The sequence below is a fragment of the Gobio gobio genome (genome assembly GCF_949357685.1).
Source record: "Gobio gobio genome assembly, chromosome: 19".
Classification (NCBI taxonomy): domain Eukaryota; kingdom Metazoa; phylum Chordata; class Actinopteri; order Cypriniformes; family Gobionidae; genus Gobio; species Gobio gobio.
In genome coordinates this window covers 13,678,363-13,750,451 of record NC_137112.1, presented here as the reverse complement: position 1 = coordinate 13,750,451, position 72,089 = coordinate 13,678,363, and the positions used below count along the sequence as shown (strand labels likewise).

Here is a 72,089-nt window from a genome sequence, read left to right as displayed (position 1 = left end):
TTTAGCTGGCTAAAATGCTTTGATGGACACAGGATAATTTAATATTTATTGCTAGGCATATGGCCAATTAGTCTCTTTAGCATTTATGCAAAATACTGGAGGCAAACCTGTGAAAGAAGTTTCCACAGCGTTCCTGCACACGTCATTTGCAGTTGTAACTCATGGGCGGGGATTATGCAAATTATGAATGAGCGTGCACGCGCGTACGAATGTTTGGAATTCATTAATATACACACATTTTACTACCCAATGGTATACGAAGCGTTTGTGAATCTGGAGGAGAGTTTTCATTTTACTCAGAATTTGCTCATTTACGAAAGTTTCATGAATGAGGCCCCTTGTACAATTTTTTTAATTAAAAGTACATTTAAAAAGCAATTAACTAGGTGTATTATCGATACACGTGAATATCGCGATATTATGTTTGGCGATACTGTATCGATTCCCAAAAATACTGTATTGATATTTTTATATTTATTTATTTACATCCAAGATTCGTGTCTTTGTGTTCGGTTTTTAAACCACAGACTGCATAAAACCCAACCGCAAGATGGCAGTGTTATCTCCGTCAGATCGTAAACTGACGCGCAGCCGGAGAAGCGCAATGAAGGTGCGTGCATCGTGTGCATTAAACCCAGCTCACAAGACGATAGAATTATTCCGCTCCCGCGGTAGGCTACACATGCAGAGCTGAAGTGTGGACTCAATTTGGCTTCAGCTATAAAGAAGCCACTAAGGAAATCGACAAGTCTTTTTTTTTCTTAGTCTTTTTTTTTGTTGCAAAATAGTGCATTGATAATGCACTGACCTGGAAGGACCACTTAAATAGGCTACTGTTTTTTTTTAGATTGACTTAGATTGTATGGAGTGGAAAAAAAATGTATGTTGTTGTTCTATCATGCAATATTAGAGAGTATTTTAAAATATGGTGTTACAGCCTTGTATGGTAACCTGACAGTACAGTTAAAATCACAGATCGCCAGGTAAAGACAGCTATGAAGCTTATGGGGGTAAAAAACTATCTGCACCCCCAGAACATTTATGAGCAGTCGGTTATCACACAGGCACAAAAAATTGTTTCCGATCCAACCACATACTTCACCCAGAATTCCAGCTTTTACCCTGGCAGAAGATTCAGAGTTCCTAAATGCAGATATAAACCCTCATTTGTGCCTATGTCCATTAAGCTTATTAACACTAATATGTAGGCTATGTCATCATGCAATAAGAAGGTTATTGGGGTAATGTATGTTAGGGGTGATTGTATGGGCTGTTGGATTGTTCATTATGTCATGTAATGATTAGGTTATGTGGAATGTGTCATCTGTGCAATTTGTAGGCTATTGGGGTTGTGCAATATGTCAGTTGTGCATCTTGTAGGTTAGGGAGCTGTGCATTATTTCATTGTACAATAATATGCTATGTATACCATTGGGGATGTGCAATATGGAGCTGTAATTAATAACGGTTTTTAATTTTATAAAAAAAACTGCCAATGAAAGGTGTTAATGTGCCTACACTATAGCCTACGTACCTGTCTAATGGGCCTATATGAGAATGTTTCGTGAGAGGATGAGTTGAGAGACATTTATTCTTTGTATTTTGTGTTGTCTTTGCAAAAACTGCGGAATGGAGTCCAAAACAAATTTCCCTTCGGGGACAATAAAGTATATCAATCTTAATGAATTAGAGAGCTCACTTAACATCCCAACGTCATCCGCGCTGCTGTGAAGCGTTTCGATAGAATATGTTCAGCACGTTTTCCTCTCTGTAACAAAATAAACACACAACAAAATTGACAGCGGTGGCAGCAGAAGCATCTGATCATAGCGATGTGGATATGGAGGCATCAGCTCTGCAGTTCAGTATTTTAAATTGCACTTTATAGCCTACAATTGACTGCTTTAACGCAAACGGCTTTACAGTAGGCTATTAAATATAAGACAAACAGTCATTCAGTCATGGAATGGAGTGGACTATGCACTTTCTGTTGTTAACAGAAACAGTCCCTGGACAGTCTGAGTCTGAGTTTGCGACTGGAGACTCTGAGAGACTGTGAGAGAGTCTCTGGGAAAGTGCTGCTTATGTAGTGCAGTTGCACATACAGGTCAGGTTATGTTTTATTGATATAGATTGCTTTGACCTTATATTTTGTGCAGTTTATATTCTGTTGCATCTAAGTTGTTTTTTGTTTTGTTTTTTTGTTTCCTTCCCACCAATACTAAGTGACTGTCACCGTGCACTGTAATAAAAGTTCGTAACAATCGCAATTTATAACAATATATCGTATTGTAACCCCTGTATCGTGATACTAATTGTATCGCCAGATTCTTGGCAATACACAGCCCTACAATTAACAAATCATCTATTACATGAAATTAAATATCAAACGTCTTTTTAATATGTATTATTTTATTCAATTGTAGGGCTTGTTTTTATTTTTTTTATGGAGAGCTCGGTTAACCAGACCAGTAAAAATTAGATTACCAAAAACTTATTGCAACATTTTTATTATTAAAGGGGACATTTTTTACATTTGCTCCCCTAAAAGCGAGCTAAAATGATATATCAGTAAAATTGACACATTTCCCATTAATTCAGAATGTTTCCTATGGAAATGATCAGAATGTATTCATGGAGGAAGCTCAGTGAAAATATGATTGTTTTTAAAAAAAGTCGTCTTGTGTCTCACTTTACCCCAGCTTAGCGGTAAACTGAGACAGACCAGAGAATTCAAGGGGGTAAAGTGAACCACTTTTTCCACTCTGAAACTACCATAACAACAGAAGTTGTAACAGTTAAAATCCTGACAGCTAGCTTGACAACCACACATTCCAGAACTAATTTCGGACTGGTAACAGAATCATGGGGATTGGTCAATTTAAGGGCTTTTTTTTGCAGCTTCTTCACCACATTTCTTTTAGGAACATGTGCCCCAGGTTGTCTTCCTGGTGTATTGCCTTGGCATGATGGCTTTTCTACAATGTTTATGACATTAAAAATAAAACATATGTAATGTAATATTACATTAAAATATGTTTAAGACTAAACTCAACTTGTGCCTCATGTCTCATTTTACCCCACAGCATTTGTCTAGCTTTACCCCACTGCCACATTTTTAGAAAAAAACATCTCTCTTAGCAATTCAGGCTAATCTTCAGCTAGCATGATCACATGGTTTTATATGTTGGTAGTTCATCAACATGTATGATATAAGTTTTTCTACCTGAATCAGTTTGCTTTGGCATAACAGTTGATTAAGTTGACAGCAAGAAAATGTACTTTTAAATGCAATTTTTTTTTCTTTTTTTTCTTAAACATGTTTCATGGCCAAGGGGCAATTGGAGGAGCTTGAAAACATAAAGGTCATATGGCCACAAATGTGTTCTGTTGACTAGATACAAGGGGTGTCTCACATTACCCCGTTCTCCAAATGAGTCATCAAAGGTCTATGATGCATGACATTGATCTGTAGTTCAGTGTGAGGGCGAAAAGCTAATTGTGGTAATGCCTCCATATTCATGCCATGTCTTGACATGAATGTGGGCGGAGGTTCTGTAAGATGCAAAATGATAAAGGAGGCATTACCACCATTGTGTGATGACTAATAATGACAATGCAATAAGGCCCACCGGCCAGGCTTTCTTCATCATACTGACATTTTGCCATGGATGAATAAATCTCTCGGGAAATAGACTATGGAGTAAACTATTCACTCTATTGACTCCAGGCAGTTTCAGTCACGCCCACATGAAAATGTACTTGAAATGCAGAGGTTTAAAGAGTAGCTACCTGAAAACCAAACTTAAGTAAAAGTACAAATACCTTACAGTAAAAATTACTCAGTTGCAAGTCACCAATTCCTGGAGTGCAGCAGAGCCATAGAAAAATAGTTATGACACTCTTTGATTTATTTAGATGTATTGTTTTTGTGGTAAAATCATAGCCTATTGTATTGACAACTCATCAATTAAATATTTACCACCTTATATTCTGCATAATTAGAGGTTTTAAAATAAACACTGACAAAAACTATAGAAGTTTTAGGGATGGACGATTTGACAATGTATATAACATTGATATAAGTGATCACCCGGATTTAGACCTATTATATAAAGCGTTCACAGGCAAATTGCAAATGTATTTCCCCGGTGTTAAAATCAGGCTCATAGAAATGTCAGGAAACACGATTCCTGGCTGCATGTCAATATGCATGAATCACTGGATGTTGGGTAAGTTGTAAGGAACACTGTATTGATTCTAACCTTTAGTTTAAACTAATAATAGTTTGTTTTACCCGCATTTTCACAGTTCCTCCCCATTAACTTCAGGTACAGCTCTTCTGCCACTCGGTCCGGCTGGGGCGTGTTCCGGCCGAAAAGTGACGTTAATGCATACCCTCTATTAAATAAACCGGGCTTCAGTCGTATTGCACAGATTGTTGGTCCAGTTCGTATGGCAACCAGGTCCAGGGGCCTCATTTATAAACGTTGCGTACGCACAAAAGAAGGCGTATGCCACTCTCTACGCAATAATTGGTATTTATAAAAAGCAAACTTGACGGGAAAATGTGCGGTCCTTCACGCAAGCTCTGACCCAGGCGTACGCACAAAAACGGGTGAAATGAGAAATGGCGACACCGTCGGCAGATGGAAGAAACACTGGCACTAGACATGCTGGTTTCGGCCTCATCAGCGGCTGCTGCCATGTCCACATCTCAAATATGAAACACCTGCGATTCACAACCTGCTAATGTAGTACTCATTAATATCCTGTAAAGGATTATATATTAATGAACACGAGTTCAAGTGATGCGATCGTCAGCATTTGTTTATCTTGAATGACGTGCATCGCGAGAACTCTTTCTACAACGGCGCGCGATGACGCGCACACGCCCGCACAACCAATCACACACATCCATCTTTAACTATAATAATATATTTAATTAATTCAAACTGATAGCGCTTTTTATAGAACTCGCAATATTTGCAACAAGTATTTAAATGAAAACAAAATTATAATTATATAAATCTAATACAAATCTGTAAATGACACCTTAAAGCAAAAGCACATAAAATACATATGAAAACTGATAGTGATAATAATGCACTTATACCAGATAACTGATTATTCTAATAATTATGCACTTATACCAGATAACTGATTATTCAGTATACCACACTCTCCCCCACAAAATAAGATGTCGTCTCGACATCATATGTCTTAAGTAATCAGTTACAGCAATGCTCAGTTTATAGTATTTAACTCCACCCAGAAGTTGTTGTATACAACATCAGGTTTTACAACCCTGTTACCAACATTTTTCTTGCACAACATTTCTTTTTCTTCTTTTTTTTTTCAGTCCATATCAATGGATTGGCAAATGCCATATATTGACAAGAGTCTCAGAGCTCAGTAACAACAGTCCATGTTATTTGCTCCCGTCAGAAAAAAATGGCAAAGAGTCCTTAAAGGAAAAAAAAAGATTCAAAAAGTGTCAATAGAGAAAGTCTCAAAGTGACTCAAAGTGTCCACAGTCTCAAAACTGCACAACAGTCCATTATTTTTGTTTTGCAATAGTTTCTCACTATGGGCAATAACAGTCTCTGGGTAATGTCCTGTATAGTAACCTTTCATGCCTTCGACACAGGGACTAGTTATGGCGTGAAGTTCGTGTGGTAGTGCAATTCAAATTTAATAACACACATATGGAGGCTGAGGGTAACAAAGGGGTGTTGATGACCAGGGTGTCACAGCTGTCATCCCACTCGATGCAAAGTGTGGGTAGTGGTTGTTGCCCACTATCTGCACATTGTAGCATGATGGGGACCCAAGATTGTCATAGGTAAACTTTTTAGGCGGTCGTCGTTTTCTCCTGGTGAACTGGTACTCGTTTTCCCCCCAAGAGGTTCTGTCTCTGGCCCCAGGCGCTGCAGCTGTTTCCCTAACAGGTAAGTCTTGTTGCATTAGGTCAACAGCTGGTTCATTTTCATCAGGTTATTTTCTTATTTCAGGTGCAGACTCTGGAAGATCTATCTCTGACTCTGCTGGAAGTAGCTGTGGCCTTAGTTCCACTACTGGAGAGTTAGATCGAGGCTCAGAAGGTACTGACTGTGGTGATAACGCATTACTTTTTTCTAGGCAATCACTGCTTTCCTGTGGTCTTATCTGGAAGGGCTCCACTTGAAAGTAGTATTCATCCTCTTCACTTTCATTATCGTACTCTGACTCACATTCTCTTCCCCGGGCGAGCTGCGTTCTGCTTTTTCTTGGTTGCTGTCCTTGTTTTTGTTTAGTACTTTGAGCTGGTGTGATTTCAAGAGGTAGATGGTCACATGGAAGGAGAAGATTGCGATGTAAAACTCGTGATCTGCCTTTACTCTGTTCAGGTTTTACTTCGTAGACTGGAGCACCATCTGCCACCTGGCGTGTAACAACGTGAACCTCATCCTCCCAGAAATTTCGCAGCTTCCCAGTCCCTCCTCTTGGAGTCAGGTTTTTTACGAGGACCCTGCTTCCTGGGAACAGGTCAGTACACCTCACTCGTTGGTCATAATTCCTTTTGTTTCTTTCTGCACACTTGTTTGCCTGTTCTCTTGCTATCTCACAAGCTTCCTGCATTCCTTTTGTCCATCGTTCCATGTACTCGCTGTAACTTTGGGAGTTATTGTCAGAGTTGAGTCCGAAGAGAGCATCGATGGGCAACTTTGGTGAGCGTCCGAACAGCAATTGGAAAGGTGAGAAGCCAGTCACGTCACATCTGGTACAGTTATAGGCAAAGATTAATTTGTTCAGTGCATCTTTCCAATTAGCTTTTTGTCTTTCAGTCAAGGTTTTCAGCATCTGCAATAATGTCCGATTAAACCGTTCCACCTGTCCATTCCCCTGAGGGTGGTAGGGGGTGGTCCTTGAGCCGGCAACGCCGCTGTACTTTTTGAGTTGGGCAAGTAGCTGGTTTTCAAATTCTCCCCCTTGATCGTGGTGAATTCGAGACGGAAACCCAAACTTCAGGGCAAAATCATTGAATAACCGGTCAGCTACTGTTTTTGCAGATTTTGAGGTGGTGGCATAGGCCTGCGCAAATCGAGTGAAGTGGTCAACAATTACCAAAATGTACTCATAGCCCCCTTTGCATTTGTCCAGATGGAGAAAGTCAATGGACACCAGTTCAAACGGGTGGGTCGTTTTGATGTTTTTAAGGGGCGCTCTTGTCTCACGACAGGGTTTCTTTTGTTTGATACAGCAGCAGGTTCTCAGAACATAATTTTCAATGTCTTTCTGCATGTAGGGCCAGAAAAAACGATCTCTAATGAGGCTTGTGGTGCGATCAAGTCCCTGATGGCCCATCTCATCATGCATCTCTCTCAGAACAGTTCTCTTGAATTGCGTTGGTAACACCAGCTGTTTTCTCTGAGACGTTTGGCGGAACATGATGCCATGTTCATCTAGCTTCAGTTTATCCCACTCTCTCAGAAGAACTTTGGCCGGCGAGTTGACTGAACGCCATTGCTGAGGAGGCCTAGATCCTGCTTGTAAGTGTTCACTTATTACTCTAATGTCCTTATCATCCCTTTGTGCTTGTCTGATTTCCTCCTTTGACAGGGGTTTGAGGTGTCCCTCATTGTTCTCCCCACTTTCCAGTACACTCTGACAGGCTACTACAAAAGTCACATCTGGATTTCCTTGGAACTCCACTGCTTGGATCACGGCTCCCAAACAGTCAGGTGAAAACTGCTCAGTACATTCTCTCATTGTCGTTTCCGGATCTGCCGGCATCCTGGAGAGTGAGTCAGCATCTATGTTTTCTTTACCTGGACGGTAGCGGATGGTGAAGTGAAAATCGGCAAGCTCTGACACCCACCTACACCCGGTGGCATTCAACTTCGCAGAGGTCAGGACATAGGTCAATGGATTATTGTCACTGAAAACTGTAAAGTTTGGTGCATAGTACAGGTAGTCTCTGAACTTTTCAGTGATGGCCCATTTCAGAGCTAAGAATTCCAATTTCCCACTGTGCAGATGGTAATTTTTCTCAGCTGCCGTCAAAGTCCGAGAACCATAGGCAATTACTCTCAGCTTGCCATTCTGCTGCTGGTATAAAACAGCTCCCAACCCTTGGTTGGACGCATCCGTATGAAGAGTGAATGGTTGAGAGAAGTCGGGGAATCCCAGGATCGGAGGTTGAGTCAAGCAATTAATCAACTTTTCTAGTATCTCCTGGTGTTTTTCTGTCCACTCAATTGATTTACTTGACGGCACCACATGATTTCGTTTGTCATTTCTTACTTTGTGTTTCCCCTTTCTCTGTGGCCCAGCACCTTCAGTGTTACTTTTTAGCAGGTCATAGAGGGGACTGGCAATTCGGGAAAAGTCTTTAATGTATTGCCGATAATAGCTGAGCAGGCCCAGAATCTTGCGTAGTTCACCCACCGTGCTTGGCGCCTGTTCTTTCAGTGCCGTTACAGCAACGGTGTCTGCGGGATCAATACAACTGCCGTCAGCTGACACAATTCTCCCCAAATATCGCACCTCTTTCTTAAAGAGCTCACACTTCCTTGGTTTTAACTTGACTCCACGGGACTGTAACCTCTGCAGTACTTTCTTCACCGCTTCCACTTGTTCATCGAAGGACTCAGTGAAGACCAGGATGTCATCTAAGTACGGTATGCAAATTTTGTCTCTTAACCCTTCCAGGCTGTCTTCCATGAACCCTTGGAACGCTGCAGGCGCGTTCATCAGGCCGAAAGGAATACGAATCCATTCGTATAGGCCCCACGGTGTCGTGAATGCAGTGAGGTACCGGCTCTCTGGGGACATGAAACCTTGGTGGTAGGCCTTCCCTTGATCTAACAGTGAGAACCATGCATTGCCTCCCAGCCCGTCTAGGATATCCTGCACCCTGGGTATTGGCTGGCGATCAGGAATTGTTTTGCTGTTTAGGTCCCTGTAATCAATACATAGCCTGAGGCTGCCATCCTTCTTACGGACGCAGACAATTGGGGACGAGTAAGAGGAATGAGACTTGGCCACCCACCCTTGAGCAATCAGGTCATGTAAGAAGTCCTTCATCTCTTGATATAACGGTTTGGGGACCGATGTGTATGTACGGGCAACAGGGGTGTTATCATTTAATAAGATACTCAGATGCAAACCTGGGACACAGCCGATATCGTCGTCTGACTTCGAAAATGCATGACACTCTTCACGTAACATTCTCTTGACCTGTTGTTGTTGGGGCGGAGTTAAATGGCTCACATCAACTGGAGGGTCCCACGAATCCTGGTTGTCATCTCCACCAGCCGCTTCTGGTGGAACCTGAATGACAGAGACTGTGGCTGCACTCGCTGGATTTGCCATTGGTAAGACAGACTTAACTGGCTGCAGAGTTCCTAGCTCTGTTCTACCACCAAGCGTGATGTCATGATCTGTTCCATTCTGCACATTGATAGTAATTATTGGGTGGGCCCCCTTTTTCAGAAGGACAAGAGTATCAAAGAGTTCAAGGCCATCCGGGTATATTGGGTTAACGTGTGGCTCAAACAGTAGCACCGTATCTTGTTTCACGTGAGGCATTTTTACCAGACACTGAATTTGCATAATGGTGTGCTTCTCTATGTTCACAGGCTCCTTTCTGGTTCTTACTACGTACTCGCTGAGGCCCTCTGCAGTAACCAAATTGATGAAGGTATGTACACTTTTCTTCTTTATGCTAGGGAAAGCACTTCTGACAGTTCTGTACAAACAAGCATTAGTCACATCAAGGGATCCACTTTTTTCGTTCCGTCTCATTATTTGTTCTATCACGTTATACCCGATAATAGGTCTGGGCAATTCTTGGTCCTTCAAAACAAGCACAGGAATGTTTAACTCTTTCTCATTGGTTACAGGGGATGCCAGCTTGAAAGTCAACTCCACCCATCCACTGTATGGCATGTTCGCTCCATTTGCTGCCACCAGGCGCAAGCTGTCTGGCGCCTCGGTCGCCTCCAAAACATTTCTCAGTGTCACCTCAGGTGCATATTTGGCTTTCCACTCCTCATCTATAATGCATACTTGGGAGCCTGTATCCCATAATGCTTCAGTCTTTTTCCCCTGAAGATAACAGGTAACAAGGCACTGTTTTCCTACTAAGGACGTGATGGCAGAACGTTGGTTAACTCGACAAGGGGCAGTTAAAATACTATCAAGCGACTGGGACTTAAACTGTCTCTGATGGCCAATGCTACATTTCTCATGTTTTTGGGACTGCTCTGCCGCTCGGGTCACACCCTGTCCCTTGGGGGTAACCCGCTCCTGTTTAACGGAGCTCCATGCTGAGGTCTGGCGCCTTTACTCTTACAGCCAGCTGAGAAATGCTCGCTGCTGCCACAGTGGTAACAATGGGTGCAAGGGTCTTCTGCTTTGCGCTGCTGGCAATGGAAACATTGTCTGGCTCGTGAGGGACGGGGCTGGCGGAACTGATAAGGGTGTTGTTGTGGTAGCACTGTGTACTGCTGGGGATAATATGGTGATGCTGCAAAACTTGAAGGATGGGTTGCATAATTGATGGTCATGGGATGCTGCTGAGGAGAAGGATACACATGTGGCTGTCCATGGTGAGCCTCTGGCACTGTATAATGCGGACTCGACTGTGGATAATGTTCTGGTGGAACAGAAGAGCACTGGGCTGGCTTTGCAGGTATAAGTGGCATGTTCTGTTCCCTCACCTGTTGTTGGCTTTGTGAGAACTGGTGTGGAGACATATATGGACTTCCCTGCCGTTGGTATGTAGCTGTCTCGGGTTTCCAGGTTTGATGCTCTTGGACATGGGTCCATCCTGCTGTCTTTTGGGACACTGCTGCTGCTGGTTCTTTGTCATAAACTGCAAAACACTGCTGAGGGACAGATAATGGCTGTTGGATTGACTCTTTTATCTGTATGATATCATCACTCAGGCTTTTCAGTTGTGACATTAAATCAAACCTTGACTGTTTGGACTGAAGTTTTTGTTCATGGGCAGGCTCATTCAACTGTACAGCATGAACAGTACCATTTTTCTCATATTTTCGCTTATTTTGTCTCTCAGATTCATTGGAGCAAGCTACATTGAGTTTCTCCAGCAACACCTCGTCTGGGACAGCAGGGTCTGAAAGGTATGGTTGAAGGTGGCTTTGGATGCGGTCGTTTTGCAATCCAGTCAAGACGGTGTGCAAGAACATATTCTGAACTAGGGCGGGATCATATTTCAACCCTGAGTCATCCTCCTGAGAGGCAAACAGAATTTTCTGTCTCAGATCAAGAGCTCGAATTAGGAAGCTTTGTGGCGTTTCTCTAGTGTTTTGAGCTTCTTTGGTGAGCTGCTTATATAATTCGGTCGCATTTTTCTCCTGATAATGAGAACGAAGTATCCGCCTTAGCATCGGGAGTGTCAGCCCTGCCTTTCCCTCAAGATAGCTCCGCAGCTGAAGCCCTGGCGTGATAGCCCTGATGACAGAATCTACTATTTCCTGTTCTGCATAGCCCTTTTTAAGTCCCCCTTCTATCTGTCGTGCCAGACTGGAGAATGAGAGACGGTCCTTCTGCCCTAAATCTCCTATTAGACCAGAAATTTTGAAGTCTTTCTGCCATGTTGCATTAACTTGTCTCTGAAATGTGGGTGAAGAATAAACCAGGCCATGGTCTACATGTGTCTGTCTGTTTTCTGTATTCTGTGGTGCAGTGGGACTAATGTGCATGGCAGAGAATAATTCAGAGGCACTTTCTCCACTTTCTTGCATTTCTCTCTGGACGGTGTTAACATTTCCAAGTTTGTTTTCCTCTCTCTCTGTACCTTTCCCAGAAGCATTCATTGTGATTCCCATGAGCTGGTTCAGGTTATCATTAATCGTTAAAAGTTCAGCCATGCCGCCATCTTCCATCTCCTCTAGCTCAGGTCTCAATAAATAGTTACTAAGAAGGCTCAACAGGAACAAACGAGTCAACTTTGTCTCATCCTCTCGTGTTAGGTGAAGAAAGACACCAAGTTTTATCAGTTTTTCACGTGATAGTGTGCATAATTTCTCACCAATTTCCTCTTGGAGATGTTTAAGCTCATCCATTTTAGCTGCTATGTAGACAGGTCGTTGAGAGTAGCGTTTACTTTACTGACTTGACCTTGCTGCCACTGGTAAAAACTGAATCTCCATGACATGCACTGCTCAATCAGACCTTTTTCACCACTCGTCCTGAATTTCTCACACGGTAGCTTGTCTGGATCACTTAGTAAGGGAATGATGTTGCTTAATGGGCTCTGCCGGTCAGGGAGTCACTCCACCGAACATCTATCCCAGCGGTGCCTCCAAAATTGTAGTACTCATTAATATCCTGTAAAGGATTATATATTAATGAACACGAGTTCAAGTGATGCGATCGTCAGCATTTGTTTATCTTGAATGACGTGCATCGCGAGAACTCTTTCTACAACGGCGCGCGATGACGCGCACACGCCCGCACAACCAATCACACACATCCATCTTTAACTATAATAATATATTTAATTAATTCAAACTGATAGCGCTTTTTATAGAACTCGCAATATTTGCAACAAGTATTTAAATGAAAACAAAATTATAATTATATAAATCTAATACAAATCTGTAAATGACACCTTAAAGCAAAAGCACATAAAATACATATGAAAACTGATAGTGATAATAATGCACTTATACCAGATAACTGATTATTCTAATAATTATGCACTTATACCAGATAACTGATTATTCAGTATACCACACTAATGCACTTTGTGTTTACATTAGCCGTGTTGGTACGTTATTTTGCTTCGATATTGCTTCTTTTGTACCAGAAATAAACTGCTGCATCAAATGTCAGTCAAAGTACAAAGTAGCCAAAACTATACTTAAGTACAGTAGGCTAACTAATAACATTTACTCAAATATAAATGTTTTGGTTAATACTCAGCTCTGTTCATTTAAAGTTGCATGTGATTTTGGGTTTCTCAGGGTTGCCAACTTTTAAGATCAGGTTGGAGTGAGATTTTCTTTTCTTTCTTTTTTTTTTGGGGGGGGGGGGGGGGGGGGGTTATGGGCTGACAGTATACGACGGTATATTGATTTCGCTTTCTGTATCAATTCATAGCCTACTGTACATATAAGGAAATAAGGATATGTTGGCTACGTTATTAACATTTTAAATTTTCACATTTAAAGAAATCTAGTGTTTGATCATATCTAAATATTAATTAAAATGCAAAACTGCAATACTTTTTTGAGCAACTACATTATATACAGTATATTGATATAAGTATAAGATACATGTATATTGATTAAAGAGCCATAAAGGCACCAGTGCGTAATGGGATTACAAATGGAAATTATTATTTTTCGAGCCACAAAATGACTCTAATTTGCCTCTTTGAATAAGAATTCTCTGATTTAACCTTAATTACTATACTAATTGTAATATAAATAATAAAAAATATTTTAAGTGGTCATTAATGGACCATAATTATTGCACAAATAGCATTTAGTACCAAAATATTCAATAAATATTATTGAACTAAAATATAGAACATTTATTCAATTGAAAAATAGTTAAGGTGTATGGTCATATTTGACCATCAATGAGTATGAATGTGACAGTAAGGAATACCTGAGGGCTAAATACAATAAAAAACATTAACATTGATGTTAACATTGTTGCATCTCCATCACTCTCCATTATAAAACGATCCTGTATGGTTGACGTAATAATCAATGCACACTATGCTGTACTGTTTACTAAAACTTGCTGCAAACACCTGTAAAGTGGAGCTGTTGTGTATCAAGCCATTCAAATGTATTGACACAGCGCTAGAAGTATTGAGAGCTCCGTGAAGCATGTGACCACGCGCGGCGCCACCGGGACGTCACAACTCCGTTTTTCAACACTCTGGCTTTAACTGGTATGCCATATTAGCGCCAAAACGCTATTTATTGTGTGAATTTCGCATTAAAACTAAAAAAAACAAAATATTGCTAGATTTTGTTTAATGTCAAAAGCAGGTTTGGCAATTTGGCGTGAGATTAAAGTCCCTGTAAAGGCAATTCTGAGATTTGCACATGTTCCCCGCACTTTTAATAAAACGTACATTCGTCCCCCGCACTTTTACCGGGTCGCACCGGTCCTAGATGACCCGCTCCATGCGGGATTCGAACCGGCGTAGTCGCACGACTCGCACCGCTCTTACTGGTCTAAGTCTGTTACACAAGCAAGTTCGTTTACGTAGAAGCCAACGTAAATAAATCCTGATTTAAATTCAAAGACACTAAATAATCAGCAGCACTAAATAGACAGCCTTTTAATGTTTAGTATCTTCTGCTTGCCAAGGCTGCATTTATTTAATAAAAAATAAAACATTAATATTGCGAAATATAATCACATATATATTCACAGATGTTTTAATTTGTAATGATATAGTAAAGTGTAATTTATTCCTGTGATCAAAGTTGAATTTTCAGCATCATTACTCCAGTCTTCAGTAGCCTATCACATAATCCTTCTGAAATCATTCTAATATGATCATTTGATGAAAAGGAAACATTTATGATTATAATCATTGTTGAAAACAGCTGTGGAAAGCATGATGCATTTTATTTTTCAGGATTTTTAATGAATAGAAAGTTAAATGAACAGCATTTATTTGCATTCAATAAAGCATGTATTAAATATAAATATTTTGTTATAGCCTATTATAAATGCCACTTGATCAATTTAATGCATGTTTGATGAATAAAAGTATTAATTTCTCTCTTTTTTATCTTACCACAAATGTTTGAATAGTTTCATGATTTCCACAAAAATGAAACAGCACAACTGTTTTCAACATTGATAATAATCATACATGTTTATTGAGCATCAAACGAACATATTAGAATGATTTCTGAAAGATCATGTGACACTGAAGACTGGAGTAATGATGATAAATTAAGCTTTGATCACAGGAATAAATTACAAAGATTTTTTGCTTTTTTACTATATATTCACATAGATAACAGCTGCTTTACATTTGGATAATATTTCACTGTATTACTTTTTACTGCATTTTTTATTAAATAAATGCAGCCTTGGTGAGCAGAAGACTTCTTTCAAAAACATTTAACAATTGTAATGTTTCCAAACTTTTGATAGGTACTGTATATTTTCTGCCTTTTTCAGTGATATTGTTTTTTACAAAGCATAAAATCCATGGGGACTTAATGCACAAGTGTTTGTTCATCATAAAATTGGCATAACATATAGGGAAAACATTATAGATATTAGTGGTTAGTTCAGCAGTGTATTTGATATCTTACTGAATTAAAAGCAAGAGATTCAAGATTCAAGATTCAAGATTCAAGAGTTTTATTTGTCACATACACAGTTATATACACAATATACAACTGGCAGTGAAATGTAAACAGGTCCGCTCCATGGACAGTGCAAATAACAGTTACAAGAAATTAAATAGAAATAGAATAAAATTAGAATAAAAAGTATTAACATAAGTAGAATTATAAATAAATCAAGTAAAAGATAAAAATAGGAAATAAGATAAAAATAAAAATATAAAAAATATGTGGATATGATAAGTGAGATAAACTGTAGACTTAAAAATAAGTGGTTAACATAAAATATATAATATGTATATATAAAGAAGTATAATGTGCAAGGTTTATTACAGGTTGTTACGCAGTAACAATAGGGACGTAAAGTGCAGTGCAATTGCAGTATGTGGATGTTAATGTTAAAAGACTGTATGTTTATGTGTGTGCGGGGGTGAAGTGAGTCACGTGACTGAGTTCAGGAGTCTGATGGCCTGGGGGAAGAAACTCCTCCTGAGTCTTTCAGTCTTTGCCATCAGGCTACGGAAGCGCTTACCAGATGGCAGCAGGGTGAAGTGAGAGTTTGCAGGGTGATTAATGTCTCTGATGATTTTAGTAGCTCTACCTCTGCAGCGTTTGGTGTAGATGTCCTGCAGAGACGGGAGAGCTGAGCCTGAGATGCGCTCGGATAAGCGCACCACTCTTTGCAGGGCTTTGCAGTCGTGACTGGTGCTGTTCCCGTACCACGCTGTGATGCACTGAGTCAGGACACTTTCTATCGCCCCTCGATAGAAAGTTTTCAGGATGGCTGGTGAAACCCTGAATTTCCTCAGCTGGCGCAGGTGGTACAGTCTTTGCCTGGCTTTTTTCACCTGTGTCTGGATGTGTGTAGTCCAGGTCAGATCCTCGGAGATGTTCACACCCAGGTATTTGAAGCTGCTCACTCTCTCTACCGGTGTCCCCGCTGATCATGAGAGGGGAGTATGACCGATGCTGTCTCTTCCTGAAGTCCACAATCAGTTCTTTGGTCTTGTTAACATTCAGAGAGAGACAGTTGTCCTGGCACCATGATGTCAGTTGCTCCACTTCGTCCAAGTATGCCGTCTCATTGTTGTTGGAGATGAGACCCAGGACAACAGTATCATCAGCAAACTTGATGATCGAGGTGGAGCTGTGTGTGGACAAACAGTCATGGGTGTAGAGAGAGTAGAGCAGGGGACTCAGCACACAGCCCTGTGGAGCTCCAACACTCAGGGTGATGGAGGTGGAGGTGAACTGGCCTACTCTCACCGCCTGGGGTCTGCCAGTGAGGAAATCTTCAATCCAGAGGCAGAGAGAAGAATTCAGGCCTAGATCCAGGAGTTTGTGTGTTAGCTTAATGGGAACTATGGTGTTAAAGGCTGAGCTATAGTCAATAAATAGCAGCCTGACATAGTTCCCACTTTTGCTGTCGATGTGAGTGAGGCAGGAGTGAAGGACGTGAGAAATGGCATCTTCAGTCGATCTATTGGGACGATAGGCAAACTGAAGAGGGTCCAAAGTGTCAGGAATGGAGGAGCAAATGTTGTTTTTAATGAGTCTCTCAAAGACCTTCATGACTAAAGATGTGAGAGCCACTGGACGATAGTCATTTAGGCAAGAGGGTTTACTGATCTTAGGTACAGGGATGATGGAGGATCGTTTGAAGGAGGTGGGGACAACAGATGTAGCAAGGGACTCGTTGAATATGGATGTAAAGAGCCCTGCGAGCTGATCAGCACAGGACCGCAGAACACGACCTGAAATACCATCCGGCCCAGCAGCTTTTCTGACATCCACACGTTTGAGTGCCCTCCGAACCTCGTCCTCCGAGACAGAGATCACGTGACTGTTGCTGCTCTGAGGGACTCTCTCTGACGCGTCACTCGCCGGAGTCGCGCTGCCGCGATTACCATCAAAGCGAGCGTAGAAAGAGTTTAACTCGTTCACCAGCAACGGATCAGCTCTCACCTCTGCAGAGGATTTAGTTCCAAAAGCACAGATGGTTCTCAGTCCCTGCCACATCCGCCGGGAGTCGTTGAGTTGGAAATGAGATTCCACTCGGTCTTTATAGCGGAGTTTTGCGGCTTTAACGGCGCGCCGGAGGGCGTAACATGAAGCTTTGTACTCCCTCATATCCCCCGTTTGGAGACCGGCATTGTAAGCGGTGGTGCGCGAGTTTACTGCAGTGCGAATTGAACTGTCCACCCACGGTTTCTGATTAGGGAAGGACGTTATAGTTATTGTTTGTGTGGCTTGCTCTGTCAGTGTGTTAATAAAGCAGAGCGCCACTTCTGTGAACTCGCTGACGTCTTCAGAACTCGCGCGGAACATGTCCCAGTCGACGTCATCAAGAGCTGCCTGTAGCGTGATCTCTGAATGGGATGACCAGCGTTTGACTTCCCTCCTCACCGGGGGCTCTTGAACGAGCCTTTGTTTATATTCCGGTGTGAGGAAAATGGCGGCATGGTCCGATTTGCCAAAAGCTGGCTGTGAACGAGCTTTGTAGGCGTTCTTAAACGGAGAGTAGCAATGATCCAGTGTGTTTGCTCCTCGTGTGGGACAGGAGACATGCTGGTGAAAGTTTGGCAATACTTTCTTTAGGTTTGCTTTGTTAAAATCACCCGCGACGATGAAAGCAGCGTCGGGGTGTTTGTTTATGAAGCCGCTGGTCACATCATGGAGGGCAGATAAAGCCAGCCCCGTGTCTGCTTGTGGTGGAATATAAACGGCAGTAGCGATGACCGAGGAAAACTCCCTCGGCAGGTAGAAAGGCCGGCACATGAGAGTTAAATGTTCCAAGTGAGGCGAGCAGGATCGCGAAAGAATGGAGATGTTCCTAGGATCGCACCATTTCTTGTTTATCATGAAACACACTCCACCGCCTTTAGATTTCCCGGCCTCGGCTGTTCTGTCCATCCGAAAAACAGAGAAGTTCTCGGACGGCGTCACGGCTGTATCCGGGACCGCTGGCGTGAGCCATGTTTCGGACAGACAATAGATGTTGCAGTCTCTCATGTCCCGTTGAAAACTTATCCTGGCTCTAAGATCGTCCATCTTATTCTCCAAGGATTGGACATTTGCGAGCAAAATGCTCGGGAGAGGAGGACTGAATGCTCTTTTTCTCAGTCTGTTGCGGATCCCAGCGCGTTTCCCGCGGTGTTTTTTGAATCTTCGCCGTCGACTCGAGTGGCCATTGTTCAACTCGGCGTCCCGGCGAATCTCAGATGGAAGATTGGAGAAAGTGTCCTGAAACAGGTCAGTGTAGCGGTAACCAATTTCCAGAAGTGTTTTGCTGTCGTAACAGATCAAAGCAGATGATCCGTTGGAAAAAATAGAGAGTAAAAGAGAGTAGAATAATAAATAAAAGCAAAGTCTTAGCGGAGCGACCTGAACGGCGACCGAGCACGGCGGCGCCATCTTGATGATGAGATCAATTAAATCTGTCAATTAGACAAAGGTCAGAAAAAAACTAGTATTACACCTTACATTTCTGTCCCCCTCACTTCTGAAAAGATGGCTAGCTACGCCCCTGCGTGAGTGTTGTCTACGGCAGCTTTCTCGCGATGGGGCGCGGTTTCGGCGCCGACAGCGGACACACCCCCAGCGTTTGAGAGCAGAGAATATGCTGCTCATTTTTTCAAGTATTTGATAAGCTATTTTATGTAACGTTACTTGCCGGTTTTTTGTATGATTAAAATTTGGCTGGGTGGTTAATAACACATGTATCTGTGGTGTGAGGAACTCAGAACACATGTTTAGTTTTGACTTTACACTTTAAGTTGGACAGCGTGAGACAGAGCCTGAAGCGTGAGTATCATGCCAAATGGGTGAGAGTTGGCAACCCTGGTTTCTTAAGAATACAATCAACATGAACATACATGCTCTACATGGTTTGGGGGTAACAAAATCACGCGTTTCCCAACCCTAATCCTGGCGGGACACCAGCACATTTTGCAACTCTACCTTATCTGGCAACTATACCTTATCTGACACATACTGTAGGCTATGTCTGAGAGGAGAGGTTACGTAACATAAAAAAGCGCTCTTTGGTGCCGTGCATGATTATGATACAGTTGCTCATCTTTCCATCATAATATAAAGCCCGCCCTGACAATTTGATTGGTCCGAACAGCTCTGGTTTGCGGACAGTTGCTCCCAGTGTTGCCAACTACTTTTCCAAGGAAAGTAGCTAAAGCCAGCCCAAAAGGTCGCTAAATGTCACTAGAGACGTCATGCGTCAATTAGCATATCCGTGATGTCACCGCGTCGTCCTTGCGTTCTGCCTGCCTAAAGGCCCGGGTATACTTCACTTACCGCGTTATTTCCTTAAATTGTAGAGGGCTACGAAACATTCTTAAGCGCAGAGCAGTTTTTTTGTATCTTAAAAGTCTCAACACAGATCTTTGTTTCATACAAGAATCTCATTCAACTTTACAAGATGTCAATTTATGGAGAGCACAATGGGGGTTAGAAATGTGGATGTCTCACGGAAATGAATGTTCTGCTGGAGTTTGTATTTTAAAAAATAATTTTGGAGGAAAGATCCCAGCTACTGATTGTGACATCAATGGTCAATATATTATACTTTTTTTTTCAGTTTGCAAATATGACTTGTATTACTGCTAATGTATATGGGTATAATTCACCAAAAGATAATAAGGTATTTTTTAACATATTAGAAACGCGTATATGTCATATGTTATCTAAATTTCCAAATTCTTTCTAAATATTCGGTGGCGATTTTAATGTTGTTTGGAATTGTACCTTGGACAGATGGCCCCCCCAATCTACTAATACTAATTCTGAGTATCTATTATCCTTTATGCAAAAAATTTCTGTTGTAGATGTGTGGCGAGAAACCCATCCCTTGCAAAAAGTATTCACATGGAGCAATGATTCTCTTTCTAGACAATCCCGACTTGATTTTTGGTTGACCTCAGCAGAGTTATCTAATATAAAGACTGATATACTTCCCTCACCATTTTCTGACCATAAAGCCATCTCTATCTGTATTACATTTGTATCCTCTTCCTCACAAAGTAAAAGATCCTCGTATTGGAAACTTAATACCTCAATTCTTCAACATAATGAAGTTCTCACTAAGATTGACAACTTAATTTTCTTTTACTGGCATAAAGCCAATATTTTTGTAATAATTGGGAACTTCTTAAATGAAATTGGGAAGTATTGTCGGAAATACAGAAGGCCTAGTTCGTTAGCAAAATTAAGAAAAAGTAATGAGAACCAGATTATGACTAGAATTTCGTCATTATCATGTAAAAATGTAGATGATCTTACAGATTCAGAAAAAATTTAGCTTGTTAAGCAAAAACATAATTTAGAGAATATATATAAACGGAAGGCTGAAGGTGCCTTCATCAGATCTCGACGGAATTGGCTAGAGGAGGGTGAGCAGAATTCTGCCTATTTCTTTAGGTTAGAAAGGCAACGAGTAAAAAATTCCATTCAGCAACTATGTATTGATGGGAATGTAACGGATGATTTTAAGATAATTGCAGATTTTTGTGCAAAATTTTATAATGATTTATATTCTTCAAAATTTTGCCAGCAATCCACCACAATTTTTTTGATTCCTTATCTCACATAAAACAAATTAATAATGAAGATTGTAGTCTGTGTGATGCACCCATTAGTCTTTCAGAAATTATTGATTCTATAAATAATTTAAAAGTTAACAAATCCCCAGGTACTGATGGGCTATCTGCAGAGCTTTATAAAGCATTTGGTCAAAAATTAGCACCTTTTTTAGATAAAATGTTTTTAGAGAGTATTGAGAAAACAGTGCTTCCGTCCTCTTTATGTCAGGGGCTAATAACTTTGATTCCGAAGCCCAATAAAGATCCCCTTCTAATAGAGAATTGGCGCCCGATTTCATTATTGAATACTGATTATAAAATTATTGCCTTGGTTTTAGCAAAAAGACTAAAACTTATTCTTAATAATATAATAGATGAGTGCCAATCAGGTTTTATTAATCAGAGACATATTTCTAATAATATACGCTTAATTTTTGATTTGTTGGATTATTCAGATCTTATTTCTACAGATAGTTTTATCCTCTTTCTTGACTATTATAAAGCATTTGATTGTTTAGAACACGAATGTATGTTACAAGCCCTACAAAGATTGGGTTTTGGTAATTTATTTTGCAAGTGTATTAAAATGCTTTACTGTAATGGGAATAGCTCTATCCGTCTAAATAATGGCACTTCTCCTAGATTTTCTTTAAACCGTGGCGTAAGACAAGGTTGTCCCATTTCCCCATATCTTTTTCTAATAGCTACACAATTTTTAAATTTACATATTAAAGAAAGTCCTGTGAAGGGAATTTCTATTGCTGGTACGGATTTGTTTATTAGCCAACTGGCAGATGATACAGCATTGTTTCTAAGAGATGCCTCTCAGATCCCTATTGCTTTAAGCTCTCTACAATCTTTTTCTAATGCGCCTGGCCTTCTTCTTAATATTAATAAATGCGAATTACTCCCGATAAAAAAAATGTGCTGCAACCTCCATCTCAAATATTCCCATCAAAGAAAGTGTCACCTATTTAGGAATAAAAATAATAAAAGATAATAAACTAAGATGTCAGATTAATTTTAGTTCAGTTATAGAGAAAACTACATTAAAAAATTAACCTTTGGTTGTTAAGAGATCTATCTTTGAAAGGCAGAACTTTGCTTACTAAAGCAGAAGGGATTTCACGCTTATCTTATGCTGCTCAGTCTTTATTTGTGGATAAATCTACTTGCAAGCTGATTGATGTAATGTTGCTCAAATTTCTTTGGAAAAATAAGACCCATTATGTTAGAAAATCAGTTATTTTGAATTCTTATAATAAAGGTGGCTTAAACTTCATTGATTTTGATTCTCTTAACAATACCCTAAAAATCAATTGGCTTAAACGTTTCCTTCACAATCAGTCTTCTATTTGGAGTATAATCCCAAAATATGTCTTTTCTCAATTAGGAGGTATACATTTCCTTTTAATGTGTAATTATTCAGTTAGTAAACTTCCTATTAAACTTTCAAACTATCATCAGCAGATGCTTATGGCCTGGAGACTTATTTACAAGCATAATTTCTCGCCACACAATTTTCTAATTTGGAACAACTGTAATATTCTACATAAGAGGAAGTCTTTATTTCTTGAAAACTGGTTCAGTAATGGAGTGATGTTAGTAAACCAGTTGTTTGATAGTGATGGTAATTTATTTAGTTATTCCGCTTTTGTCTCAAGATACCAATTCCCAGTTTCTAGTAAAGAATTTAATATAGTTTTCAAGGCCATCTCTTTGGAAATCTCAATGCTATTTAGAAACCGTAATAATGCTACACTGACTTCTGTTTGTCCCCCTAGCCCTGAATCCACTGTGGTTGGTTCTATTTGTTTTTCAGTGCATAAATCCAACTACAAAATAAGGTCCTTATTTTTGGACCTTATTACTTCAATTCCTTCTTCCATTTCTTATTGGAATAACTTTTTTGATGACATTAAATGGTCATATGTTTGGTCACTTCCTCAGAAATTCTTTCTAACAAATAAAGTTAAAGAAATTTCCTTCAAAATTATTCATAGATTTTATCCAGTTAAGTACTTTTTAAAGACATTTAGAAGTGATATTGATACTTCCTGCTCTTTTTGTGAAGCCTCTTCTGAAACTATTGATCATTTGTTTTGGGAATGTCCTTTTGCTCGATCTTTCTGGAATAATATTGATTCTCTGATTGTCCAAAAGGTTTTTTGCAACTTTTCTCTATCATTTAAACACATTCTTTTTGGGTTTTATGTCAAAGACAATAATCTAATTGATGCAAGCTTTTGTATAAACCTTCTTTTATTTATTGGAAAGTTTCACATCCATAAATGTAAATATATTAAAACTAAACCCCACTTTAACTTCTTCAAAGAAGAACTGAAGATGTATTTAAATACAATTTCAACTTCTGTTAACAAAAAAGCTATGAAAACATCCAGAATTTGTGCCATGTTTAATATTCATCCCTAATACTCTGGTTTTGGTGCCCTCTTCCTTTTTCTTTTCTTTTCTTCTCTTTTCTCTGTTTCCTTTTTCTTTTAGGTTTATTGTTCAGGTGATGTTTTTTTTTGTCTTCTACATTTCTCTGTAAAATTATTGAATCATACTTTCCTTTTGTCTTTGAAAGATTGTTTATATTTGTTATATGTGTTGTTTTATTTTGTTTATTAATATTGCAATAAAAAATAAATAAATAAATAAAAAATACTTCACTTACCGCGCCCGGACGCGTCACGCGCGCAGCCCTGTCCGCGCGTCTTTCAAAGTATACTACACCACGGATGCGCGCGGATGATCGCGTTCGACACATGCGCAGTAAAAAAATGTCTGTGCTCTACCAGACATCGGAGGGCAGCACTGAGTCCTGTCATCAACGGGACATTCGCTGGGCATGATCGGAGAAGAACTGTAGTGCATCCACCATTGCAACATAGTTGCGCGTCCGCGCGGTCTAGAAATTTGGGCTGTTCAACGGCACGCGCTGCTCCTCTCATCCACAGCCACTCACTGAACAGGGTAAACACAGAGAGAGGTGTGACGGCAGGGAGAAAGCAAGACCTCGCGCTCGCAGAACAGCACTGGCGACATTTGTAAAATAAAGTAGCTGACGTTTGTCCAAAAAGTCGCTAGATTTGTCGCTAGACGCTTTTTTGAAAATAAGTCGCCAAAGGGGTCTGAAAAATCGCTAAATAGCGACAAAGTCACTAAGTTGGCAACACTGGTTGCTCCACAACGGAGTCCAAACCGAACTTCCCGACCTCAAATGTTGTGGGCGGGGCTAAGTTCGGCTGGCATCCAGGCTAGCTTTTGAAGACTATTTCGAGTGTTTGATTTTTTTCTTTTACAAATTACTATGGCTGCCTTGATGGAAATGTATAACTGTTCCAAAAAAGTATTGCCCCAGGCCACTGCTTCTAAGGAAATATAGAGAGCGGACCTCTTGAAACTTTAATAGAATAGTTCCCCCTGATGGATAGCCCTGTGTTTCAATCTTTGGTTTTCCATTTCTAAGTCCACTTATTTATGCCCTTCTCTTTCCTCCATCTCATTCACTTGAATGTACATCTTATGAACTGTTGCACGTGTGCCCACAATTATTCACTCATTTATATATTTTATGGGCTTATCGTATATAGGTTTGTAGTCAGTCAATAAACAGTGGTTTTCTTTTCTTGTCTTGGGAAACCACCGCTCTGCACGGGGTGGTTGCATGCGATTTCACTTTTTTAACTTTAGTTAGTATGTAATGTTGCTGCTTGAGCATAAACAGTATCTGCAAAGTTACAGCGCTGATAGTTCAATGCAAACGGAGATATTGTCTTTTAAAGTTATGGCAGTTTATTGCCTACAAAAACGGCCGGTTTGGACTACAACAAGCTTCTTCCCGGGTTGGTGACATCATAAACCCTTGCTATTAACAACACTGCCCCCGCGAACACGCAACAAAGTGTGTGAGGCCACGTCGCAGTCATTACGAAAGAGAGAGAGCTGTTGCAGAACTACAAACTACATTTGGCCATCTAACCAATCTAAGACAATTGCGTTTTTCGGAGGGATGGGCTTCATAGAAGCAGGAAGCAAATGAGCCGTTCAAAGGACAGTGGAGACAGCGGTGTGGAATAAAGGTGAAATATAAGAAAAATATGGCGTTTAAAAAAAAAATTAGTATTAAGACATGTTATACTGTGCCCCATAAACACAACCAAGCCTAGGAAAAAAACACGGAACCACCCCTTTAACACACCTGATTCAAATCATTTACTCGTTTGCAGAGCGATTCATGAACTGAACCAAGCATGTCACATTAGAGAGACATGCAAAAGCTGGGTCTGTACTGGATCCCCAGGACCAGGACTGAAAACCACTGCAATAAACCACCCGCATCTGAGTTCTGCATCACCTACCATTACAGGACACACATACTGCAAATTATATTTAAAGAAAAACTGTAATGTGCATTTAAGGACCACTACAGCACAGTTAACTAGTCTTTAACTCTACACAACACAAATACAGACAAATTAGCACACAAGGACCGACTTAGTAAAAAGAAAAAAGAAAAGTAAACTTTATATTTATCACATGTCTAGTCTGTTTTTGATTCTGTCACATGTTCCTTTGTTCTCTTTCCCGCCATTTCTGTGTTTCCCTGATTGCCCTCAGTAGTTCATTCATCCCAGCTGTGTCTTGTTTATTATCTCGTTTCTGTTCTCTATTTAAGTTCCTCGCTGTTCATTCACTCCTGGGGCCTATACCATGAAGCCGGTTTAGCTGGCTAGCCAGATATGTTTAAGCTTAGTTTGTGCTAATCCTGGGTTTTAGGTACCATTAAAGTGGTTTGGCTTTTAGCAGTGTTCATCTCCATAGTAACTTACGCTCCACGGCTAACCTGCTCCAGGGCAGGTTATGTTCTGGATAAGACATCTCAAACTGAAATTGGACCAATCAACTGTGAGTTACAAATGATTTGCTCTTATCATCCGATCGTGGCTGTATCTCTCTATTAGTGTTACTCGATCTTAGCGTTGCATTTGATACTATCGACCACAACATTCTTTTGAATAGACTCGAAAATTGTGTAGGTATTAGTGGAATTGCATTATCATGGTTTAAATCATACCTATGCGACCGTTATCAGTTTGTAGTAGTAAATGAAGAGATGTCACACCGATCGCAAGTTCAGTATGGAGTACCACAAGGCTCAGTGCTAGGACCGCTACTCTTCACCCTGTACATGCTACCACTGGGAGATATCATTAGGAAGCATGGCGTTAGTTTTCATTGTTATGCTGACGATACTCAGGTCTATATTTCTTCACGCCCTGAAGAAACTTACCAATTCACAAGATTAACGGAATGCATAGCTGATATAAAACATTGGATGACTGGTAATTTCCTGCAACTCAATTCAGAAAAAAATGAATTTTTAATTATTGGACAAAAAAGCTCCACAAGTAGTAACCTAGAATACTGTCTAACACTTGATGGCTGTTCTGTCAAGTCCTCGTCGTCAGTGAGGAACCTGGGTGTGCTCTTTGATACCAATCTTTCGTTTGAAAGCCACGTTTCTAGCATCTGTAAAACTGCTTTCTACCATCTTAAAAATATATCTAAATTACGGCACATGCTCTCAATGCAAAATGCTGAACAGTTAGTTCATGCGTTCATGACCTCAAGGTTAGATTATTGTAATGCTCTACTGGGTGGTTGCCCTGCTCGCTTAATAAATAAACTCCAGCTGGTCCAAAACGCAGCAGCTCGAGTTCTTACTAGAACCAGGAAGTATGACCATATTAGCCCAGTTCTGTCAACACTGCACTGGCTGTCTATTAAACATTGCATACATTTTAAAATCTTACTTATTACTTACAAAGCACTAAATGGTTTAGCTCCCCAATACTTGAGCGAGCTCTTAACATATTATACTCCATCACGTCTACTGCGGTCTCTAAATTCTGGCCAGTTGATAATACCGAGAATATCCAAATCAACTGCAGGTGGTCGATCCTTTTCCTATTTAGCTCCGAAACTCTGGAACAGTCTTCCTAACATTGTTCGGGAAGCAGACACACTCTGTCAGTTTAAATCTAGACTAAAAACACATCTCTTTACTGTGGCATACACATAAAACACTTTTTCAATGAAATGATTGTTAGGCTGCATTAACTAGGTCAGCCGGAACCGGGAACACTTCCCATAACACCTGATGTATTCGTTACATCATCAGAAGAATGGCATCTACGCTAATGATAGTCTCTCTGTTTTATCCCGAGGTTTACTGCAGTCAGCCGGATCCGGGCCGTATCCAATTCAGATGGTGGACCTGCGCCCAGAGAAGACCAACACAGGACCCCGAAGTGTCTGGGAGACCGTGATTAGACTCCCCCTGCAACTGCCTCATCGACACGGCATCTCAATAAACCCGTCTCCGGCGTGTTGACTCAGATTGTTCGAATATTACAATTAAATAATACTTAAATCGATATGTCATCCTCAATAAACCCGTCTCCAGCGTGTTGCCTCCGATCATTCGAATATTGCACTTTAATAATTATTTAATCAACATCATCCTCAATAAACCCGTCTCCAGCATGTTGCCCCCGGTCCCTTGAATATTCTGATCTATTATGACCTCCGAGCTGTAAAACTGCCAGAATAATAATAATAATACGCTGTTTGTTAATTGGCCAGAGGAGAACTGGCACCCCGACTGAGCCTGGTTTCTCCCAAGGTTTATTTTTCTCCATTAGGTCACCTAATGGGGTTTTGGTTTCCTTGCCACTGTTGCCTCTGGCTTGGCGTGCTCAGTTGGGGACACAACATTTTTCAACTAAACATCGAAACACATCTAAATAATAAACTAAATTAACCATTTAAACTAAATTACTGATCAAATTATTGATCTAAATCCCACACTGTCACTGTATGATACTTGAAATTTTCCAGAATGGCTATACAGCTGAATAAAATTATGCTGCATTATTTTCCTGTTTAACACTGTAAAGCTGCTTTGAAACAATCTACATTGTTAAAAGCGCTATATAAATAAAGTTGACTTGACTTGACTTGACTTGAGCAAAGTGACACACCTCTGATGCAATAAAGTCACTCCCCCTGTTTCTACTCCAAATTAAAGGTCACTACATAGCAAATGGCAATTAAAGACTAAAGTGTCTGGCTTTTAACATTGCTTATTTATAATTGTAATTTTGAATGATTTAGATATCATTTATGTAATTATTATACCTGTAATCAGTTACACATGTATCATTTTAGTTAATCAATCATTAATTGGCACTTAGTTGAAATTAATATTGTAACAGCATTGGCAGCTGGCAGGAAGTCTAAATCTTGGACTCATCATCATTATCTCATGACTCTCCTAATCAAATCAGACATAGACAATGGGGTGTGTGTGTGTAAGAGATATCGAAGTTAATGAACAACCACGATGTCCGCCAGATTGTCTGAGTCTAAAGAATGGACCATCGAATTGTTCCGCCTAAAGGCATTCACATGACTTTACTCCACACACACACACACGCGGTTGACCACGTGAAGTTCGAACACGCAAACCCACATACACGGAGAGCGCTGAAAGAAGACAATTCTTGCACAACACGTGTTACTTAAAACATGGGACTTAAAGAACTGTTTTAATAATGTTCAAATATATATAATCCGTTGATTTCATGTCTTTATACAATGTATTAGAATAACTAGGATGTCTACTGTTGCCAATCAAAACCTGTATGCCAGTAACTGTGATAATCTTGTATATCTGGACGCGCAAATCACAGAATGACCGTTCTTAGTATCTCTGTTATCGCGAAATTATGACTAGGCCAAATTTGGTTCAAAAATCAGATTTTGATGCATAATTTCAGAAATACCAGCTTTCTAAAGAAAAAGAGGCTTTAGAATTTCCACCCTATTGATTAACTCAGAGGAGGGGGGTTCAGAGAACAATGGAACACTCGCGCCTTCTCAAGAAGATCTCTCCACGTACGTGATTGGATCTTTCCATAAGTCGGGCTCGGCCAGTCCATCTATAAATGCAGAAGTTATCATTAACTCCTTGCGCTCTGCCACTACGAGGAGAAGACGACCCTGGCCTTCGGCCCCTCCCCTTGAGAGAAGGACCCCTTTGGCCCCAAGCCAAAAGAGAGAGACGGACCTGCAACTTCTGGAGCGACTTTCCTGAACTTCACAGAAATTCTCCGGACTCACCTCCTTAGCGAACTTCCACGACGATTCGAACTCAGACACGTACACGAGAGAGCCTAATGCAAGTATTATATTTCACCTTTAACTGCTTGTACGAGGTTGTCTTAATTAATCCTGATTCACAAAATCATAAATGTCTGAAGGGTTTTGGTGAAGTGATTGAACTGTCTGTCTGTCTCTCTCTCTCTCTCTCTCTCTCTCTCTCTCTCTCTCTCTCTCTCTCTCTCTCTCTCTCTCTCTCCATCTCATCTCTCTCTCCCTCGTGGATTCTCTCTGTCCATCATTCTTTTCCCTTTGATTTTATTCGTTACGTTTGATTGTTCCTTGTTTGTACCATATCGTTTTGTTTCTCCTATATATATGCATATTTACCCCCGTGTGATTCGTAGCTTTGTATTCTATAGTGTTTTATTAAAACTCAATAATTGCATTAAACTGAATCCTTATTGTTTTGCTCACAAATCTCGAAGTCACTGAAGCGTAAGATCTAAGCTACCCATTTAAGCTTGATTTTCATGTATTACTACTTCAGTAATACAAATTGTGCAAACATAAGAGATATTATTTGTCCTGATCAAACAGATCAATGTTTCTTAAGGTTTGTAAGATTGATAATTGATGAAGAAATCAATTTGGATAAAGGTTACTTTTAAATGATTAAAGGTTCCGTTATACGTTAATTTTTCTGTACAACAAGCTAATAATATTCATAAACTCATGAATATTCATACCATTTGAATTAATTATTCCCCAGAACTTATTGTTGTTACAGGTGGTGGAGAATATTCGAGCAGTTTCAAACTTCGTTTTTGTGAGCAATATTAATATTCATATTCATGTGTAATTTTTGGGTATTAATATTATGCACGCGCGTTTTCGTTCGTTTCTTTGAACTGTGAGACAAATCGCGCAAAGCGAAACTCACTCACTAAGGCACGACGCCGAGCTCAGTTTAAAGCATATTAACAGATGCTAAATTGGCAATATTAAATGTCCTGCAGAGATAAAGAAATCTCTGTTCAGTCCGTACATGAGTAATATTGTTTTGTCCCGCTTGACTTGAACGACGAAATCTTCTTTCAAGCGGAAGATTGAAATAGGGCGAGCCTCCCCTATTCAATAATAGGCCTAATATAATATTAAATCGTTAAAGATAAACGATAAAACTCCTGGTTTCGCATTGGGGTAGCTATCCAAAGCCAGACCTAACACATGACTCATAAATGCTGACGGACCGTCAGCCAGTTTGATAAATGTCTATTGGAGTTATTTTAAATGTGAAGCAAAGCAGATGTTAATTCCTGTAGCCACATGTTTCTTGTGCCATTATAGCACAAAAAGGCCCGCCGTGGTCTAAAAGTCATTATGTGTTAATTCTGGGTGCGGCCATTATATGATTTTTGGTCTTCAACCCCCACGAGCGTGTGTTGCAACTCCGCGTGCTAGACGCCCGAGGGCGCGAGCTCACAGCTCTCGAATTACACTTCCTCATAACTTTATCCCGAGCGAGCGCAACAACGCCATCTCGTGGGTATTTTCGGATAGTTCTACTCTCCGCTAGTAATTTTGTCTTGACAGACTTAATTTTCCTTCCTAAGTCGAGCATGTGAATTGTTAATGATTATTGTTAGGAACGTTTTCATTTATGCAATTTTACTAAGCATTAGGCAGCAACCAGGTCTCATTCTCGCTGATTAAAAACACTTATTTGAATTTGGGTTTAAAAAGAAAAATGAATTTCCTCTAACTTAAATTGAAAGTAGGTTCTTAAAGTTACTGACAGTCCGCTTGGAAGGACGCCACCGTGTGGCCGTACCCTGCTAAGTCAGCTTAAAGCTCTCTCTCTCTTTTCCACTTTCTTCCAATTCTGTGTGAAGTGCTTATTCCTGTTTCCCTTGCTGATTATTAATTATTTTTTTGGTTATTAATGATACTCCAACTTAGCATTAAATTGTTATAGGATATTATTTGGACTTGCTTTCTTTTATTTACATTCTCCCTACAGGCTTATTTAAATTTAAATTTTAAACTTGTTTTGAATTTAATTTGAATTAAGTTTGTCTTGTTTAATTTTAATTTTAATTTTCTATTTAATTTTATTTAATTATTTTTTTTTTTTATTAGTTAAATTTTTTTTTTAAATTTTCTTCCTCTCATTTGGGTTAGGTTCATTTTGATAGTTACCAACATTATCAAAATTGCCTTTTGTTTTATCATTAGTTGATAGAAACCTTTGCCTTTTTTCTAAATCACTCTCGATATAGGATTTTGCATTTCCTTTTCGCCTGCAATCATAAATCACTTGATCCGGTAAACAATAGAGTCTTAATTAATTTTGATTTCGTCTGTTTACCCTCTGTTGTGTATTTATCGTAAGGCTCACAAGCATCTGTGGTGAACTGAGAATCGTCTCAACGTGGTCTCCACGAGCAAGGTTGTCTAACCGACGTGACCTGCACCGGCTGTGTGTGAATTTCGGTTTCTTTTACCTCTGTCCGCCGTTGCGGCACGCAGTGGCGACATCAGCAATCTGACACTCCAAAGCCAGTCAACCAGTTCAGCTGACACACACAAGGCAATTTCTGGCACCAGTACCTAAACCGGGGCTTTATTGGGAGCCACTCTTGAAAAAGAGGGTTCTGGGGAGCGGGCCAACTTTGCTGTGCTGGCTGGCGGTTGACAGGTGGGTGCTGTCAGGTCGTGTTTAAAGTCTAAACTGTTTGAGTGGGCGTAACGCGACAGAGCAACAAGGACCGAGGACACGGCAGTTGGGTGTTTGGGAACGCCCGGAAGGCCGACTGCGCCACTGGTTTCCACCTGAGCGACCTCAAATCGCCCCGGATAAACTAAAGGTAATAAAATCCACATTATAAGCCAAATATTAGATACTCCCCGAGTATAGCCTAAACGTTTGGCCCACCTTTCCTCTCTAAGCCGCACCCTTTTCCTAGGTTTCCTACCCCGATAGTCACACATGCTGTAGGCCCTATCGGAAACTCTTACGAAAGGTAGCAGGCTTAACCCCTTTAGTGCTTCTCTAACACTCCCAGCGTTCGCGCTTATTCTCCTTGTTATTGCAGACCAATTCATTTTGTGTTTGTTTTCACTGTGCTCTTTCCTACTTTCACTGTCTGGACTGTCGTAATCTTGTTTCTTTCAGTTCACCAAGAGACCCCAAGGAAAGCAAATTAATAGAGTGACAACCAAGCAGCCGGCGTCACCAGGTGACCCACAGGGCTACCGCCCGTCAAAGCCTCTATTTCAGGCCGATCCAAAAATTGGCCCGCCTAATTGCCTAACTGTCTACATCAGTTAGCCAAAATTCTTGTCAACGGCATAGTCCGTACAAGAGCTCGTAAACCTTAGAACAAACTTGCATTGGCCTCTTTGTGTGTGTGTGCTGTGTTTCTCTCGCCCACAGTGAACCAGTATGTCCCGTTCATCCAGTCCCGCTGTCCCTTGGGATCGCCTAGCGGTATGGTTGGAAGCGATGACGAGCACTGTTCCGTCGGAGGACACCAGTGATCTGCAACTGCTGAGCCAGGAGGAACTGGACACAGAGCTAGACAAGCTGACGGCACACGACCCGACGCAGAGTTACTCTCACAAAGAACTGGCCAAGATCCTCGGGAGCCTCGCCCACAACCTCGTCGCCCAGGCACGGCTAAGAGAAAAGAGCCACACCGACCTGGAACAGGAAGCGGCAACACTAAAGCTCCAAGCCGAGGAGGCCCGGAGAAACCAGGCCCTCACCCAGCGTCATCTAGACCAGCTACTTCTAGAGACCGAGGAAAAGGGTGAAACGGACACAGAACGAGAGAAAGAAGTAAAAAGACTTCAAAAGGCCCTGGAAGATCTGCGTCTGGACAAAGACCACAGAGAGCAGTCGGAGAAAGACACCAGGGAAGAACTCAACGAACAGCTCCGGCGAGGCGAAGCTCTCCTAGAGAGAGCCAACACTTCGCTCAAAGACAGAGATGCTAAAGCCAAAGCCTCCGAAAACCACTTGCAGGCTGCCCGAGCCGAGATCAATGAGCTGGTCCAGCAAAGACATGAGCTCAAAGATGAACTTGACCTTGTTCACAGAGAACTGAAACATTCCTATAAACTGAAAAGTGACCGGGAAGGGGGAACGCACCACACAAAGTTTCCCCCGACCAGCTGGTCCGCACCTTCTAGCCAAGAACCAAGAGCTGAAGAGGGGGGTGACAGCCCACTGCTCAGACTGTCACCTGCTAGCCTCCCCGAACCCCCGCCAGCAGCGGAGGAAGGGACGCCCTTCCAGGAAGTCAGGGTCAGCAGCCACGTAGCTCATAAGGACCTTTACAAGCTGGCCAGAAATATCCCTACTTTCAGCCCAGACCCTGTAGGAGGACACGATGTTTATGCCTATTTGCAAGACATAGACTTTCACCTGCAGACTGTCGCTAACGCGAGCACTTGGGACAGATTGTGCCTACTCAAACTCACGTCTAACCGGGACGTGCGTAGCTTTCTAGACCGCCAACCAGAGACTGTCAAAGCGGACTACGGCCAGCTACGACGAGCTTTAATTCGTGAATACTCTGATCCAGAATCAGTCCAGGGGCTCATCGCTGCTGTGGACCTCAGGCAAGGTCGACTTGAAACCCCACAGAACTTTTATAATCGACTGCGACGTACCTACTTCGGCGCACGAAACGAACCAGGCATGGAGGAGGACCTCAGCTTCAGAACCCTGTTCCTCCGAAACCTCCACCCCACGATTAATCACCATCTGGGAGTTCTGGTTTGTCCACGCAGCATGTCCACCCAACAGTTAAGAGACTTAGCTCACAAGGCTTACACCAAGCAAAAAGCTATTTCTGAAAAGACTGTAAAACACCCAACCATTTGCCCTGTCTCTGAGCATCGCCCAGAGCTGACCCTAGAGGGCGCCCAACAGAACCACAGTTACGGACCCGTCAACAGAGAGTCTACACCGTTCCAAGCCAGCAGAGGGCAGCATGATCGTGGTAATGCCCATCCAAGGTACCAGAACGATCGCTCTGGAGGATCCTGGGACCGGCCTCGCCCCCTCCACAACCAAAAGGGGAGGGGCACATGGGAAGCCGGCCGGCAACCCAGAAGGAGCCGAACCCTCTCTCCCAGAACGCCAAGCCCAGAAAACCGACGGAGGGACCACTCTCGACGTGGTACTGGTAAGCGCGGATCTGAGCCCACGGCTAACAAGAAAAGTACGGTCGAGTCCGAAGCTGCAGAACTGCTGAAGGTACTGAAGGAGTTTCTACAAAAGAAACCCCGCAAGACAGACAAGAAGGATGAACCAGACACCGCATGACTGGACCGGACGCCTGAAATCAACCTTCCTGACCTTTCTGCAACTGAACCTAACACCCAGAACACTGTTTCCCAACCACAGACTCTCGAACTAACTGTTGCACCCCCACACGTCAGCAACACCCACTCACTCCAGCTGACGGCAACACTTCCTGACCGAGACAGTGTCACTCCGCACACCAAGGTACATGAAAGTGCTGTCCTGGTTATCTGCACTCACAGTGAGACACAAGAGACATATCCCGACTGCCTACCGATCAACACACAGGCCCCAACACCCAGACTCTTGGGGAACCTGATCGAGAAGGGAATGGCTCGAAAACTCTACCTAACCATCACCTTGGAAAAGGAACTGAGGCTCGAAGCCCTGGTTGACACCGGCTCCGTCCTAACGTTGATATCCGTTCAACTGTTTGACAAACTCAAATTCGAAGCACAGAGACAGAATCGCACTCTTAACCTTCACACGTGTAAGCTGAATGTGCAGTCGTACAGCCAAGACGACATCCAGCTCAAAACCATAGCTCCCATTCACCTGACAGTTGGGCCTATGAGTCTTGTACATCCTGTCTATGTGTCACCTATGAACACTTATCCGTTTCTCATCGGCAAAGACCTGCTGGACCGTTTCGAACCTTTACTGGACTTCAAACAGCTGAAATTCTGGGCACAAGTGCGAGAACCTCTTCCCCTCCAGACACACAGGTCTTCTGAGCAAGACTGTCAGGTCACAGAGGTCACGGCAACCCCAACAGAACCAGACTGTCAAGTCACAAAGGTCACGGGAACTCCTGCAGCCAGCCGTGAGAACACAGTCTCAGACCCAGAGCAAACTTCAAGTTCGCTACTCTGCACATTTCAGCTCACCATAGACTCTGATACCTACAGCCCCAAGGTCATGACTGACCTGCAGCTGAATGATATCACCACAACGAACACTATTCTAGCATTATGGGCAGACAACTCAGCCATTAGTCTCTCACTGTTCAATGCACTCAGGGAACACGCACCAGACCCGCCTTATGCCAGCAAGCGCACCCGTTTCCCTTTGAACTCACACCCCTCCTCTATGGTGTCCGCCAGAGGAATCTGCGCGCTGCGCTTGACATGGAATCATCGGTGCCTGACCCATTACTTCCTGGTCCTTCCGGACCCGCCCCACGATGTTTACATCGGAGCAGACATTTTGGTTCGCCTCCGGGCTCATGTGGACACGTTCAACGGAGTGGTATGGGCCCCATTGACTTTACAGCCACATGTTTCCATCAGCCATGACAACCTCATGTCAGGACAGATCATCCCTGAGGTCTACACCCTAGTCAACGAACAGGGAACGGTGGTACCAGCATACACCAAAGGGGTCGCTGTTCGGCTCAACATGCGATGTGGTCAAACCTTAAACCACACGCTGGGCTTCTTCCAACCCTCACCTGAATGTGTGGAACTCAGACTCACACTTGAAGCCACACCCCTCACTGAAGTGTCATCTCGTGTAGTCTACATCCTCTTCAACAACTGCACAGCAACTGACATCAACATTCCCAAGGCCTACCGGCTGGGATGGCTAGTGAGCCATGACTTTCACGACTTTGAACTTATACTACCCATCATTGGGCCCATTCCACCTGCACTGATACCCGAAGGGAGCACAGATAACACACTGTTCACCGCACCCTTCAAATTCATTGCCATCACGTCTGTCATGCCAATGACCAAAGACCAGGTGTGCCGAACGGAGCTGACTGAGGACAGTCACCTCGCGGTATACACAGTCTCCCACCAGCCTGTCGGTGAGACTGATGACCCTGCCACACCTCCCAAGACCAACCTGACTGATGACACACATACGGAGGAACCTTACCCAGGTTTTGAGTCTCAAGTGCAGCAAATTCTACGAGACGCTGACGCGCTCCAGAGCGAGACAGACCGTCAAAGACTCAAACAAGTCCTTTATAAGTTCAAAGAATCCTTTGCCAAAGACTCTTTAGACTGCGGTCTCACCAACCTCCACACGGTGCGCATCCCAACGCACCCTGATGCGCCTCCCACTTTTGTCAAGCAATACAAGATTCCCATCGCCTCACACGAACCAGTGCAGGAGATCATCGAATCCATGCTTGAAAAAGGTGTCATCCGTCCTTGCAACAGTACCTTTTCAAGCCCCTTGTGGCCTGTGCTGAAACCCAGCGGAGCCTGGAGACCCACGGTCGACTATCGGAAATTGAATCAACAGGTACCGTTGTCAAGATGGCCTATGACCCAACTAGAACAAGAAATACCCCGAATCAGGGGAGCCACAATCTTCTCTACACTTGATGTGGCCTCTGGATTCTGGACCATTCCGGTGCACCCAGAAGACCAACACAAGCTAGCATTCATATTCGGCAACCGACAATACACCTTCAACAGGTGTCCGTTCGGCTATGCCAACTCACCAGCTGAGTTCAACATCTTTCTGAACAAAGCCTGCCCAGACGCCAGAGTAAGAGGCAACCTGATCTATGTAGACGATGTTCTCATGAAGAGCACAACGGTGGCCGACCACCTGAATGAAATAGACTACGTTTTGAACCAACTGTCCGCAGCCGGTGCCAAGATCGCCCTCCACAAAGGACAGTGGTGCCGGACCAAGGTCAACTACGTGGGCCTGCTCATCGGATCCCAAGGCATTGAACCTCAATCAAACCGTATTCATGCCATCCAAAACATCAAGCCTCCTACAAACGTCTCTGAGCTGCGCAGTTTTCTAGGGGTATGCAATTACTCCCGACAGTTCATCGAAAACTACTCAGACATTGCTAGACCTCTAACAGCCCTGCTGAAGAAAGACTGTCCTTTCGTCTGGTCAGACGCTCAAGAATACGCCATGACGGCACTTAAAAGACATTTATGCACAGCTCCATGCCTTGCTTACCCCGATCCACAGAAGGAATTCTACCTGGAAGCCGGGTTTTCCGACCAATGTCTCAGTGCTGGCCTATATCAACGACATGACCAAGACAAAAAGGTGGTCGCATATGCCAGCAAAACGCTTCTCCCACCAGAGTGCAAGTTCTCTGACTGTGAAAAAGCTCTGTTCTGCACGGTGTGGGCCATTCAGCGATTCTCCAACTACATTGGGGCACAGAAAGTTATCATTGAGACTTGCCACCAGCCCGTAATGTTCCTCAACAGCCAACGCATCCGAGATGGCGTTGTCACTAATTCACGTATAGCCACGTGGTTAATGGCCCTCCAGGGACGCAATGTTGAGGCACGGTACGCACAAAATCACAAGTCTGCACTGGGCAATGGCCTGGCTGCATGCCAAAACTGCTCTGATAACACGCCTGCTGCTGCAGCGGATGCACAAGAACCCCAACAACAACAACTGACCTGTCACAGATACTTTGAACCGAATGCGTGCCAGGGCATGCCCACGGCCTACGTCGATGGGTGCTCCTACAACCACGACGGCGTCCTAAAGGCAGGTGCAGGAGTGCTGTGGGTGAACGATCAGCCGTGCCCACCACAACACTTCAAGTTAGGCCCCCAGTCATCGCAATATGCAGAGATAGCAGCTATTCTCATAGCCCTACAGATCGCATCAGCCAATGACATCAGAGAACTGCTCATCTGCTCAGACTCTAACTATGCCAGACTCAGTTTCGTGTGCCACCTTCCAAGCTGGAAACAGAATGGTTTCAAGACCGCTAACAACAAGCCAGTCAAACACCAACACCTGTTCCAGGAATGTGACAACATCACAAGAACACATGACCTGACAGTGTACTGGAAGAAGGTAAAAGCACACTCGAAGCTACCAGGTCTCGACAAAGACTTGAATGACCAAACAGACGCCCTCGCCAAGACGGGCGCACTACACGGCAACATGTGGGTACCCCCAAACCCTACATCCAGCCCCAACGTTGCAGTGCTAACCCGCAGCAAGCGACCGGCACCGGCTACAATGCCCGCCTCGCAGCCGCTATCGCTAACTCCGCAGATTTCCAACAACGACATCGCGGATATGCAAGCCTCTGACACTGCAATAAAGACAATTCTTGACCACCTCTCTGACCCCTCCTGCCACCCTATCACTGACTCTGAGCTCACTGATGACTCAAGCCTCAGACATCTACATAACTCCAGACACATGTTGCGTATACAGGACAACATTCTGTGGTTTGCGCCCGATGACAGCACAACGCCACGGCTTGTGGTGCCACGGTCGCAAAGGGGGGTCATGCTAATGTATGCCCACGACACACCATGTGCTGGACACCACGGCACCAGAGCCACGTATGACACACTGAAACAGGTGGCATATTGGCCCGGGATGCAACAAGATGTGGCAGAGTATGTCAGAGAATGCCTGGTTTGCTGCCAGTTCCAACCAGCAAACCCGAACCACAGAGCCCCACTGCAACGCAGAGGGATCACGTTCCCGTGGTCAGACCTACAAATCGACTGGGTGGGACCCCTGCCCAGGTCCGCAAGAGGCAACAAGTACTTCCTCACGGTGGTGTGCCAGTTTACCAAATGGGTAGAGTGCCTGCCAGCACCCAATGACACCGCCCAAACCACAGCATACCTCCTGATGAACCACATCTTCTCCCGGTTTGGATTGCCACTGAAAGTCAACTCAGACAGAGGCACCCATTTCACGGCCGAGATCATGCAACAGATCTGGAAATGCCTAGGGGTACGGGCTAGACTTCACATCAGCCACCATCCAATCTCGTCCGGCCAGGTCGAGAGATCGAACCGAACGGTGGTCGCCATGTTGAAAAAGTATGTGTCTGCTAACCAGAAAGACTGGGATATGAAACTCCCCCTCGTTCTGATGGCTCTCAGAGCTACCCCGCAGGAATCGACAAGGGTGTCCCCCTTCGAGCTCATGACTGGGCGGCAGATGACTCTGCCACTTCACATGCTGTACCAACCCGGAGACTCCAATCTTGTCACCGCGTACACAACATTCCAGTACCTCGAGGAGCTCCATAGACACTTAAAAGCAACCTTCGCGTTTGCCCAGCAACACCTGCAGAAAAGCGCTGAAGGTCAGAAAGCATATTACGACCGGAAAGCATCACACCAGGAACTGGATGTGGGCGACAAGGTCTTGTATTACAGCTTCAACCCACCACCTTTGACAGGCCCCCGGCGGCTGTCGAAGAAATTTCTGCCTCACTGGACGGGACCCCACGAGATTATGAACAAACTCTCCCCAGTAGCGTACCAAATCCAGTTAAACCGGGGATCCAGAGAACCAGTTCTCAAATGGGTCCACCGGAACCAGATTAAGAGACATGGGGCCACTAGCATAGAAAGACAGGGAGGGGCCAATGCAAGCTAAAACTCAACCGCCGTCACCGAAGCGAAAAGACTGTCCCATCCAACCCGGGACAAACCTTGCTGACCTGTTCCTTTTCTCTCTCCCCTGTTCCTCCCTACCTCTCTCACTCTCCTGCCTGTAATAGGATGCGGCTGTGGATCATCCTCCTGTGCCTCCTGTCAACCAGAGGCCAGCCGCCACCCGACCTCATCACACCAGGCCCCGCCTCGGGCATTGTATTGAGAGAACAACCGGGGCTCCTGATCACCAATTGCCGGACGCACACCCAGAAAGTGTACGTTCGACTCGACCCTCGCAACGTCTACAGAGCACACTACCCCAAAGCAGTAGCCCAGTACAGCTGGGCCGGTGCCCGATGGACAGAAGACTCTCTCCTCCATGCCGAGGCCGATGTCAAGCACATGCTCAACCAACTGGAAAAGATGACAGTCACCCAAGCGGAGTTAGGCGGACACAACCGCCGCTCCAAACGGTTCCTGGGAGCGTTGCTCGGAGCCGCCGCCGCCGTTGGAACTCTGTTTAACATGGGCATGTCCAGTGTCAACGCAGTAAACATAGCCACGATAAGACGGCATGTGGCTGAAATTCAGACGGAACTCCCACAGCTAAAAGAGCAACTCACCACACAGAGTGCAGCTTTACAAACCGTCGGCCAGACATTAAGAGGAACGGTGGTAATTCTGAACACCCACAGTGTCCTGTTGAACCAGACCGTGAACTCCATGAAACAGCTGTTTACAGTCTTCCAGAATGACTTTGCTCAAACGCAGCTGGTAACAGCCTTAATGACTGACATGCTACGGGAAATAAGCTCCTCCATCGACAGCTTAGCCATGGGTAGAATACCACCATACCTCATACCCTTAAGCCTGGTGCAAAGTGTGCTGGCGTCTGCTATCAACACACCCGCCGACCCTCTGCAGGTACACCTGGCCTACTCTCTGGGTAGCGCCATTCCCCTTTATGTGGACCCCGAACAGAAGGAGATGGGTTTCCTTCTTAACTTACCCATCATCGAGTCGAGCCGAATCTACCGACTCAAAGACATTGTCAATGTGGGCTTTTGGAAGGGTAACACACACCTTAAGGTGCGCACTCCTGAGGTGGTCGCCTACCACGACAGCGATACACAGCTGTACTTAGCCCCAAACCTGCACATGTGTACCCTGACTAAAGACATTCACTACCTCTGCCCTAGCAAGCCCTTCCTCAGAGACAACACCGAAGGAATCTGCGGACTACAACCGATGATCAGCAACACCCGCTGCCCTACCGATGCCACGCCTCGTACCCAAGTCACCGAGACGCAGGCAGAGATCGTAGGTGACAGGTGGCTCGTCAACACTCCGGTGCGTACCGCTATGCTGATCTATGACCAGCATGACACCGCCACCCGCCTCAACTTGCTGGACCAGAGCATGTGGATCCAAGTACCACGAGGGGCCATCCTCCACCTGGACGATTTGGCTTTGTACTATCTCCCAAGTGAAGAGTATCAGTCAGAGCTAGAAATCCCAGCCTTTTTCAAGGACCACAACTTCACCCTAGCTCCAGAACTAGAACGGTGGATTGAAAAAGGGGGGCCTCAGCTCATTGACATTGTTCCCCTCGACACAGCCCTCCAAGCATTGTCTCGATTGCCTATCCTGAATACCTCACCTGTTGTCCAAACCTGGACCGCCGCTGACACTGCGCTATGTATCTCCATGATCATCGGCAATACCCTAACCCTGGGCATAGCCTTTCTCCTGTACAGGAAGTTCAACGAGATGAAAACCTCTACAGCCAAACTCACGACAGCCGTGTCTGGAGGTCTCCGATGGAAACCCCGGAGGGAGGGTACCATGCCAGAAGCAGATGCGAACCTCATCGAGCTGGCTCCTCAGCCATAACGAACAGCTACTCTCCAACCGTCCCGATTCACCTGCCATCCGATCACTGTGATGAGGGGTTGTCCGATAATGTCCATCGGACATCATCCGACAAAAAGGGGGACTGTAACAGCATTGGCAGCTGGCAGGAAGTCTAAATCTTGGACTCATCATCATTATCTCATGACTCTCCTAATCAAATCAGACATAGACAATGGGGTGTGTGTGTGTAAGAGATATCGAAGTTAATGAACAACCACGATGTCCGCCAGATTGTCTGAGTCTAAAGAATGGACCATCGAATTGTTCCGCCTAAAGGCATTCACATGACTTTACTCCACACACACACACACGCGGTTGACCACGTGAAGTTCGAACACGCAAACCCACATACACGGAGAGCGCTGAAAGAAGACAATTCTTGCACAACACGTGTTACTTAAAACATGGGACTTAAAGAACTGTTTTAATAATGTTCAAATATATATAATCCGTTGATTTCATGTCTTTATACAATGTATTAGAATAACTAGGATGTCTACTGTTGCCAATCAAAACCTGTATGCCAGTAACTGTGATAATCTTGTATATCTGGACACGCAAATCACAGAATGACCGTTCTTAGTATCTCTGTTATCGCGAAATTATGACTAGGCCAAATTTGGTTCAAAAATCAGATTTTGATGCATAATTTCAGAAATACCAGCTTTCTAAAGAAAAAGAGGCTTTAGAATTTCCACCCTATTGATTAACTCAGAGGAGGGGGGTTCAGAGAACAATGGAACACTCGCGCCTTCTCAAGAAGATCTCTCCACGTACGTGATTGGATCTTTCCATAAGTCGGGCTCGGCCAGTCCATCTATAAATGCAGAAGTTATCATTAACTCCTTGCGCTCTGCCACTACGAGGAGAAGACGACCCTGGCCTTCGGCCCCTCCCCTTGAGAGAAGGACCCCTTTGGCCCCAAGCCAAAAGAGAGAGACGGACCTGCAACTTCTGGAGCGACTTTCCTGAACTTCACAGAAATTCTCCGGACTCACCTCCTTAGCGAACTTCCACGACGATTCGAACTCAGACACGTACACGAGAGAGCCTAATGCAAGTATTATATTTCACCTTTAACTGCTTGTACGAGGTTGTCTTAATTAATCCTGATTCACAAAATCATAAATGTCTGAAGGGTTTTGGTGAAGTGATTGAACTGTCTGTCTGTCTCTCTCTCTCTCTCTCTCTCTCTCTCTCTCTCTCTCTCTCTCTCTCTCTCTCTCTCTCTCTCTCTCTCTCTCCATCTCATCTCTCTCTCCCTCGTGGATTCTCTCTGTCCATCATTCTTTTCCCTTTGATTTTATTCGTTACGTTTGATTGTTCCTTGTTTGTACCATATCGTTTTGTTTCTCCTATATATATGCATATTTACCCCCGTGTGATTCGTAGCTTTGTATTCTATAGTGTTTTATTAAAACTCAATAATTGCATTAAACTGAATCCTTATTGTTTTGCTCACAAATCTCGAAGTCACTGAAGCGTAAGATCTAAGCTACCCATTTAAGCTTGATTTTCATGTATTACTACTTCAGTAATACAAATTGTGCAAACATAAGAGATATTATTTGTCCTGATCAAACAGATCAATGTTTCTTAAGGTTTGTAAGATTGATAATTGATGAAGAAATCAATTTGGATAAAGGTTACTTTTAAATGATTAAAGGTTCCGTTATACGTTAATTTTTCTGTACAACAAGCTAATAATATTCATAAACTCATGAATATTCATACCATTTGAATTAATTATTCCCCAGAACTTATTGTTGTTACAATATAATAAACCTATACAAAGGTCATACAAATAAGCTTTAAAATCAATACACAAAGCTATAAAAATTACTACATTACTCAATTCTCTATATATCAACTAAACCAACTTCATAACATTTACGTGCATTGACGTAGTGAATATTTTCTTTAAGTTGTACTCTTTTATAGACAGCTCTTTTCTTCTTGCTGTGTAAATTTGTTTAAACTCTTAATATTTTTCAATCATGTAATATTCTGTAGAAGAGAGAAATCAATCTCACTGTTTCTCTTGCGAGAAGTGAATCTCAGTTTCACTGATCCACAGCATGTGATTGGCTGGTCACTGCTGATGTCACAGCTAAACTCCTAAACTCAGTATCAAAGAATGAGTTGACAGAGAAAGCGGATGATCAGCATCATGGGACCAACAAAGCCTGAATAGATTGGTTTGGTTTTGTCAACTCTAAACTAATCCTGTAACCCTGCGTTTGTTAAACTACCATCATGGTACAGGCCGCCGGTCTGGTCACCGGTCACCGTTCTACCCATTATGTTAAGTTGTGTGTTTGCCTGCCTTTATTGTGAATTAAAATACGCCTGAATCTGCATCTCCTGTGTCCTCTGCCTGTTCCTGAGCACAAACCCGTAACAATATTTGTCTTTGCAGTCTACACTTTATAATTAATAACAAATGTCCACAATTACAGTTCCCTTTGCATTGTTACACCACTATAAATGAAGCAATAATTCATTTTCATGAGCTGATTATTTTTTTTCTATGAATTTGCAAACAGATTGCAACATCGGTATAAGTGTTTGTTCAGTAGACTTTTCTGTCTTGCTTCATATTAAGCGTCTTTAATTACTATGCAATCACATTTAAATAATTTGAAACAATGCACTTATTGTTTACATGCATATTTTTACATTGAAAAAAGTACTGTATTTATTCAGGTACATAAATACCTGCATGTAATTTGTTGAACCTTCTTACACCTTAACCCACCCGTAAACCTACCCATACCACCAAACCCATCCTAACCTTACTCATATCTTACTTCATTAGCAGTGCAAGGGTTTTGCAATCCATCTTAAGTACATTGTAGTACAACACAATACATTAGAACATCATGTACACAGTACATTATATACAACACAATAAGTACTTTGTTGTCATACCTGGGTAGTATAAATCACAGGAAGATGAAATCAGGGTAAAAAAAAGCTTTAATATTCCACACAGGTATTCCAAATAATGCAGGTAAGCAAACTCAATCCTTATGCATTGACTTGACCAGACAAATGAGAACTGAAAAGACTGCTACTTAAATACAAGGTAAAAAAAAGGGCAATTAACAACAAACACCATGATTCATAACTTAATGTCTGTGACATAATGGAAGGTGGAAGGCGGGCAAAACTATATCAGGTGCCGCAGCATGTGGCAGCCCAGACACACGTCTTGTCATCGCCATAACGGAGAGTGCGATCGACGGTGGGAGAACCTCTGAGACCCTCCAGATTTGATACCAACACAGAGATGCCAGCTGCTTGCACCGACATTAGCGGTGTGTCTGCCCAACTGGAAGCCAGCCTTGAACACCTAGCTTCGATGCAACGTTCATGACGGCTGAAAACTCTGGCAGATTCTGGCATGGCGTCCATGATGGCTGGAGACTCTGGCGTCGTGGCCATGAGGGCTGGGCACTCTGGCGTGGCGGACATGTTGTGAAGAGGCTTTGGTGTGGTCTCATCACGCCGGAGACGGGTTTATTGAGGATGACATATCAATGAAACAATTATTAAATTGTAATATTCGAAAGATTGGAGTCATCACCTCGGAGACAAGTTTATTGAGGATGACGTGTCAATTAAACAATTATAAAATAGGAATATTTGAAAGAGCGGAATCATCACGCCAGAGACGGGTTTATTGAGGATGCCGTGTCGATGAGGCAATTTCAGGGGGAGTCTAATTGTAGTCTAAGAGTAATGGGAAACAGGTGGCATTAATCAGAACATAATGAGTCCGGGCAAAGGTTTATGGGAAATATACCTCATCATAGAATGGCAGAGAACTAGGGAGGAGTGCCCTCTAGGGAAATCAAGGGCACTTTAGCTGGTGAATGTAACAGTAGTCAAAGATGTGCGGCGGATTTATAGTTAAACAGTAATGTATATCTATTTGGGGAAATTAAATTCTGTCAAAGTACAAATATCTGATACAAAAAGAGAATTCATTTAGAAATCCATTTTTGTAAAAAAAAAGTAATATAAAATATAAATGATACACAGTATCATGATAAAATGAAGCAGATATATCTGAATATAGATACATTTCTAAATAAACAGATGTGCACATACCTACACTATGATGTCCTGTCACAGGATTCTGTACTGCCTGCACCAACTATATAAAACGTATTGTATTGCGGTATTTCTAATTTCATTGAATCCTTATGATAATTCACGTGATGTCTGCCTTTTCCTGAGTTAAGATTTTCTTTAGACTGTCTCCGCATCTTTTATATGGAATGGTTCTCCTGAAAAACACAATCAACACACATCCGGTCAAGATTTCACTAGTGTTTGTTTCAGTACACAGAAGTACAAGATGAAGAGCGGATTGGTTGTTTACCTGCAGAGCTTTCATCAGATTCACCAGATTTACTGACTCTGATCAAGCAGACTGCCACGATCACAGCCAGCATGAAGACAGCAACAACTACAGGTAAGCAACCATACCTGAGGATTGGTTCAATATTTAGTTATAAATGAAACATATACCATAAATTCAGTTTTCACCAAGCAAAGAGGCTAAACAAGAGAAGATAAACTCACAAGGTTATCGATGGCAGTTGTCCTAGAGGGAAAAGAGGGGGAAAGCAATTAGCATATTTTCATACATTTTATATATGCATGGGTTTATTGAGGGGTATCTGAGGGTACGTTTACACCACAGCAATGTACTAAACATGGAAACGTTTTCCTTCACATTTTTTTTTAAGTTTCTCATACAGACAGTTACGTTGTCAAAACGATCCATGTTCACATGAATCCACAAAAAGGACTAAAGACACTGTATTCTGCTGCTCGGCCATTAGTTGGCGATAGACTGAAAACAACGTTTTTTGTAGTTTACACAGAGACGATATCGTTAATGGTAAAACTTGCCGTTTTAAACCCCGTTTTCAAAAGTACTTTGTGTTTCAAAGTAGGGTGTGGAAACGGCCAGGCGGAAGTGGATCTCTTTGCATCGAGAATTTCAAGAGATGTTACAAAAACATAAATTAGTGACGCTGCAGTAATATATGAAACATTTAGGAAATTAAGTACAATTCTCACCCATGCACTGTGTGTCTGCGAACTGCGTGCAGTTGGAAACAGTTATCTGTCCAATATCTGTCGGTTGAGAAAAATAATTGTATTCTCAGAGAAGTGCTGGAATGAACAGTCCAGTCTGGTAGGCAAAAGCATATATATACCAGTAGGCCTATAAACTCTAAGTCATGAAAACAGTTTAGTTTAGATTATTTTACATTATTGATTTATAAAGCACATTTCAAAACAACAGAGGTTGTAACCAAAGTGCTGTACAGGAAAATTTAAACAGAATTAACACACTGGATCTAAACCTTTAGGACAAATGAAAAAATGTACACCCTCAATTAAAACATGAATAAAAATACATTTTTAAAGAGGATTTAAAAGTAGAAACAGAAGGAGAAGATCTAATATTAAGAGGGAGACTGTTCCAGAGTTGAGAAGAAAGCCCGGTCGCATTTAGTCTTATAACGTGAGCGAGGAACAGAAAGAAGAAGTTGATTAGATGAGCGTAAGGATCTTGAGGCATTGTATGCGACCAGAAGATCACTGATATACTGAGGTGCGAGTCCATGCAAGGCTTTAAAAACAAAAAGCTAATTTTTAAATCAATCCGGGACCTAACCGGCAGCCAAACAGTAATGAAACCATTTCATACCTTCACATCTGCTGCATTTATTGCAAGACACACCAGTGTGGCCTCCATTTTCTCCGGAGCAGTTCATGGCAACATACCAACCTGTAGATTTGCATTGTATGATTATTTATTGATTAGCATTGGTCACCTCAGCATATTCAGATGTATTATTATTTAGTCAGTGGAGCTCACCTTCTGGGCAGTTATGGCAGCACAGCGAATCTGGAAGTTGGAAATGGTTCTCTGGGCATGTGTTGACACATAGAGTACTGAGCGCCCCTACAAATATTGCCTGAAGATATGAGAATAATGTTTCAATAACTCACATTACATATCGTCCCCTTGGAATTATAAGGTTCTATCTGATATTTTTGTCAAAATTGAGTTATTCACATATTCTTATTCTGTGACAACTTATTTACATTATGTGATGTTGTGATCTATGCAGTCGAATGGAAAGGGAAAAAAACGTTGAAGCTCAATATCTCAAAACTGGTCAGAATGCAGATAGAACCTTATCATTCCAAGGTGGCGATTTGTCTAAACCAGGGATTAGAAACAGTTCAAGACAAGAAAATGTAAACCAAAAACTATTTTTGAAGAATGTAGAAAACATGAACAAAACCCCTTACCAAGAGTTCCAGAGTGAAAAGATTATATTTACATGCTTGGTAATGTTTCATACAGTTTAAACCAACAACCAAAGACTTTTTCACAGTAGTTAAAGTGGTTCGGACAAGAAACACTTACCAAAACTCGTTTGCTGTCTGTTTGGTTCATTGTGGGTTGTAGGCTGAAACAAGTGTTCCTTACCAATGTCTTCTGACAGTCCTTTATGCTCGACTCTCTGCCTTTAACCTGCCAGAAACAATAGAGACAGAGCGACACGCGTCATAATCTGAAGACCACGCCCACCGGGGGGGGGAAACAATCGAATGCTCTCCATTGACTTTGCATTGCGTGAGGCTGCATCCTTGTCATTTCGGACTTATTACAAAAAACTGAACAATGTATTAAAGCTGATATGTGACAAAGGGAACGGCAAACAAGCTAAACAAAACCCAGAAGCAAAAACCCAGACGTTTTTATAAGCTGTTGACCCAAAAAACGAGCGTTTAAGGACAAAAAAGTGTATTCAGGCCATTGAGACAGAGCGCTACAGGTCATTTTACACTGATAACTACGGCGACTAGAGGGGAATGTAATCAACGACAGGAAATATCATATATAAAACGGACATTTGGATATTTGACTTAACAGTGACAAAATGTTTACTGCACACATACACATACTGAGACATACTGAGTGTCAGGATCCCAAAATTTACCCATTCATCCTGCTGAAGCGTCACTTCGTATTGCCTGTATCCACTTTTATCTTCTTGTTTTTTTTGGGTCGACAGCTTATAAAAACGTATTTCTGTGATTTTTAGCTTGTTTGCTGTACACCTTGTCACATATCAGCTTTTAGACATTGTTCTGTTTTTTGTTATAAGTCCGAAATGACAATGAGGCAGCCTCCCGCAATGCAAAGTCAATGGAGAGCGTTGGATTGTTTTCCCCCCGGTGTGGGCGTGGCCTAAATGCGCTCTGTCTCTATGACACATTTAAGGCGTGGCCTCTTGGAGATCCAATACATCTCAGATTGTGTGTGCGCTCATCCGAAGTGCGCAAACCCGCATCTCAGTCAGATAGCGCGGACAAATTCACACAAAAATTGTCATCATTACCGTCTTGAGTATCCTAGCAAACTAATATTCCTGCTGTCTGTGTTTTTAATGTTAATCAAACAACAAAAGACAAGGAAATCACTCACTGCTCTAGCTTGTGTAACTTTAATAACAATCTTTAATTTAGTCATATATGAAATGCTATTTTATATTTGATTACTGATATTCAATTTCTGTACCTGAGAACTAATGTTAGACCTACCAGAAAAACCTGAAAAGCACAGTCCTCACAGTTTATAAGTATCTTTGCTCTGATTCTATTTATGTGTGCTGTTGCATAGTTAGATTATTTGATTTTATTTTCTTTAATATTATACCAACTGAACCATGAGTAATCTAAACAGTTACACCCCTAGTAAATATATGTCCATAATAAATATGTTGTATTACAGGCCCCCAATAATTATTCTAGAAATAAGTTCATTCAACGAAGGTAACCTCTTTTGCTACATATTTTTGATGGTTCGAATGCATACTCCTACATGTTTTACCATTTATGAACTATCATTTATGTGCCCTATACCAGGGCTCGACATTAACGCTTGTCCGCTTGTCCGGGACAAGTGGATTTTTTGAAGGGGCAAGTGAAAAATCATTTTACTTGCCCGACGGACAAGTATCCTGGTTAAAACGTCAAAACAACGCAACAAAACACTAACAAGAGTGTTGTTTTCCTGAATACCATCACGACTGAATATGAGGCTGATTTCATTCACCAGCTCCATAAACAATTAATTAACTAACATTAAGTCACTTACATTTAAGATGCAATATGGACTGTTTTTGTTCTATTTCAGCAGCGAAAATAGTTCCAAACAATATCACAACAAAAACGTAACGCATCTCACAGCAACAGCGTGTTACTGAATAATTCAGTGTTTTCATTGAATCGGTTGAATAAAAGATTCAATTCGTAAACGACTGCCTCATTCTTGAATGAATCATCCATTTGAATGAATCGTTTGAATGAATCGACTCAATGACTCACTCATTAAGACGGTCACCTGCTGCCACCTACTGGTGGTTTAGGTTCATTTTTCCAACATTTCTTATTTAAAATAATCTCATAACATTATTTAATGCAGTTGTAATTTGTCAGTGTAAATAATTTAATTTGATTGGTAACAGCCTATAGTGTCTTATTCTAATTTAATTTATAGATCAAATTTAAGAATATACTGTAAAATGAAAGCTGAAGCATAGCCTATATTTAAAAAGATTAAGGAAAAAGGCCCTTTATAAAAAGGTAAAAATATCACAAATATGCAGATTTAAATAGGTCAAAGCTGATTGAACACTGGTGAGAATATTGCTTCAGAACAGATTATATTTACAACACACAAAAAGAAAAATCCGGACAAGCAAATTTTATACTCGGAAAAGTGAATGACAGATTTACTTGTCCGAAGGACAAGCATGTGAACAGGCTTAATGTCGAGCCCTGGCCTATACCATCACCATTCATATCCATGCAACTAATAAATAAATTACTACTAAAGTACAAAATTGTTTACCAAAAAAATAAAATAAATTCTTCATGGATCTAGTCACTTAATTTTTCTCTCAAAATGCACAAGATTTATGCATTTAAATTTAAAATTAATACAATTTTCTTTTGGGGAACACGCCCCGGGACCCCCTAACCTAGAGAGACCAATGTCTACACAGCACAGCCTCACAAAATCCTGTGGGAAACACAAATAATATATTTATAATGTAATATAAATATGAATAAACACTGCTACAGCTTCTTGCTGAGCTCAAAAGCCTTTCTACTGTTGTCAATTATGTTGGTCCATCTTGTTTAAAACTATATACAACTATTATGGAAAAAAATATTGCTTGCATTGCATTTACCACTGCCCATGTGCTTCTACTACTGTTGAGTTATTTGTTATTTCATATCACATTTGAAGTTGCTAATTTTTAATTCCTTTTCACGCAGAATAATAGTTTTGTTATCAATAATATACAGTATTATTACCTCCAGTTTAGGGCTATTTTTTTACTGGTTCACTGTTTACATGTCTGTTCTGCCCTTGGGGAATTGTCCTTGTTATGGTATGGCAGGCTGACCTTTAGCGGTCAAGTATGGTATTGCAGGCTGAATCAGGAAGTTAGTTTAAAGGTCCCATGGCATGGCATTTTTCTATTATTTTATAGTGTTTTCTGAGGTGTACTTATATTATTAGTATGATTTTTACATCATAAAATGTCATAATTTAGAAATAAAAGGCATTTTTTCTATACTGCTGTTTGCCCTGTGGCTGAATGCCCTGCTTCAAGAGGCGTGTCTGCTGTGAGACTTCAGTAAAAACGCCCACTGTTGTGATTGGCTGACATCTTTGCATTTTAAATGAGCGGAGGGGGCGTGGTTTAACGAGGCACGAGCAGGCACGAGTCTGCAGAGAGACGGATGGACCTGTGTTCACTTCTCATCAGTTCTCTCAGCATGTCTCAGTTCAGGATGAACTGTTGTAGTTACTAGCACATACTTCAGGTTATTAGTTTATTTCTAGTCGGAGGGGCTGTCACTCATGTCATAAAGTTAGTAACTTTTAAAATTATGGATAATGGTAAATTATGGATCAGCGCTGACTCGAGACGCGAACCGTTTAGAACGATTCAGTCCGATTTGGTGAACTGGTTCGGTTCACTAAAAAGAACCGATTCAAAAGAATGATTCGTTCGCGAACTGGACATCACGGAGACGAAGCGATTGCTAACAAAGTTATTTATAGTAACTACTGAGTTATGAGAGCGCTGTCAGTCAGCGCGAGTTTATTGTGTTTGTATCTGAGAGTTCTGAATAAACACGAGTCCCAGTCACACCGAGTCCTCTTCATCATTATTCTACAAACTTTGTAACACATGCAATGTACCATTACAGCGAGATGAACGAGTTAGTAAGTGTTGAGTATAGCATTATTTCTAGATATGTTCCAATCATATGAATAGCGTCATTGACGCGCATTGAGTAACGTTACACAGCGCAAACAAAGACACAACAGCTGTAATCGAATGTAATCCAGTTTATTGTGGGGAAAGCTGGCTAGTCTAGCCGGAGACCCTCACGCTTACCCTCCTTCTGCTTAATCTCACGCCGCGTTTGGTGCCTCCGCTGTGGGCCAGATGCAGTACTGGGGGTCGGGGATGTTGGAGGCCGAGCTTCGGCGTGTGTGAAGTTTATCTCTTAAGATGTGACTGCTGATGTTAAACAGAAAAGACTGTATGCACATTTTAGAACAGATAGACGCGACAAGGACGTACAAAAACACTGACTCACAAGATAGAAAACACTGTTCTGTCGGGAGAGAGAGAAGCCGCTGCGTGTCCACAAATAATAAATAATAAGCTACACATAAGAAATCAATGATCACAGATCAGAAGGAACTGAAGAAAGACTTCTGTTTTCATTTGTACATCCAAACACTGAGAAACTGCCAGTGTTCACTCGTTCACAAGTAACGTTAATGATCTCGAGTGTTTGCATGGGCGTGCCAGATTCTCTGGGCGGAGGAAAGGGAGGTAACCGTTCCTGCTTGGACGTCAAACCAGGAGACTTCAGGATTGGCTCGTCTGGCCTGTCATTTTCTCAAAGGCAGAGAAAGACAGCCAGAACTCGGTTTTACACCGATCAACATTTCTATCCACTTGGGGACAATATTCAGGCTAGGGGAACTCATATTAATGTTGAAATACCTCATAAAATGAAAATTTCATGCCATGGGACCTTTAAGAGTAAAAGCACATGGTGAAGATCGTTCCAGCTGCAATAATCCTCTATGTTTCGATTTCTCCTTAGCAAGAACTGCCTGTAAGTGGTTTATATTTTCTATGTGTTACAGTATTTCGAACAATAGATTTGTGCCGAAATTATGTGGATTTAAAACCATATTATAAATTACAATACACAAATTACAATTACATTAAATGTCTTTAAATGTGCCACCCCTCTCTGAGTCTGTGCCCCAGCCAGGCCCCCCTCGAAAAATTGTCTAGACCCGCCCCTGCAGAGCATCTCCAAAACTGCAGCTCTTGTGGGGTGTTCCCGGTCTGCAGTGGTCAGTATCAAAAGTGTTCAAACAGACGAGCTACTGCAGCTCAAATTGCTCAAGAATTTAATGCTGGTTCTGATAGAAAAGTGTCAAAATACACAGTGCATCACAGTTTGTTGCGTATGGGGGGGCTGCATAGCCGCAGACCAGTCAGGGTGCCCATGCTGACTGTAAAAAAGGCCCCCTTGTGGCCGCTAAGCATCAGACACTTTACTGTGACTCTCTCTCTCCCTCCTACTAGAAGACGCCTCGCTTCACCTGGACTATTAGCCAATCACAAGTGACTCAGGATCGCTGCACGCTGGTAGCATTCTGTCCGAGACTTTGCCAGTAGTTTACACTAACCGCACAGACTTGCAACCCGCCTTGATACAACTGCTTTATTCTGTGTGCGTCTTTACAAAACCACTCCTCACTGTACATATTCAGCCATGCAGTTGTCCATTCAATAAATACTTCCAATGAAGAAAATCTTGCGTGATTTTGACCGATCACCCGCTGTGAGCTCTACTTAACGATCCTCACACTCTCTGAATCAAAGAAGCCAGTCCTCTTCTACAAAAGTGGTCCTTCGAGCCGGATCCAGAGCCTGCAGCGGAGCAAGATGTCTACCACCTCGGATAAAGAGTCTAGTGCTCGATGCAGGAGGCAGCGGTCCCTCCCTAACTACTTGCAAGATTATGACTTATCTGATCTCCCGACCAGATCTCAAACCAAGAAGCCTTCTGAGTCACTGTCCAGAGAGCGGCTAGACGAAGAGGACCACAGTAGATCTGATTCACGCTCTGCAACCCCAGAAGGTCAGCTGCACCACAGCCCAGTGCGATGGTCAGTCACTGATAAAGGGGAATCTTCTGCAGATGAGTGGAGAAGGGAGTGCCGCCTACTAGAGCGAGAAAGGGAAGATCTTCTGGCATCAATGAAGGAATTAAAATTACAGAACGAACAGCTCAAAGCCAGAGCGGAGCCCAGCAAGTCCCGTTCAGAGCTACGTACTGTAGCTGCCAGAGATAGACTTTGCCGAGAAGGGCTGGATTATGGAGGTGCTTCAACCCAGTATAAATCAGTCTACTTCCGGGACAGGGAGACACCACCACAACGGTCCTCTGACAGGCGTCATGGCCACAGTAGAGAGACAAAGGACTACAGGGAATCAACCAGGTATGACTCTCCCTCACCTAAGCGCTCTCCCGATCCAATACGCACCAAGCACCAGGCCTCGCGACGAAGCGATGAGTCCAGAGAAGGGCGCTACAGTTCTCATTATAATTATGAGCAGTGCAGCCACCGCCGCTCACCTGAGCACTACGCCAGCTACAGAGACTCTTGTTATTCCTCCAGAGAATACAGAGAACCATCATGCCGAGGTGACTACTCTCCTGCACGGCGTTACAGCTACTCTCCAGACCAGCGTGAGAGACGTAGACCCCCTTCACCTCGGCACGAGCCCAGACGCCGACGCTCAGTGACTCCCCCTGGTGGACAGGAAAGAACATACAGAGGGCCCACTCCTACAATCCCAAACTTCAACCGTCCTAACCCAAGAGACTTTGCAAGACTCCGTATTGCCCTAGACAATCTCCTTCCAAGGGATGCCACTGAACGTTTCAAGTTCCAGATATTAGTGGATCATCTGAAGCTGGAGGAAGCATTGTTGGTGGCAGATTCCTATAGCAATTCAGACTACCCCTTCACTGACACTATGGCAGCTTTAAACCAGCAGTACGGGCAACCACACCAACTCGCCCTTCAGCGTATTGCTGAATTGATGGACGGCCCCAACATTCAGAGTGGAGACATCAAGTCATTTAGGTTGTTCGCCCTGAACGTCAGATCACTGGTGAGCATGTTGGAGCAGCTCGGTTTAAAGGGGCAAGTTGAGCTGGACTGTGGTTCTCATGTCACCCGTCTACTGGGCAAGCTACCGCACGACCTGAGGTCCAGTTTCAGGCGCTACATCCACCCGCTCCGTATTCCTATCCCCACTCTTCTGGACCTGGCAGATTGTTTGGAATACGAGCTCCAGATCCAGGAGGATATAGCACAGTATCGCTTGAGAAAGGACACTGGATCTAAGCCCAAAGATATCAGGAGTACTGTCAAGTCGTCACCTAAGGCCTCAGTCCTCATGCTGGGGGCTGAACCCAAATCGATTAGGGAGTCGGCCAAATTCACCCCTCCAACCATTCTAGATGCAAAGAAGTTCTGCCCATTCTGTGAGAACTACAAGCACACTCTGAATAATTGCGCAAATTTCAAACTGCTCAGCGCCACCCAGAAACGTAACTGGATTCAGGACAACAACCGATGTTGGCGATGCGGCCGAGAACACAGATCAGCTGAATGTGATCTGAAGATGTGTTGTAAAACATGCAACAGCAGACACCTGCTTGCTCTGCACGATGTCAGCGAGAGAAGGCCTGACCAGGTGAAGTCTAGTGAAAGCAAACCTTTGTCCATACCAAGTGCAGACCAAGTGTTATACATTGGCAAGCCACCGCAGGGCCATCGTGTGCTTCTCAAGGTCAGTAAAGTTATCCTCCGCCATGGTGACCAAACTCTAGAGACATACGCTGTGCTAGACGACGGCTCCGAGCGCACCCTGCTCCTCCAACCGGCTGTCCAACAACTGGGACTTGAAGGCCAGCCCGAGGACTTGCCCCTGCGTACAGTTAGGCAGGAGCTGCAGACGCTTCATGGGGCGGCTGTTTCATTTAGCATTTCTCCAGCCTGTTCTCCAGCCATGGTATACAACATCCAAGGAGCCTTTACCGCACCCAAGCTCGGGCTAGGCCAGCACACGTATCCCTTCAAAGCACTGCAGAGTAAATACAGACATTTGAAGAAACTTTCTATCCCTTCATTCAAGGACATTGTCCCACTACTGCTCATTGGCTCAGACCACCCTCATTTGGTGACTCCAGTTGAGCCAGTCATCTTTGGTCCCCCTGGTGCACCGGTTGCTGTCCGCACCCGTCTCGGATGGACGCTGCAAGGTCCAACCAATAATCTAAAGCAGTACCTAATCGAACAACGCTGTCTTTTCACCACCTTTGGGGCACCTCCGGCTGACATCTACCAGCATGTTGAGAGGCTGTGGCAGCTGGACGTCCTTCCATGGCGCAGCGAAAAGGCCAGTACGAGGTCACGGCAGGACAAGGAGGCCCTTGAATGCTTGGATAAACAGACGGTGCGAGTACAGGTTAATGGTGTCCACCGCTATGCTACTCCTCTCCTCCGCGTGAAGAACTTTCCCCAGCTCTGCGCACCAAAGGAGGCAGTACTTCCTCAGCTTCGGAACACGGAAAGGCGGCTGGCGAAGAACCCTGAGATGGCCCAAGTTTATAACGCAGAGATCCAGAGACTTGAACAGGCTGGTTATGTGGCAAAACTACCCCCTGGCACAGAGAACACCTCAAGCAGCTGGTACATCCCTCACCACATTGTCGAGCACGATGGTAAGCACAGAGTGGTTTTTAATTGCTCTTTCCAGTACAGCGCCGCTGACTTGAACAAACTCCTGCTCCCTGGTCCTACCCTAGGTCCACCACTCCTTTCAGTTCTCCTGCGATTCAGAGAACATTGTGTGGCCTTCAGCAGTGACATACGGGGGATGTTTCACCAGGTCAGGCTCCTTCCAGAGGATGAGCCTCTCCTCCGCTTCCTCTGGAGGGAGCTCAAGCGTGATGAACAACCTACAGTCTACCAGTGGAAGGTGCTTCCCTTCGGCACTACCTGTAGCCCCTGCTGTGCTACATATGCCCTACAGAAACACGTCACCGACCATACTCAGCCAGCTGATGCAGTGAGAGACTCTGTGTTAAGACATTTCTACGTGGATAACTGTCTACAAAGCGTGCCTACAGTTGAAGATGCCAAGCCCATCATTGACAAGCTGCAGACTCTCCTTGCCGAGGGAGGCTTTGAGCTACGCCAGTGGGCCAGTACACATCCAGACACCATCCGTCACCTCCCTGCTGAGGCAAGATCAGCTAGTGCTGAAAAGTGGATCGCCCAAGGTCACCCAGGCCAAGAAGAATAAGCCCTGGGCCTGCAGTGGGACTGTCGAGAGGACACTCTGTCCTTCAAGTGTCGAGAGGCTTTAGCCACTGAAGAAGTCGTCACTATGCGCTCCATCTATAAAGTGGTGGCAAGCCAATATGACCCCCTTGGCTTTCTAGTACCTTACACCACCAGAGCCAAAGTTGTCATCCAACACCTGTGGGACAAAAAGCGTGACTGGGACGACCCTGCTCTGCCAGATCACCTGCTAGCTGCATGGAGAGAGTGGGAGGACGAGTTACCTCATCTACAGAGCATAGCACTTCCGAGGTGTTACACTGGCCATGAGTTGGACTCTCCCACCTGTGAACGTGAGATCCACGTGTTCTGTGATGCCTCAGAGCGAGCCTATGGCTCTGTGGCATACCTCCGAACCGAGAATCCTCATGGAGTCGTCCAAGTAGCTTTCGTCACTGCAAGATCCAGAGTTGCTCCAAAAAGGCAGCAGTCAATCCCACGCCTGGAGTTATGCGCTGCTCTGACCGGAGCACAAATGGCTCAGATCCTCAAATCTGAACTCACACTGCACATCAAGCGGGTGGTGCTCTGGTCGGACTCTACCACCGTGCTCCAGTGGCTGCAGTCGGAGTCATGCCGATTCAAAGTGTTTGTTGGTACACGCGTGGCAGAGATCCAGGATCTCACTGAGGGCGATACATGGCGGTATGTGGATTCTGCGCAGAACCCTGCCGACGACATAACACGCGGCAAACCTCTCGACACATTGACACCAGACAGCCGCTGGGGGCAGGGCCCAACCTTCTTGTGTTGTGCCCCCGACAAATGGCCACAAAGTCCTCAGATCCAGAAAGAGGCAGAGCAGGGTGAAGAGCTCAAGAAACCTCATTTCTGCGGCCTCACCACTACCGTGCCAAGTCATCTCCCGGACGCTAAGCAGTTCTCGTCCTTCAGAGACCTCCTGACTGCCACAACAAAGACTCTACATGGGGCGGCCTCAGGCAACGTCACAAGCTACAGCCAAGCCCAGCTGGCTCTGCTACAACAGGTCCAACAAGACAGTTTTCCTATTGACTATGCCCAGCTGCAGTCAGGGAAACCAGTCGCCAAAAGCAGCAGACTTCTCAAGCTTGCACCAGAGTTCGACCACAGTGACAAGCTCATCCGTGTTGGTGGACGTCTGCGCCATAGTAATCAGCTGGAACCGGAAACTGTTCACCCGGTGGTGCTGGATGCCAAACACCCAGTCACGCAGCTGCTCATCCAAGAGTATGATTATCAGCTGCACCATTCAGGCCCAGAGAGGGTCTTCGCAGAGATGCGCCGCAAGTATTGGCTACCAGGAGGGCGAGAGGCTATCCGCCGCTTTCAGCGCAAGTGCCGAGAGTGTCAGAAATGGCGTGGAAAGCCACAAATCCCTAAAATGGCAGACCTGCCTCCATCCAGAGTCCGACTTTTCAAGCCAGCATTTTACTCAGCAGGAGTAGACTGCTTCGGGCCATACTCGGTGGCGATTGGAAGGAGGAGTGAAAAGCGCTGGGGAATAATCTTTAAATGCATGACCACCCGAGCCGTGCATATCGACCTGCTCTCCAGTTTGAATACCGACTCATTCCTCATGGCCCTGAGACGGTTCATCGCCCGCAGAGGAAAGCCGTTCGAGCTGATTTCAGACCAGGGGACTAACTTCAGAGGTGGTAATCGAGAACTCCGGGAAGCATTCGCTGACCTTGCTCCAGACATCAAAGCTCAACTCGCCTCTCAGCAAATCGACTGGAAGTTTAATCCACCTAACGCCCCCCACTTTGGCGGCTGCTGGGAGCGCGAGATACGCTCAGTAAAACAAGCCCTGCAAGTAACCCTTGGAGCCCAGCTTGTTACAGATGAAGTGTTGAGAACCCTACTAGTTGAGATTGAAGGGATTCTCAACTCCAAACCATTAGGTTACACATCTGCGGACGTTGCCGACCCTGATCCAATAACTCCCAACTCACTGCTCATTGGGCGGCCAGATGCCTCTCTCCCGCAGGTGGTGTATCCTGACTCCGAGCTCCTGAGCAGTAGGCGTTGGCGCCATAGCCAGCTGTTGGCTGACCACTTCTGGAAACATTTTATCCGTTTCTATCTGCCCAGCCTCCAGGCCCGACAGAAGTGGAATGCTGAAAACCCAGACCTGCACATCGGCAAGACGGTCCTCATCATTGACCCTCAGCTCCCTCGCTCACTGTGGCCAGTGGGTACAGTTACCAGCGTCTTCCCCGGCCTCGACGGTAAAGTACGATCTGCTGAAGTGAAGGTGGGAGACCGGGCGTACACCCGCCCTGTGGCTCGACTCATCCAGCTTCCAGTGTTGTCAGACTGACCACTACCGGACGAGTGGGCGCCTTCTTCTTCTGCAGATTCCCTTCAGTAATCTGGGGGCGGCTGTAAAAAAGGCCCCCTTGTGGCCGCTAAGCATCAGACACTTTACTGTGACTCTCTCTCTCCCTCCTACTAGAAGACGCCTCGCTTCACCTGGACTATTAGCCAATCACAAGTGACTCAGGATCGCTGCACGCTGGTAGCATTCTGTCCGAGACTTTGCCAGTAGTTTACACTAACCGCACAGACTTGCAACCCGCCTTGATACAACTGCTTTATTCTGTGTGCGTCTTTACAAAACCACTCCTCACTGTACATATTCAGCCATGCAGTTGTCCATTCAATAAATACTTCCAATGAAGAAAATCTTGCGTGATTTTGACCGATCACCCGCTGTGAGCTCTACTTAACGATCCTCACACTCTCTGAATCAAAGAAGCCAGTCCTCTTCGACACTGACCCCTGTCCAATGTTGTACCACCTACCTAAGCATTGTTGCAGATCATGTACCCTTTCATGGAAACGATATTCCCTGGTGGCTGTGGCCTCTTTCAGCAGGATAATGCGTCCTGCCACAAATCAAAAATGGTTCAGGAATGGTTTGAGGAGCACAATGAGTTTGAGGTGTTGTGTTGACTTGACCTCCAAATTTCCCTGATCTCAATTTAATCGAGCATCTGTGGGATGTGCTGAACAAACCAGTCCGATCCATGAAGCCCCCACCTCACTACTCAAGGCCGTAACCATTTCTTGAACATCGGGGGGACCAATTTTTATTTTATTTTTATAAAGCAGAAAAAAACAGAACAGTGAACAAAATTCTATGTCTAATTCTAGTTGGGAAATAATCGTTTTGAGACTATTTGCAAACAATATTTATTAATTTGCTTCAAATATATTATTAGTCCAGAGATTTATCGAATTATTGAATGAATACATTGATCTACAGTTGACATTTGACTTCCCTATTGTTACAAGTCACTCAGGCAAGAAGGCAAGGACAGGCAAATACGTGACTCAAACAAAGTTTACTGAAGAAGGTTTTACAATACAGGAACAAACACACTTTACTTAACTGACTAAACATAACTGGGACCAGACAAGGAGTGAGTGAACAAAGAGGACCTTAAATACAAACACAGATGACTGAATAAACGAAGGGCACAGGTGATACAGATAACTATGCTGAACAGAACTAGACTAACGAGGGTAATCAAGGAAACACAGGAGTGGCGGGAAAAGAACAAAGAAACATGTGACAAATGCAAAAACACAACAGAGACAGACTAGACATGTGACATAACGACCCCCTCCCGGTAGGCGCGGGGAACATGTCGGTGGGACACATGTTGGTGGGGCTCCAGATCCGCCGAGGCCGCCAGAGGCTCCCAACCCGCCATGGTCTCCCGAACACTGGCACCACCCTGGAGGCTTCCCAGCCAGTCAGGACCCGGTGCCCAGTTGGTCTATCTACGGTGCGAGGACCGGGTCCTGACTGGCTGGGAAGCCTCCAGGGTGGTGCCAGTGTTCGGGAGACCATGGCGGGTCAGGAGCATCTGGCCGCCTCGGCGGATCTGGAGCCCCACCCACATGTGTCCTACCCACATGTTCCCCACCCACAGGTCTATGCCAGAACCCCCCCCCCCCCCCCCCAAATAATAAAAAAAATTATTTGGGGAGCTTCAGGGGTGGTGGAAAGGGCCCGTGGAATGGGTCGAGATCAAGGGCTCGAGCGGACTCGTGGGCTGGAGTGGACTTGTGGAAGCCTTGAGCGGAATCCAGGAGACTTGGAGCTGGGACATGGAAGCCTGGAGCGGAATCCAGGAGACTTGGAGCTGGGATGTGGAAGCCTGGAGCGGAATCCAGGAGACTTGGAGCTGGGACGTGGAAGCTTGGAGCGGAATCCAGGAGACTTGGAGCTGGGACATGGAAGCCTGGAGCGGAATCCAGGAGACTTGGAGCTGGGATGTGGAAGCCTGGAGCGGAATCCAGGAGACTTGGAGCTGGGGCGTGGAAGCCTGGAGCGGAATCCAGGAGACTTGGAGCGGGCACTGCAGGTTCGCTCCAAAAGTCTATGAGCCAGCCGTCACTCGCTGGTTCGTTGAGGGCAGTGGCCACCTCGGCAGGAATAGTCCCAGTGAAATGGCATGTGGAGGGCTCTGGTATCGGGTGAGCTGGAAAGTCAGCTGGCTTGCGGGGATGGACTGGATGGCGATGCCTGGTGATGCTCTCGTCGACCGCATCAACCAGGAAATCAGAACCATGTTGCATGAGGACATAATTAATATGCCTGTCTGCTACAGACTTACTGCAAATCTCAGGAGACAACAATAGAGCAAACAAATCATCATCCAGTCCATCCCGAAAACACGCATTGACCATCGGATCTTTCCAGCTCACCAGGGGGACCTTTCTTTCCCATTCTGACATTCAGTTTGGAGTTCAGGGGAGATTGTCTTGACCAGGAACTGCGGTTCTAAATGCATTGAAGCAACTGCCATGTGATTTGGTTGATTAGATAATTGCAATTAATGAGAAATTGAACAGGTGTTCCTAATAATCCTTTAGGTGAGTGTATATTAAGAGCAGGGAGACGTTTGTGTTTGTTTTGTGATTTAATCGGAAAGAAAGAGTCTCTCTCCGCAACGGCATTAAGCGATAGATTGACGTGCTCGAGCCAAAAGAGAACGTAAACCCCGCCTACTTTTGATTTGATTGGACAATCTCAGTCATTTTGACATTGACGAGCGCTGTTAGACCACTTCGGCAAACCTTTTTGTCATCCTAACAACAACATACTGCATAATGACGGGGCAGCATAGCAGTGCAAGAATTTCAATACTGGGGGACAATTTGTCCATTTCTAATTATTGGGGGGGACAATGTCTATGGTGGTTACGGCCCTGTTGCAACTTACAGGACTTTAAGGATCTGCTGCTAACATCTTGGTGCCAGATACCACAGCAGGGGTCTAGTGGAGTTCATCGCCTCAATGGGTCAGGACTTGTTTTTTGCAGCAAAAGGGGGACCAACACAATATTAGGAAGGTAGTCATATTGTTTATGCCTGATCGGTGTAGCGTAATATAATATGTTATAATGACTATGGAAACATTCATGCATTTAAGAGTTAAGGAACTGTGGGGACTTTTTTTTGTTGTTGGATGAAATGAAATCTAAATGAAAACAAGCTTCGCATCAATGAGGGTTGATCAAGCAGGGTGTTGATGCTGGGAGCCAAAATATGGCTGCTAGTCAAGAAGGCTCGTGAGGAGGGGAAGAAGGTCTCATGGAAGGGTCCCCATGCTTTTGTCGTGGGAAAAAAACTCAAACTTAACCCCTGAGGTGTACCATGTACTGTGTTTTATATTTGCAGATTACCTTCATGGAGCAACATAATTTGAATTTAACTCATGAATTGCGCATGGACAGATTTTCTCGTTTGCAGACTATGGACAGATTTTCTCGTTTGCAGACTGCCTTTATGGAGCAACGTGAAAATTTTCTGTTGTGGTTCCTTCATTATAAATATAGGGGAGAGCGGGGCACAACCTAACACTTTTTGACTTTCTGGTTTGTGTAAATCCACTTGTGGTTCAGAGTATTTATTTTCTCCCACATTAATTTCACACTTGTCTAGTACAGTTATGTGGTTTTGTTTCATTAAGACAGCGTATACTTTTTTCTTGATTAACCCCGAATGAATGGAAGTGAAATGCCCATAGGTGGGGTGCATTATAACATGAGCATATGACAGCTTAAAATGTTACCTGAAATCATCAAAAAAATATACAAGACAAACTAAAATATTTTGTCAATATAATACAATTATTAACTTTTTCATATCAAGTAATGGCATTTTTTAATAATTAAAAATATACCATTTGAGTTTGACAACCAACACATCTCAAAACACAGATTTTACATAATTCATCATTTTTGAACTTTGACTCTCAGGGCCCTATCTTGCACTCAGCGCAATTGACTTTGTACACCGACGCATGTGTCATTCCTATTTTGCACCCGCGCAAAGCGCGCTTTTCCCTCCACAGAAGCACGTCGCTAAACTAGTGAATGAACTTGCGCTACCTGGGCGTTTCAGCGCAAAAAAGGAGGCGGTGTTCCGGCGCAAACAATCCCTGGTGCTATTTTGCTGTTCCATTAAACAATTGCGCCACTGACCAGAAAAAACCTAGTCTAAAGTCAGTGGCGCGTTGCGCGTTGTTCATTATGCTATTTAAGGGCGCATGCTTGACCATAATGTATAGCGTGCACAACGCGCATACACTTTGCTCATGTAATCTACACAGATGCAACAGTTATTTTTGCAAATCATAAATTGTTACACTAAAAAATATTAACACATGAGATGACGGAAATCATTGTGGTGTGCCACGAAGATGTGAAAAAATAGGCATAAATCTAGCTTACAAATTATTCAGGCTAATTGTAGTCTAATAATTAAGAGACCTGTTTGCCCAATAGTGGCAACTTCTGCAAGACATATATGTATATAAGGACATCTAACAAATTGGTTTGTCGTCAAGAACCAGGGAAAAAATTGGTGAGGGTGGACGCAGCGATGTCCTCTGCTGGCGTCAGGTCCTGAGTAGAGGCAGATCCACCTCCCGTTACACGGCGTGCCCGATTGATGCTGGCAAGCTTGGACTTTCCCCGTCTTCTGATGTCATTGTAGCGCTTGCGGCACTGGTGCGACGTCCTGGGGATGCCAGCTGATGAAACAATTGTGGCTATTTCCTCCCACGCCTGTTTAACCGACGCTATTTTGGGTGGGTTTCTCCCATCCCCATACAACACAAACTTCTCTGTCTTTCACTGCTCTTACAAGCACATCAGTCTCCTCGGCTTTTGAACCGCTCCTGGCGTGCGCCTGGTAAATACGCCATAATAATAGCAATCCATAATGGAACTTGCGCACCTGCTTTTACAGGGAATGTTGGATGACGCTCTGATTGGTTTATTCACGTTACGCCCAAACCACACCTATGAATAATGCAGCTACTTCAGACCAACCCATTTTAGATTTGCGCCGGGCGCAAGAGCCATTTATCCCGCCGGGAAAATAGCAACAGCGCCGAGACCCGCCCACAAAGTTACTTGCGCTTTGCGCTTTGACACTTGCGTTTCAGATCGTTAAAATAGGGCCCTCAGTCTTTATTCACCTCTTTCTCAGGTTTCTCAATAGAATCATAAAAGTATAGAATTTAATATCATAGTTCTATTAGGGGCTCATTGTAACTCAGTGTGACAATGTGCCAAAAGAAAACACTGTATTAATGAAACAACCCACATAATTGTACTAGACGTGTGAAATTAATGTAAGAGATGAGAAAATAAATACTCTGCACCCTTGAGTGGATTTACACAAAGTGAGAAATCAAAACGTGTTGACCGCTTTCCCCTATACTTGCATCTCAAAATGCTTTTATGACGCAAAATCAATGTAAACACTGTTATGTAAAGACTTAAAGGATTCAATAGACAGGACAAACCACATCTTATAATTCAAAGAGATTTGTGCATTAGTGTGAATGCGATGTCCTCGTGGTAAACGAACAGCTGTAAAGATGAATGGAAAACGTTCAGATAGCAGATATGCAGGCTGCTCTTAAATACTGAAAGCACTCTTTGTTTATTTCTTGTATTATGTTTTGTTCTTTTTTTTCTTATTATTTACTGGCTTTTATGTTTTGAAGCTATATTAGTTAATATATATTTAAAATCTTACCATGCAATTGTTTTAATTACTATTTTTAATTTATAATTAAATAGTAGTTAAATAAAAAAGATTTTAAGTTTTATTAATAAAATAAGTAATAAAAAAAAAGAGACCAATAATCTTTTTAGATTTGGATCGTGACTCCCAGAATCGGATCGGATCTTGAGGTGCCTAAAGATTCCACCATTACAATGATTTATTGCTTGTCTTTGTTGAATTATATAGAAGATAAAGTGCTTAAAAAATTATCACATATTGAATCACAATCACAATATTGGTAACAAAATAAATAAAATAAAATTGCAATTCGATTATTTTGCAAACTGTTCAGTCTTAGTTACAGGGTATATGTTATGACTTAGGCCTACATGTGTGTTCTTGTTCTGGTTTCTACTTTGTTAAACATTTTAGTGGGAAATATGCAGAATATTCCAGGTTAATAATCCTTTACTGGACACACAGTATTACATAACTGAAGACTGTCTTAACCTTGGTAGTATTTATTCAGTTGTTGATACCATTTTAATAAAATTATTATCACTGCATATTTCACATCTTTTTAGTAGCCTATACCTTTCTAACCCCAGCTATTCTTAGCTTGTTTTCACCAGGATGATCAGACCTCTGTCCTCTCTCTCTCTCTCTCTCTCTCTCTCTCTCTCTCTCTCTCTCTCTCTCTCTCTCTCTCCTCTCTCTCTCTCTCTCTCTCTCTCTCATCTCTCTCTCTCTCTCTCTCTCTCTCTCTCTCTCTCTCTCTCCTCTCTCTCTCTCTCTCTTACACACACAGTTCTGGTCTGGTTCGCCAACTTTGTGGGGACTCTCCATAGATGTGGTTTTTATATTGTATTAACTGTATATTCTCTCCTCTTATACTAAACCTACCCATCTCACAAAACTTTTTGCATCAACTCGTCACATATTGATGCTTGGTCAGACCCCTTTAGCGTAATTTTCCGACGCACATGGTACTCCATTGATTTCATTTGTTTGCCTTATCGTCAGATCAAGAGGCATTTAATTCTTTGCATTTGTAATGTTGCATGTTGGCATTCCAAGTCTTCTGAAGTCATACGATATCTTCATGTAAAGAACAGAGTTGATCTTAATGTTTTAATCACTGAAGTGATGTTCCCGCCGCCCTTTAAATGCACGCACTCAGTCATATCTCATTCAAAAGATACACCTGACTCTTTAGCATGACGCGATCATTTACGAGACACACACGAGAGCCAATGGCATTTCACTATCAAAGATTTTTTTACCAATCAATCGTTTGGGCCTCAGGAACACTTGGAATATTTGTACTTTTTTAATAAATTGTGCCTGCAGTCGTATCTGCCTGTTATAATCCTGTGTTTTATATCATATAACACACAAATGGGTAGGTTTAGGATGCAATGGGGTTAAGTTACATGTTCAAACGTGTCTAAATAGCGTAAATAACAAAATTATGTAAATAAAAGTTATGCTGGCTGATTGAATTGAGAATCACACTCCAACATGTCATAATGGCAAAACCATAACCCAATACATAATTTCATCATGATGATAACATCCCATGCCCTGTGTATGACGCCAAAGGTTTCTTATTGAAATGAATGGAGCACCTGCGCATCTGAAAATTACGCTAAAGGGGTACCCTGTGCATTAAAAAGTGACGCAAAGGGGTACTGACCAAGAGTCGATATGAGACGAGTTGGGTGTGAGAACGTGTTGGATTTAAAAGTTGTTTGCGACACAAGTTCGTTTTAAAAGTTTGTTTGTGACACACAGTGACACAAGTCCCCACTAGTAAGTGTGCATTCAGGTTGAAGTCCCCACTGGTGTAGAAAACACACACACACACACAGACTCCTACTCTATTCAAACACACAAGTGTAACGGTTCCACTGAAGTCAGTCCAAGTGCAGTTTATTCCATAATAGTGTATAAACGAAGCAATAACTTGAAATAACCATTACTTGGCATGGACATGAAACTCGCAGCAGTGGACTACAGCATCAAAAGATGACATCAAAGACCATGGCAATAAATGCAGACTACTGATGAGCAAAGAGCAATGAACCAATGAGAACGCAACACAAAGGAAACCAAAGTGGCAGGATTACAGGGAAGCGTGGGTATCACAAGACATGACAACAAAGAGCCCAACCAAACACCAGCCTTATATCCCTCCTTTTAAAGGGGTTCTCCAGGGTTAGCGGGCCAGGACAATTAAGTGGAATGAGGTGGAATGAGTCATGGTAGGATTCAGGTCAAGGTCATGGCTTAAGTCCTGGAGAATAGAATACCTTGATGTGGAAAATAGATGGAAGGCTGCTTTCATGCTTTTCATGTCTTTTAATTTGAAATGTGCTCCTTAGTATATGTCCTGATTGGTTCATTGTTTAATTGTTTACAGGGGTTCCTTGTTAGTCATCAGTCCTTGTGTATAAATTGTCCTCATTGACTCTAGCTTTGTTCAATGTAACCTGCTGGTGCATGGTTCATGTTCAAGTCTGTTCAAGTTAAGTCATCGTTTTGTTCTTTTTTCTTGTATTGTTTTCACTTTGTTGTAAAATAAACTGCACTTGGGTTAAGTACACTCGCCTTCAGTGGACTATAATACAGAAAACTAAACCGTTAACTTTGAACCAAGAAAATTAAGATATTAAATTAATTAAAGGGGATTAAGGGAATAGAGAAGAAATAAGAAGGGTAATAAAAGGTCTAGGTCTAATTATAGCCTATAGTTGTAAAGTAATCCATTTAAACTTTTTGCAAATATTTTATTTAATAATATGCATACATTCACTCTTGTTAGTATGTCTAATATGTACAAAACAGCCGATCCTTTATTTTGGGTATTGCGACAAGTCCTCTCACGTCATGGGCGCCATGCCAGAGCCTTGTCACGTCATGGTCGCTACGCCAGAGCATTTCCACATCATGTTAGATTTTGGTAGACAGAAATACTGTTGAAAATACTTTTTTTTATTATTATTAAATGTAGTATAGGCCTAAACAAGATACATTTATACTAAATATTAATACTAATAAAAAAAAATTAGAATATTTAACTGGAATATTTAATTAGATATACTGTTTAACTAAATATTCTGCTACAAAAAAAAGGGACTCATAAGGGACTTGAATCGATGAATCTGTTCATCAAGAAACCCTCTGAACGAAGCAATTCACTAGAATGAATCAGACTTACCAAAGCTAAATATGAGAGAAAGAGGACCATTTAAGATGAACCGATTCAATAGAGAAAATCAGACTCACCAGTGCTATATACAAGACTTACCGAGTTACCAATTTTCAAAGTCGTCAGATCACAGTTCTTTTTCACACTGCATAATTATCTGGGGTAGCATTCAGTCACTGCTGTGTTTACACTGCATGATGGATCGGTAACAGGCGGGTTTCGCTGACAACTCTGTCTGGTCCGCAAACTAGCTACGTTTCACAACTAGACATGTGCCGGTATACAGTAATACGATATACCGCAATAATGAACATGTACAATATTGTTATCGTGGGCACTACAAAATACAGTGAATAATTATTTATTACGAATTATTCCGATTTTTAGAATGCATTATAAGAATACTTTACCCATCAACCGTTTAAAACGAACAACACATCAAAGAGGAACGCGCACTGATGTAAACAGACCATGCAGAGGGCGCTGACGGAACAGTAGAAATGCAGCCGATATGGTGCTCGTCATCACATAATACTTAATACTTAAAGACTTAAGGCTATTTATTTTCAAACTTAAACATTTTATATTTTAATCTGGACTAAATTACATGCCCTAGATATTGTTTGAATATGTTCTGACTGTTGTTCAATCACACACTTTACAATAAGGCTCCATTATTTAACAATAGTTAATTCATTAACAAACTGACAATGAAAAATAATTCTAAAGCATATTAATCTTAGTTAAATGTACATTTCAGCATTTAATAACACATTATTAAAATCAAAAGTTGTAACTATATTATTTAATGGACCTGAGCTTACGCTAACTAAAAGTTGCTTTTTTAAACTAACATTATCAAAGAAGAATAACTTCTGTAAAAATTTAGCTATTCATTCTTTGTTAATGTTAATGCATTAACTGGTGAGAGATTATCGTAAAGTGTATTATTGTATTTAAATGTTTGGTTATTTTGTTATAAGAAAGTTATTAAACCTGTTATAGTATGACAACACTTTTTGTGCAACTTATTTCAATATCGTGATAATACCATATACCGGGATAAAAGCTTCAGCAATTAATCGCAACATGAAAATTTGATACCAGCACATGCCTATTCACAACCAAACACGCAAGAAGTGACAAGGAAACAATGCCAGAGTGTGACCGGAGTTCTAATTTTCTAATTCTAGTTCTAATGTATTTATCTAATTTCCAGTCAGAACACATTTCACACAGCAGGATTTTGAATCGCCGACAGGCAGGGGTGGACTGGGACAAAAAAAGTGGCCCTGGACTTTCTGGCACAAAGCGGCCCATCACACCCGCTCTGCAACACACCTCACCATAAACCCACCAGCTCATTATACACAGAGCAATTTTAAACCGAAGCTATTTATACAAAAATATGAATTATATTAATTGTTTTATTGAAATGCTTATCATACTGAATTACTGGCATACTTCTTTAGGTTATAACTTGTCTTTCCCTGTGCACATGGTGTCACAGATGCATCAGCGGCAGACCTCTACACTCCGCCCATCCGCTCCGCTTCACCCAAGTTCTGATTCATCGCACCTGTGTTCATCACCTGTCCCTAATTCCCCATCACTGCACTTCCTGTTATAAGCACCTTCAGTTTCTACAGTCATTGTCAGGTCTCGTCGATACTACATCGTCATACTGACTCACTCACTCTATCCTTACCTACGAAAGACTTACCTGTGTTCCTTCATCCGACGATCCTTCCTCAACCAGCCTGCCTTCTTCAGATCACCTGCCTTGTACCATCACCATCCCGACTTCCATCCTGCATCAGATAAGAGACTCACTCAGAACACTTCATCAGTTACCGCTCCAGTTATCTCATCACTTCTTCCTGTCTGCCGTGACCATTATATATTGTGTTTAATAAATATCCTTTCAACTTACCTGTTTGTGTCATTCAGCAACCCTGACAGAAGACCTGACCAAACATGCACAAACCATCTGGTCACGGCGACGGAGAAGCCTCCACGCCGATCTTCACCACCGGATCCTCACCTGTCACTTCATCACCCACCATCAATCCTTCTTCGTCTGCCTCTGTCAGTCTCATGGCCCGGCCAGCGCCCTTCTCAGGCGAGGAGGGGGAGTGCAGCGGATTTCTCCTGCAGTGCGAGCTGTTCATGGAGATGAAAGCATCACAATTCGACTCCGAGAGATCAAAGGTAGCTTTCTTAATTTCCCTTCTCACTGGAAGAGCATTGCTTTGGGCACAATCACTTTGGGAAGCTAAAGGAGCTGTGACTGAGACCCTGAACAACTTTATTAGTCACTTCCGGGTAGTGTTTTCTTCAGTCGCTAATGCTTTATCTGTTCATGATCAATTATTTCGTCTACGGCAAGGCAATTCATCTGTCTCTTCATATGCACTTCAGTTTCGAACCCTAGCAGCCTCTAGTGGATGGAATGAGCCGGCTTTAATCACCGCCTACCGGCAAGGGTTAGGTCATGAGATCCGGTTGCAACTCTCCATTCATGATGATGCCATTGGTTTGGAAAGCCTCATTCAGCGTTCCATCAGTGTGGACCAACGCCGCACTGCCTGTCTGCTCGCTCACCCTGCACTGCCTCCTCCTCGTCTTTCCACCACAGTCAACCCTCTAACCCCAGAACCCATGGACCTCAGTCCTGCACAGTTATCATCAGTTGAACGCCAGAGACGCATTTCTAACAACCTGTGTCTATACTGTGGATCCGCTGGCCACCTGCTAGCCTCTTGTCCAGTTCGTCCCCCACGACCGGCGGTGAGTACAGTACATCTTCCATCACCCATTTCTCAATTGAAATACACTACTGTTCAGATTTCACATCGTCAGCACTCTCTTCCAGCACAAGCGCTAATCGACTCTGGGTCCGCTGGTAACTTTATCTCACGTTCCACTCTTCAAAAGCTACAAGTCCGCCATGAATCCATCCCGCAGACTCTTCAAGTGCATTCCATCCTCGGCAGACCGCTCAGTCGTGGGAGGATATGTCACCGCAGCCCCTCTGTAACAATGAAAATTGGTTGTCTTCATCAAGAGGAATTGTCTTTTCTGGTGTTGGAGGGTTCTACGGCAGATATCATCCTGGGACGCCCGTGGCTGGAACTCCATTCTCCAGATATCAACTGGTCTACGGGAGAGGTTCGTCAAATGGGGAAGTAACTGCTTTTCACGCTGTTTAGTTCAGGTTAAAAGGGTGTCTCACAGTTACTCATTACCCGTCCAAAAGATTTCCATGTGTTCCACCTCCGTTGAAAGCCCAGCTCTTAACGACCATCATGAGATTCCTCACAGTTACCGGGCGTTCCAGGATGTCTTCGATAAGCAGCTGGCCACCAAACTTCCACCACATCGGCCATGGGACTGTGCGATTGACCTACTGCCTGGGGCGGTTCTACCGCGTGGTAAAATCTACCCACTGTCCATCCCAGAACAGAAGGCCATGGAGGAGTACATCGAGGAGGCACTTCATCAAGGATACATCCGGCCTTCTACTTCCCCTGCTGCGTCAAGCTTCTTTTTCGTCGGTAAGAAGGACAGAGGCTTGCGCC

At 43.1% G+C, this 72,089-nt stretch overlaps 1 protein-coding gene across 1 annotated transcript; it reads right to left on the bottom strand.

The window, feature by feature from the left end:
- Positions 1–44,660: 44,660 nt before the first annotated feature.
- LOC307142798 (uncharacterized protein) lies at positions 44,661–70,590 on the bottom strand. Its single transcript, XM_079843909.1, has 9 exons — positions 70,442–70,590; positions 70,232–70,319; positions 48,162–48,269; positions 47,604–47,703; positions 47,433–47,513; positions 46,796–46,852; positions 46,292–46,313; positions 46,089–46,195; positions 44,661–45,993 (listed from the first exon to the last, which is right to left on the bottom strand). The coding sequence occupies exons 3-9, from the start codon at positions 48,189–48,191 to the stop codon at positions 45,956–45,958; spliced, it is 435 nt and encodes a 144-aa protein (XP_079700035.1). The 5' UTR covers positions 48,192–48,269; positions 70,232–70,319; positions 70,442–70,590; the 3' UTR covers positions 44,661–45,955.
- Between the last annotated feature and the right edge of the window lie 1,499 nt (positions 70,591–72,089).

Coding starts and splice junctions, on each gene's coding strand:
- LOC307142798 (XM_079843909.1), bottom strand. CDS start 48,191: ATGAACCAAACAGACAGCAAACGAGTTTTG. Junction 47,704..48,161: donor CAGACAGCAAACGAGTTTTG/GTAAGTGTTTCT, acceptor TCATATCTTCAG/GCAATATTTGTAGGGGCGCT. Junction 45,994..46,088: donor ATCTGATGAAAGCTCTGCAG/GTAAACAACCAA, acceptor TGTGTTTTTCAG/GAGAACCATTCCATATAAAA.